The 59,192-nt window shown below is 33.0% G+C and overlaps 2 protein-coding genes across 2 annotated transcripts; one reads left to right on the forward strand and one right to left on the reverse strand.

Moving 5' to 3' along the window:
• Nucleotides 1-6,310: 6,310 nt before the first annotated feature.
• Nucleotides 6,311-49,816, reverse strand: ChT (choline transporter). The gene is made up of 8 exons (XM_088240697.1): nucleotides 49,666-49,816; nucleotides 48,474-48,629; nucleotides 46,965-47,263; nucleotides 39,221-39,350; nucleotides 31,424-31,610; nucleotides 31,207-31,341; nucleotides 30,858-31,124; nucleotides 6,311-7,349 (listed from the first exon to the last, which is right to left on the reverse strand). Exons 1-8 carry the CDS (start codon nucleotides 49,814-49,816, stop codon nucleotides 6,971-6,973), a joined length of 1,704 nt encoding a protein of 567 aa, XP_088096823.1. The 3' UTR covers nucleotides 6,311-6,970.
• Nucleotides 49,817-57,847: 8,031 nt separating this feature from the next.
• LOC148271964 (uncharacterized) lies at nucleotides 57,848-58,885 on the forward strand. The gene has a single exon (XM_088240699.1). It carries the CDS (start codon nucleotides 57,848-57,850, stop codon nucleotides 58,883-58,885), a length of 1,038 nt encoding a protein of 345 aa, XP_088096825.1.
• The last annotated feature ends 307 nt before the right edge of the window (nucleotides 58,886-59,192 follow it).

Below are 59,192 nucleotides of genomic sequence, written 5' to 3' on the forward strand. Positions count from 1 at the left end.
GATACATTTATCGTACAGTTTAAAATACATTTATACTTAAATATTAATTGATATGTTTTATGACACGTATATATACTGTTATGAATATCTCAGTTACAATAACTGTTATAAGCAAAAAGATGAGCACAATAACTAATGTATATTGACATGTCATATTATGGAAGTTACTTTGTTTCTATAATCACATGTAAATAATATCAAAGTATTAATATTTCAATGAAACAATATTTCTAAAGTTTATGTCACAAAAATTTGATAGCGTATTAGGGTAATTACATACAATTTGTAAACTACCGTGTGGATCAAAAAATGTGATTTAAAAACTAAAAACCAGTCCCAATTTTTTTTAGACGTGTATAAACTTAAATCCCAAGAATAATCAAGTGCAATAATTTTCCCCAAGAACTGTCGATAAATAACAAAAATGGAAAAATGTTTTAAAAATATAATTCATTTATGCTGCGAAATTAATTGGTTACGGTAAAACAGTGAAAAAATCATTGAACTTCGGGCATAGTTTAAGTTTTTCATTATTCAAAGCACTTTTAACCCTAAATTTTAACCGTTCTTAGACAGCGTAATTGAGAAGACGGCAATTGTTTCACCAGCCACGCACTCGATAAAAACAAAAATGATATTAAAACCCTTCAAAAAGGGTTATTGCAAATGACCAAACAAAAATTCTAGACACAATTAAAATAATTAACAAATTATTAATAATGAAATAATTATGGTCGGTTCATGAATTTATAGTGTTAAGATGAAAGATAGGGCTGCCTTTTTTTACGTCAACCCAAGAGTAGGTAGATACAATGTTAGTTTATTGATATGTATTTTTAAAAGGCTTACTTTTATGTCTAAGAATATAAACGACTCATTTAGTAATATTTCAAGTATGGATAGTATTTTATTTGCAGACTGAAAATTTACCCTCTTAGAGTTTCATCAATAGAAATCGACATAAATAATTAGTAATATTCCTACAAAACAACCTTCAGAAAAAAACAACAGGTGGAATAATGGTGAAAGAACGCCTGTTTTAACTTAATATGTAGAATTTCTGACAATAGGGAAACGGATTCAGAAAAATTAATTATATATCCAAAATCAATATAGATTTTGTCTAAAATGTTTTCATTGATAAATTTAAAAATAAAATCGTTAAAAAATACACCTCCATAAAAACGCGACAAGATTGGCCTGACAATCGTGACGTCAAGATTTGTACAGTATTATAAGACGGTCTATTTAAATTGTTAAATACGACGGTAAAAACTTATCCGAATCGTGACGTATTAGGGGCGTGGCTAATGCAATGAAGCGTTTTTGCGGGAATTCAATATTGAAAATATTTTTTTTGCTCGGCAGTATTTCATAGATAAAAAACCTTGATATTGCCTTAAAAAGGAGACGTAGAAACAACAAAGATTATGCAGAATGGTGAATGTAAATAAATTGTGTAAAGTGATATATGAAACCATAAGTCATAAGATTTTCTCATTCCTAAATAATTTTTCTGTTTATCTAAATAACTTTGATATATATCTATATATCAAAGTTATTTCATTAATCTCTGTAACTATCGGTTTCATATTATGTTTATAAGTTTCTATCGTAAATTAGTCTAAAAAAATGCTTGGAAGAAATGAGAAATGTAATACAATTCAATTTAAAGCAATGATAAAATGTTATTTGAGCACAATTTCATCAAAAGATATGATGGTTTTTTAAATAAATAAAACGAATGATCTTATTTTTTAACTTCATTATATTATACTCACTATATCACGTTAAGACGTAATAAGTCAAACAGCAGCTAAATACTTAGTTCTTTGTTAGACGAAATAGGTTTTATAAATGAGAAAATTCGGTGGTTTTAAAAAAAAATACTTGTTAATAAACTATTAAACTAAGCCAAAAAAATCATTTTCATCGTACATTTTCAAGAAGCTTTGCTGTAAAATTTAACGCTTTAATTTTTACAGCGCACAAGAAAACATTTATTGTATCGGATTTCCCGTAGGGCTGTATTTTTTTATTTAAAAAAAGCCATAAGGTATTTATTTTAATCTCTTTCATTCTCAACACATTCATTTCTTAAACATATAAAAGCATACTTTTATATAATAATACAATTCAACAGTTGACCTACAAATAAAATGTAAAATAAGTAATTTTTAAAGTCAACGCCATTACTTTCCTTAATTAAATACTAATTATATATTTGCAACAATTTTATGATAATATCTTTTTATTGTAAAAGTTGCCCAGCTGTCACAAAACTTAATATTTGAGCTAAATATGAAATTTATCGTGAATTATATAAATTTTAGGCCATAACAACATCTGTAAATACAGATATTAAATATTTCAAAAGATGCATTCTGTGGCTCATCTGTCAATGTTTTGGACCCGACGAAGTCAGTATATCTTGTATAAATAAAACTTTTTCAAAAGTAGTTTTTCAACAATAAACAATTTTTGTAATCAATACGAAATTACATATTTATTAAATCATTAAATCTGTTGGGCTTTCCAAGATAACCAAAAAAAATCATTAAACAAATAAAAAGAAAGTCCAGTTCTCTTTAAAATGCTCGGGCTTTGACAAAAATAATATTAATGTCGGTTCCTGCGCATTTAAGTCGTTTCGGAAATTTAAAAGGAGTAACAATAACGGTTACTGTTTCATAAATTAAGCTGTTTTATGACACTGTTCCTAAAAAACAGTTTAAAGTGGTGTGGGTAAAAAAAATCGAACAAGCAACTGGTACAGTTTCAGTTATTCAAAAGTTAATTAAACGGTTACATGTTACGGGCCACACTGCTCAGAAAACTGTTATTGCTGTTTTCTTTTAAGGAACAGTTTCACATATCTAGACTCATTTTTTGTTTCCATGGGTAGAAGAGAGGGGGGGCAGCCACGGTTTTCCCCACGCACCTTTAAACAGGTATTTTTTTTAAAACATTTAAAAAAAATTTTTGAGTTTGTACAAATGTTTGTAGACAAAAGACAGGATTTCACCCCCTAAGTAGACATTAAGATTAACATTATAGTAATAAAATCAACTGGTCCAAAAAGAAGTTTAAAAATTGGAAAATTGTTTTTAAGCGTTGCCTAGTATGTGAATTAATTCTATCAGATGAATCTCTTCACAACAATAAAGGTTTCAGCTCTTTAACTTCACTAAATCAACAGATGGAAGAATTGAAGAAATTTGGATGTTTAAACATAGGGAAAAATTGTAAATGTTACACAGAGTGTAAAGTGGCCACTTAAACCAGCCACACTTCCATATTACCTTCTCTAAAATGTTCTCTATCCCTTTTGTAATTTGTTAAATTTATTAAATAATCTTACTAATTGTTCTTTATGGTATCAGTTATAAAACGAATTCAGTTATTTTCAAAGAGTAACTGTTTTAAAATAACATTGCAAGCTTTAGTGAAACTGTTAGTTGTCTTAAAAGAATAACTGTTTAAAAATAGCTGTTTAATTGTTCACACAAGTGCACCTTTGCATTTGAGACAGACCAATTAAATAGTAAAAAGGATGGTACGCCTTTTTTCATCCTCTTTTAGTAATTTTTACCCTGAACTGCCAAATGTATAACACAATTTCTCCAGTTAATAAAAATAACAGAGGACCGCTCGTGTACTAAATATTACTTACATATTTGGTTTTTCTCGTTTTTATAATGAGTTACGCAGGTAATAATACCTGATATATATATAAATATATCGATTTAGTAATAAACATTTTATAAAGTACTATTGTGATGGATAGCGCATGGTAACGTTATTTGGTAAAAGTTTCAAAAGATGCTATCACGAACAGGCTGTTCACAAGTTTTTCTTTTATTTCTATTTTCAAATGAGTAAAAAATTAAGATATTTATTCCACGTGATGACTGATTATTTTTTTACAGTTGTTTTTTAAAAGACGAATATTTTCACAAACCTAAAAGTAAGACGTTTTCCTTAATTCAAATTTATATTTTTTACTTTGTTTTCAAAGTAAAAAATATCAAACTAAAATAAGGTATTGACTGATTCAATTAATAAAAAAAGCCTTCTGACAGTAAGGGTTAAAACTATTCATTAAATACGGGGTAAGGGTGTTACCATGCATGGCCCGCAGTACACTTTTAAGAGAACTAGACTTTTTTTGCTTTAAAGTAGACACAAAATACATAAAAACTTTTAAAAATCTAATTTAATACTCCAAAAACGAAGTATTTATATGCATAAATCAGTAAAAAAAAATAAAAAAATAGTCATCATAATCATTTCCTTTTCGCATTTCGTATTCCATAGGGCACTCCATCTGTACACTAATTTCAGCGCATCTTGTTTTATCTTTAAAATAAATATTTCATATCAACCATGTCGGGAAACAAACACGAGACCTCTTGCATGGTACGCAAACGTGCTGACCATAACACTACGAGGCTGACAAATAAAACAGTATTTATAGTTAACTAAATAAAGTAGAAATAAACTGAATAGGCATTTTTGCATAAAACAAAAGTTTAAGCTTTTTAAAAAATGTGAGGTTTTTTTTTCAAAACATACCTTTGCTAAGTTAAATAAATCAACATAAATATATTTAGTTTGTAGCATTGTAACATACATACATATTACTTCAAAGCACCCAGGCAAAATGTTTGCAATCTATGAGTATCTATATCTTATAATTCGACGGGTGTAGGTTTTACATCAAATCACTTTATTACATATATGTCTTACTCTTAAATATTACGCAATTGTTTATGATGACAAAGCGTCTATCTATAAACAATGATAAACATTTATTACAATTTATACATCAATTATTGAAACAGTAAGAATACAATGAAGAATGGCCATAATTTATTTCACAAAATGATTTTAAAAGATTCGACGTCATGTTGATCACAATAACTCAAAGGTTGAAATTAATTAATTGAATAAATTATATTTTTTTGAATTACCAGTTTACCAGTAACAGTTATTTAAAATTTGAAAAAAAAGTCTATCGTGATTTTTGGCTATTTTCTGTAATATATATAATGAAATAAGCTATCGACTGATCTGTAAATGTTCACGACTAGAATAGTGGGCCAAATTAATATTTATAAAGAGCCAGAAACGGCTTAAGGTACACTTCGAAAATGCACAACATTTAGATGATATTTTATTAATTTGAAAATATTTATACATCAAGAAAATACATTTAATTACAACCCTTTAAATCGATTAAAAATTTCATTACTCTCAGGCAAATTTTATTTGGGTTTTTAATTCAGTAGGAGTTGAAATGTGTTAAATCCACACATAAAAATGAAGTTTGTTATTTGTAAGCTCGCTGAAATAGATCAACTATAACAGCTTAAATTTCAATCTGAATATTTAATAAAAATATGAATTTTATTCATAGATAACAAGAGAAAAATCTTTTTTAAAGATTTCCGAATAACAAGAATACTTTGAATTAACATTAATTCAGATATATATTTTTTAATTAAACAGCAAAAATAAATGAGAGATATTTGGATGACATAAACATTTCTAACTTAAAACTATAATTAAGCATTGTTTCAAAAACTTAATAGCTTGTAAAACTATGTAAATAGTGTTTTAAATACTAATTTGATATGTTTCGTTTCGCTTATAAGCCCATTTATTTCAATAAAATGTTTCTTATATTTATAACACCTTTATTCAGTTACAACTACATTTGAAAATGATATGTTTTTATTTTCTCGAGTCCAATATTTTGATATGTATTTATTTTGCATTGAATGCCAGATCTCGTAAGTAGACGAAAATTACATCACAATAAGTAAGTATCTTTATTAGTTCTAGATCAAGTGTTTTTATTTTATATACAATTAAAAGCAAAGCTCGCTATGTACATAACCCACGTGTATTACAATCACATAATCGATAGTATTGCCAACGAGAAAATCTCGTAAAATTTACTTACTTAAAAATAATACATACTCGTACATGACAATTTTAATCGATCAATATTTTACTGCAAGTGGGTAATTTTGTTCAAATTTTACAAGCTTCACCGGACAAAGTCATAGAACAATTTTATTTTTCGATAATAAATCATTTATTCCATAAATTCAGATTAAAAATGATTAATCTACATCATACATAAAACGATTTATTAAAATTCCATAAAAATAGAATTAAAATTTTCAGATCATATTAAAGTTCTTTGGCTAAATACCATGTTTTAAACTTTGTGTGTTAATCCATTTATCTAAAAAAAAAAAACTGAATAAAAATATTTTATATCATTAATAATATCCATAAATCAAATACGTTTTTGGTCAAACGGTATGAGATTCAAACATTTGCCTCCATAGATAAACAATATTTTTTATTAAAAATATTGAATATATATTTTTCATAAAATAATACGCAATCTATTTGTTTTAAGCTGTGAAAATTATCATACACGGCATCCATAGTCGTAGTCTTTCATACGAAATTATGTTATTTTTAAAATTTCAGCATTTACGAAATATTTCACTTTTTAAATGCCTTTTTTTTAAAAACTTAATTATTGTTTTGGCAATACTAAAGACTTCTAAACTCGCAAATGCAAAATACTCAAACCTCAAAAACTTGCAAAAAAAATGCTTTCTCTATTACACACATTCATCTCCGTACTTTGGAGGCTTCTAAACTATAGGAAACTTCAACCCTAAGATCAAGTTTCATATCAATATATTTTAAGTGAAGGTGAATAAACCAATCCATACGGTAAATTAAGCAAATAAAAAAGGTAGTATGAGTAATGAAAATATTTAAATGATATTGGTTTTTAACATCATTATCATACATTGATGCTGCATGTGTGTTTTTGTTATCTTTAATCATCGTTTACATGATTGAGTAGTTGATTTTTAGCAAAATAAAATGTGTAACATTGAATTTTTATCTATTTGTCATTTGAATTGAAGCCGAGTCCTTAGAATGCGGTATTTGCTTGCTGCAATGGTCTGACTGAATCTCCATGAGTTGGAGCTCCTCGAGATCTCAAATCAGATCCTCCTCCACGTTGCGTTTCTGGCGGCGGTCCACGGGCATGGGATCCTATCTCCTTAACCTCTTCAGCTGGTAGATCATCGTCCGCTTCGAGTGCCGGGTTGACTCTGCCGTTCATTTCATCAGCCCCCACGAGGGTGTTGGCTGCTCCATACAGTCTGCCCATTGCTCCAGTTGTCATGACCGCCATCTGTTCGCCATCTTCGGAGTTGTCGCCGACGCGTTGGATGTCTTCTGGGATGTTCACAACGCAGTTAAACCAATCATAGCCGGGAGCAAGACGTCCAGTTGTAAAAAGCCACCTGTTAAAAAAACGTTCATCAGTAAGTTTGGTATTGTTTTTCAAATTAAAATTATAAAACTTATCTAAGTTGAAGTGTTTTTGAATGTCATTTTTATAGCACCGCGCTGTGATATTTGAAAAATTTACGTTTTTTAAATCCCCGCTGGAGTACAACGATTTTTAAAAAATAATTACGCCAGTCAACAGGTTAATGAAAGCTCAGATAGATTGGCATTAATGATATATAATACAATTAATAAATTTACTCAACAATCTCATAATGTATTTGAATGTACAATAGGTATAGTCAAGGCATCATCTAGACAGACATGGCAAGTGTGGCAAATCTAAAATCAGGAGGAATAACACCACTAGCATCTTGAATGCTTGCCTTTGCTGTAAGAACACTTGGACAGTACTGTTTGTTAAGATTTTGTTAACCGTTCTGAAGATCCTTGGCAGAAGGGAAAAGAATCCGACGTTGTTTCTAAAATTTCCCAAAGCCAAGACATCATTGGAACGCAAGTTGCGGTGAGGTACAAAGGTTAATCTAAGCAAGGATATCATGGGCATCAATATAGTTGGATATTATTTTGTGCAAGAATATTAAACCAGCCAAAAACCTCCGAAACTGAAAATGTGAAAGTATTCTAGACCAGCGTTTCCCGACCTTTTTGAGCCCGCGGGACCGGTAAAAATAAGAAAAAAAAATGGCGGCCGGTAACGCAGGTACAATTTTTTTCCTTTATGTAGTATTTTGTTTATTGGTTCTTAATTTTATATTTTGACTGGTGTAAAAATTACAAATGACGCTTTTTTTAGTCCCTAAAATGAGCGATAAGCATTTCTGCAGACCGGCAGAAACCTCAACGGACCGCCACGTTCTAGACGATCATAATAGGTATAAGAGTATTTAATAAACTTTGAAATATTAACAATTAAAAAAAATTACGTTGAACCGATTCAATCCGCATTATTCGGACCATAAGACGTACTTTTCTACTCCGAAAATTCAACCAAAAAAACAAAGTTGCGTTTGCGTCTTACCGTTCAAAATTATTAAAAAAAAAATTATAGGTAAATTTTAGGGTGCGTCTTGTGGTCCGATGCGTCTTATCGTCCGCAAAATACGAAGTATTAATATTATAATTGAACGTAGTTATGCAGAAAGCAGCCAGTCCACAATTTTGAAAAAATGAGATATTGGTGTTATCGGGCGCAGTAAGGTCAATTCTATGTTCTGCTAAAACAGCCGGATCGTTTCAAACAAAAAACTGTAAAAATCACCTTCTGAAAATAGTGTCGATCGCAAAAACGGAATTTTTCAATTTGCAGAAAACATCCACAGGACTAGAAAAATCTGACGGTACTTTAAAATTAATTTACACTGTTCAAAAACAACATAAGATTCTTGTTTTCAAAACCAAAAAAACTCATGTTATTATTGTTAATCATTTGTCAAAGTCAAAAACATTCCAACAATATGTAGATTTGATAATTCTCTCATCTCACAAAGGTGCTATTTTCTCAGTTTCGCTTTTCTATGGCTGGCTGCTTTCTGCATAACTACGTTCAATTAAGAGACCTTGTTATAGAGTTCAATTCAAGCAAGCTACCAACAAATGGTTCATAAAGTGTAATTGTAATTTTTGGCATATGAAGATTTATCGATATGCTCCACCCCTGACCCATTTTAAAATAGTTGTAAAAAAAATGTTTATACTATCTTTTAACGTAATATCCCTGGACTATTCAGCTCTTCCGGAGATGCTTTTAACATTTCTACAGCTTCCTGGTAGAAAATTTGTCCGACCCCTGCCATCCACTCATCTACACATCACCACTCGTGCTCCAACTCACAAGGCGTTGGCGTTAATGGTTGCTATTTACTAAGCTGAGTTTGAATTGTTTGAATACCTTGCATATTCTCCTGATCTAGTCCCCAGTGACTAACTGCTGTTCCCAAAACTCAAAAACGAAAAAAAAAAATAAACGCACATGAGGTCGTATGCTAGCAATGTCTGTGCTGTTGATGCATTGCCCCTTTTTTCATTTCTTAAAGACAACAGCTGGAAGCGCGATGCAGAAGCCTGGGTGAAGATCTATGCGACATCCCATCGGTGATAGGTAATAAAGAACTCACACGAGAGGCAGTATCATACATGATAAATATAGTGCAGGCAATTGGTAAAATAAACCAAAGTAGGGAACCAAATGCCGAACACTCCTCTAGTGAAACGGAAGGCCTGTTGACTACTGCCAACGGGCCGGCTTCTTTTGAAGAGTTTTAAGTGGTTTCCTCTCCACGTGAGCAAATGCTGAGAAGTTCCTGATTAGTCCACATTAATATATCCCTCCTAATCCCAATAGTTTAGATACATTTAAAGAAATTTAATTGCAGAAAAATCCACTTTTTTAAAAATAAACCTTGTATATTATAAGCAAGGTAAGTGATAAAGTCCTCCGATATAAAAAATAAAAATAAAAAAAGGTCTGTGCTATGTAGATGAGTGGTTGGCAGGGGTTTGACAAATGTTCTGCTAGGAAGCTACACAAACGTTGGAGTACTGAAAGAAATGTTCGAGAAAGTTCATATCCATATTTATTTCTTTTTCTTTTTTACTATGCAAAGTTTCATCTTTTATTTTGCATTGCAGCATGTTTTTTTTGTTTCTACATGTATACAAAAAAAAGTGTAGTTTATTTTTTTAATTATTACTTACAATGTTTGTAATTACCTGTATATTTTTTGTAAATGCCCCTTGGGCGTTTTTAAAATTAAATAAATAAATAAAGTATGAATAATGTTAAAACTAAAATAAAAAATATATATATTCGATGCGCTTATTCATCGGGTAGGTTGTTGTTGAACAGTATGTTGGAGAAAAAATCTACCTAGAGTTATAAAATAGAATTAAGTCTGATGAAAAAGGGATCCTATCGTTTCTTAAAATTTATAAACGCTATTATATTCAAAAGAGTTTTCTAGTACAAAGAGAATAAAGGAAAATGATTTTCTCGGGCTTTTTCACCCTAAGCACTACATAAGAATTTATCGCAAAAAATATCGCAGGTATAAATCTTAAAAGAAAATTGTGATTTTAATTTATGGAAATGGATTCCAGAATTAATAAAAATTTCAATAAGTAAATTGGAAAAATACATCTTTTATTTACATTATTTTTGTATTATTTTAAGAAAAATTTTGAGTCAACAACCAACAAAATTTGTAAATAGTCTCTTTATTTGGAGACAACTTTTGATTTAACCTTTTGAGAAATTTATCAAGCTGATAATTTAACAAAGGGTAAAAGGAATGTGAGAGGTCAGAGGTCTCCATCTTAAAATAGGCTGACCCATGTTCGATGGAGACTATCCTAAACAGAGAACGCTCCGTTTTCATTTTCCATTTCTATTTTCACTAGTTTTAAATAAATTCCCCGTTATTAAATATGTATACTTTTATAATGCAATAAATTTATAAAATAAAAAGAATTTTAAATATTACAATCATTTCAAATATTGATATGTTTAATTATAATAAATTAGTTTATCGATTATTTATTTTTGGTTGGTTTAAGAATCAAATAAAAGAGTCAGTTTAATAAATATAACTATACAAGACGATAATTTATACAACTTTTTTTTATCACTTGCAAAATTAAATTGTTCATTCAACACACATGAATTAAAAAAGAAATTTAAAAAGTTTTTGAAAGTGCATGTTTTATTGGTGTTTGCATGTACTTAATAAAAAATACGTAACTTCTTTTTTATGTGAATATTTATATATTTTTAAATTATGTTTCACGGTTCGAGAACTAAAAAAATAGCAAATAATACTTTCAATACCTTTTCCTAAGCGATACATGGATATTAGATTGAAATTTTACAAAAATTCACTAATATTTTAACAGAATAGGGAAACATAACTTTTTTTACAATTATTAATTAATAAGAGTATATAAATTTCTTTCGGGTGAAAATTTTTTTTTCTACTTATTGGTAACATAAAAAATACATAAGTTTATAATTTTTAATTCCCGCGAAAACGCTTCATTGATTTGGCCACGCTCCTCATACGTCACTATTTGTATTAAAGTTTTATGTTTCGTCATTGCAGTATGAAGAGACCGTCCTATTTTATTCGTTACGTCACAAGCGTCAAGGCCAATCATGTCGCGTATTTTTGAAGGTGTATTTTTTAACAATTTTTTTTTTTTAAATTATGAATAAAAATATTTTCCACGATATCCATATTAATTTTAATTTTTTTTTCGTCATTCGTAGTATGTGATATTTCTATATTGTGAAAACGTTTGAAAGGGAAATATGGAGTCCTCGGCATTACCAACAGCTATGATTATAGGATGGTTGAAGTGATCACTTTATACACTATGGGCCATTGATATAACAACTGAGTAACAAAATTACTTAAACCAATTAATGACAGGCAATTAGATTTGTAAACGCATAAACATTCTTCTTAAAGCGTCTCTTTATCACTGTTTAAATAACAATCGATTTCCTGATGTCGATTTGCAACGAATTTTCTGGATTAATTCATGTTTGACCGTACCGGTCACGAATTATAAATGATGTACTTGACAGTTGAATAAATTAAGAATTCCTCGTCAACTTATTCGACAAATAAACTGTTTATTAAAACTAGATGTCATTATTTTCCCTTACTGCTAAAGAAAGTCTCATTTCCAATTATAAAGTCCCTTAATTATAAATTTAACTTCAATAAACAAGCAGGCAAATTTCCTGTTACCAAATGGTAAATTTAAGCAGAACTAAGAACTAAAACGAGCCAGTCTTTATAATAATTAATCAAAGGAATGACAAGAATCGAATAATTAATTAATTATTTACAGGGCAAAGACTTTTCAAAGAAGTCTTCAACTTTTTTGGATCTGAACAATACTAATAAAAGTTAAATTTCTCATTTGAATCTATTTTTTTAAAAATCGTCATCATCAAGCCCTCAACTGTACATTTAAATGCATAAGGAAATGCATTTGTTGAGTAAACGCACCTATCTTGATGGTCTTTTAAAGGTATTCCTGTCAGATTCCCTTCTACTAAAAAAAAACATTTTTTCTCAATAAACGAGTTACCGTTTGAAAATTTCAATTTTGTTTAAACGAATTTTTATTGAATTGAACTGTACTGCCATCATTGCTCTTTTCAGTGTGAGTTTATCAAATTACACGAATGGCTTATTTCGAATATTGTCATTCTTCATCATGACCATATTGCAATTATACGAGTTGAAGCAAAAACTGTGTTCACATAAATAAAATTAATTTACAAAAATCTATTTTTACCATGGTAGGATCTTTTTAAATACATACAAAATCTAAAATTGCGGTGTTAAACCACCATGTAAATTTCGTGTCCATCCCCTGGGGGAGTTTTTGGGAACTGAGTCCAGGACTTCAAGCATGGTAGGCGAACAGGCCAACCGCTACACTGCAACGCCAGTTATCTTCACTCAATTTCCTATTTCAGGTTTTCGATCGGAGAGTTGCCATCGATTTGAAACCACTCATCCAAGATTTTGGTTCTTCATTCGTCCAGACACATACTAAAAATTTGATTTAAAAAAAGTTTTTAAATATTTTTTCAAAAAATTTACGCTTATTCTTTATCTATACTATTTTTTTTATGACAAAATAACTGGTCGAAATTCAATGTAAAATAAAAATATTTTTTTTATTTTGACAATATTAATAAGTCACTCCATGATTATCATTTAACTTTTACGGATATTTAGCTCTGTAAATACCTAAACGTCTATATTTCTATCCCAAAAAACGTTACATAACATTTGGGCTTGAGAAAAATCACGTTTGATTTTGTGTTCTCACCGAGAATCGTATCCAGAGCCTTTAAGCGTCTTAGCCATTACATAGCAGTGGCCGACATCTATCATTGTGATTCATGTGTGACAAAAAAAAGTGACATTTGTGAAGAAAAGGTTAACTTCATAATATGATGTTTAAATAGCACATTTTCTTTTCTACAACTATTATTTAATCTACCAATACACCGAGCTACATTTAACAGATATTAAATTTAACCCCTTTTCAGCCAGCGTTGTTTTAAAACAACACGAACTTTGAAAATAATTTGCCAAGTATTAGTGACTGTATTTACTTGTGCCATTTTTAAGAATAAGTTTGGTGAATTTTTACTGGCATAACTATTTTTTCGTTTCATCAGGTACAATGCGAGCTATTTTTATCGCGTTAACAACCTACAGTGTTCTTGTACTTCAAAATTCTGACCTTCAAGGGAGCTGTTCACACCAGATTTAAACAAACAGTAGACAGAGATGATAGAACACCATATTACTCTGGCATTGCATATAGACCTCTTCTCCTGCATGTTATTACATCTCGTCATGCACGCGCGCCGATTATTCCGACTTTTGACACGTCCATATTCAAGTACTTGTTAGATTTGGTCATGCCACGTCTTGCTCGATCTTTTTCGTTATCTGCATTCATCAACATTCGCATCTTAAATCTCTTTGGCCGATCTTTTGCTGTCTATTAGCTCTACATGTCCAAACAAACGCAGATCTCCTTTCTTAATTTTGTCGATAATGCTTATCTCAGCCTTACATGACGAACGAATCACGACATTTGAACACTTATCATTCATAGTTTTACCACGCATTTGCATTTCGAAAGCATTAAGTCTACTTTTATCCATATTTTTCCAATTCCATGCTTTGTTTCCATACTGCATACCGGCACCAGGACTTCTCTGATTAAAGGATAGATATATTTTTTTAGTTTATCCAGATAAAAAAATACAAGTATATAATATTTTGGTATGAATTAATTAATTATTTTTTTACATAAACTTAATACGTATATTTACATTAACGTTTCTCATTACGTAAAAGAGAAAAAAAGATTCTTGTGTACATAACGGAGAGTGACGTCTTACAGTTTTTTTTTTTAATAATTAATATTTATAAAATAACAAATAATTTACAAAAAAATAAATAAACGGTGTTTTCAATCAGTGCTACACAAAAAAATATGAATATAACTTTTCACTTATTTCTTAAATATTTTGTATTCCTTACTGCTCTTTTTTTATATCCTTTGTTCATTTCATTAAAGAAAAATATTTTTCCGTAAGTATAATGATGTGCTGTAGTTGTTTTTTATTTTGAAATTAAGATATTACCAGTTGTTCTAGGTCGCGTATTTACGTTTTGTGACGTAGAAACACTACTATTTATATAGTCTGTATGGATTTGAAGAAAAAAAATCTTTTTAAATAATTGGACAGAGGGAAACGTTGGCGGTTTTTTTAATATAACCTTTATTATAATTGTTTGTATTTTTTCGAACGGTAAAATATTTGTTTTAAAAGCATCACCCCACCCGATTATTTCATACTGTGAAATGAATTGGGCAAATGAAAAGTAATTTGATTTTAATTATTCGATGGTTAATATATTTATTAATCTAATAAATACATATGTAAGTTTTCTCATTCTATTAACAATATTATATATTTGCTCCTTCCATTTTATATTTTTATCAATTATTTTGCCTAAATATTTTATGCTATTTTTTAAAGTGATTTAGAGGCAATTATCATTATAAAACTGATATATTTTATTGCATTTTGTAGTGTGGATACAAATATTTATAGGAGGTATAACTTATTCTTTCTATGTGAAAGTAATGTGATATGCCTTTTCAGTATTCAGAGACAAAATATTATTATCGAATAATTCTTTTAATTTATGAACATTTATATTTGACTTCAAATTTTCATCGTCCCGAGAAGATCCCTTTATAATGAGTACGGTATCATCAGCATATCAAATTTTATCACCATTCATATTCTAGATACTAAAAATAATATTAACATATACAATAAATTAAATGGGATTTCACTATATTTTTTTATTTAGTATATAAAAATAGATAAATGAACAGCAAATATGTATTTCTATATTTTTAATTATTTTTACAAATATTTCATAAGTATGTTTTATACGGTTACAAAAAAATATTCATCTACATACTCATAAGTTTGTTCCCCTGACTGTTTAAAAACAATGCTAAATAACTCCTTAATTTAAAAACAAATATCTATAAAGTTTTCAAATAATGCCAATACCTATACAGTTTTTAAAGGTCAATTATTTAAAAAAATGAAATTGGATAAATAAGGCTTAAAAGCAAATAACTATTTAATAATATATGTTTTTAGTTTTTTACTGATTAATTTTTTTAAGATCCCCGTGACTTTTTAATTTGTTTTAACTGTGTATTTTTTTTATTTATTTTAACGTCTATTACTTTATTTTTTAGTGTGTTTGTTTTTCTCTTTCTTTTCGGTATTTTGCTATGTTTTTTTTTAAAATATGCTTTTTGCTATACACATACATTTTCTTTTTACTTTATCTTTAAATATGTTTCTTTCTATGTATTCTGTTTTTATTTCGCATTTTACTGAGTTTAAAAATATTTTTACATACATATTGATTATATTATATTTTTAATGTTTTTTACAATGTTTTCACTACATTTATTACTTTGTTTTTATTATGTTTTTGCTACATTTGTACTATATTTTTTCTACATTTTTTACTTTTGTTTTCATTTTGTCCTCTATTTTTATAACTGTTTCCTTATATTGATTACAGTTTTTTATATTTTTTTACTGTCTTAAAAAACCCTAGTTAGGCAGTCAAAGCAATTTTGTATAAATTTTTATTTTGTGTGTGTAATATAATGATAATTAATAAATATATAAAATTATATTTCTGCTTTTGAGTATCAGAACATCCACAATACATTTTAATATGACGATATTAAAGGTACAAAAAGCCAGTTGTCGACGACTTGTTTGACGATTGAGTTATTTGAAGAAGAAATATGATCTACTTACCAATTTCAGAAAATTTTCTACTTTAAATGCAAAAAGAAACATAATGTATACCAGACACGAATTGAGTGTTTTATATTTCCTCTTCTATTTTTTACCAACGGTTTTTTTAGGTTTTACAGGTAAAACGCTATTCTTAAAAGAACTTTTAGCGCCTTTTGGAGCTTAAAAACGTTCCGCGTCTTTTTTTCCCTGAATGTCCTCGTAAAGAATATTTTTCCTTATAAAATGTGAAGTGCTGTGAGCTTGCATGAATTATTAATATAACGTCAGAACATCAGAAGACATTTTATCGTGAAATCTTTATAAGAACACTTAAAATCGTCGTTAATGGCAGTTTTATCAAAAGAAATAGCACCAACATCTAACAAAATAATGTTTTAAATGAAAAAACGTTAGACTGAATACTCCGTTTTTAATTTTTCATGAAAATATTTTTTAAAACTTTTCACTATTTTTTTTCACTTTTCACACTTTTCTATCATTTTTTTACTAACGTATTACCACAAAGATGGATAATAGTTTACGGAAGTAGAGGTATTTCCATGGCTTATGGCTAATGTGAGTGGCTACTTTACACACAGTGTAACATTAACCATTCTGCCTATGTTTGAATACCCATATTTCTTCAATTATTCCGCTGTTAATTTTTGTAAAGCCTAAAAGCCGAAACCTTTTAAGCTTTACAAAAGATTCGAATGAGATTCATCTAACAAAAAATATGTTTTTGTATTTTTCTTCATAAAATCGAGACTTTAATGACAGAATGCATTAAGTCATTAAAACAAGTTCCGAGATATCCGCATTTAAAACTTTTTTATTCATTTAACGCATTCTTTGTACCACAATTTTACATTTGATTTTTTTTTAGCTTTGAAAGAATAATCTTTATTCTAGACATAGCAAAATATTTTGAATCAAAATCTTGCACCTTTATTTAAAAATATTGTCAGTATAGCCTCCATATAAGGTTCAGAGAGAGAGAATATATTTTTACTGGGCATTTTTATTTTAACATATTTTACATTCAAACCGAATTGTAAATTTAAAAAAATAATTAACAACTGAAAAAAATCAATTTAAAGGCGTAGTATGCTGTTGTTGTGTAAAAGTATGTTATCTTCTGCTTGTACCTCAAAGTAATAACGCGCTACCGGTATATGCACAAAAATTGCTCTAGGGTAATTAATGACAAACCCACGCTACGTTCGTAGCAAAACAATGGACCACAGGTACTCAGGTTGAGAGTTATTGCCAAATCGGTATTAAATTGTATTGTATTTAGTTTTAAATATACCTACGCATTTTTTTCCTTAAAAGGTAGGTATTATATCTGTACCTTAAAGCTGAAATGCTGGAAGTAGCATTTGATAAATTGTTGAAGAGAGCGGTTTGAAGTTGTAAAACTGTTTTAAATGTATCTCTCGAAGTGAAAACACAATTTATTGCTGTTTTTTTGGATTTATATGTTATTTATTTATGAAAAAACATTTAATACATGGACTATCAAATAACTATCGGATTTTAATGTATTTTGTTCTAACCGTCCGGCCCGCACCCTAATTCTTCCTCGGACTCGGAAGTATAAAAAAGTAATTTAGAATATTAAACGAAAAACAATGTACTGATAAAACTTTTTTTAAAGCAAAAACATCAAATTACATGCGATTATTTAGAATATAAATTATTAATGAAAATAACACGCTATTTTAAAGTTAATGACATTATATTTATAGCAATAAAACAGTTATTGAAAGTAATTAGTACGTGAAAAAAGCAAAGTAAAATAATGAAATTAATGGCAAAAGAAATGACATAATGGTAAAGTTTTGTTTATTATGACAATAAGACTTAATCTTGTGCAAAAATTTTCACTTCGTCAAAGGTAGTTTGTTATAAAAATTGTGGAATTTATTTTGTATCCACTGCTTTGATACCAGCAAACCGTTGAATTTTGTTGAAAGCATGAGTATTATTACTGCACTACTGGTGTTTTAGAACAAGCTATTTCAGTAGCGGTTTACCGGAGAACTCCAATGTTTTTAGTATTAATAGAATCTGAATATATGAACGAAATGACATTTATAACTTAATTTTGCAATATATGTGACTTGCAGTATTTCAGCTATAAGGTATAGATATATTGTTTATTGCAGGGTTATTCCAATTTATGTATCTATTATTCTTCTTTTATTATTATAATGATGAAACTTCTTCAATGTTTTGAGTATGTCCAAATGTTTGAAGATTACCTAGATTTCCTCCCAAGGGAGTTAGTTAGAGGTGAATGTTACACCAGCCAATGACAGGCGATAAGCCCTGTAAATCCTTAGACTTTCATATTTCTTATTGGTAAGCAAAAAAAATATTGATAAACAACACAGCTAATTAATAGCATAAATATTTTTTTCCTAATATCATGTGAGCGGAACCGCGGGTTAGTGCTTGTTCTTATATAACTTAGTCTGTAAAAAAAAATATATATATGTAATGTAAGTACTACAGAAAACTTATTAGTTAGTTAATTATAGGGTCTTTTCTGATACCTGCGATTCTTAACTTGATACTGTTCTTTCGATATTATAGTGACTTATGTGGTTTTTGACTGACATACTTTAGAAGAACACAAAAACGTAAAAATCCCATTTTGGAAAAAAATATGATTGGGTTTCCGAATTACCTTATTCACATGTTGGTCTTAATAATCCAGTTCTTGTCTACAAATATTTGGACAAACTTAAAATACTAACTTCTATTTTTACAATAAAACACTTGTATTAGTCAGGAACTATTTTTTTTAATTACCTGCCTCATTAGGTAAAACTGTATCGAAGCCGGAACAGATTTATGTAAATCAATCTATTTTTAAGTATCCAGACTCTTTTTTTTGCATATTATCTTTTTAATTAAATAACAAACCAAGATTTTAAAGAGATAAGATAAATTAGATAAGATAAGATAAGATAAAAGATAAGATAAGATATTTAGGAGTAAGATAAGTAATATTAAAACTGTCTATTTATTATAGGAGTAAAAATTTATAAACATTTCTTGTATACTCACGAACAGGCCATGCCTTTGTGGTATTTTTTATTTGCTATTTTTACTGTTAATATGAATTTCATTTCAATCTAATTGTTTTTATTTTATTCTTTATTATTAATTTAATTTTTTAATACTCTGTTTTACCTCTTATGTATACTGTAAAAAATATAATAATCAAATTTGAATGGAAAGTGAACAATTTTTCGAGAATATTCGTCATTATTTGCAGACGAGTAGTGTATTGTTTTTTTAGGGTTTCTCGGCGTTAAAAAATATCTCAAAACAAGTTTCAAACATCTTGAATACGGATAATAGATATAAGAATATGGAATAAGTTTATTTTTAATATTTTGTGCCCAGGCAGCTACATAGACAACAATACAGTTACGTTTGTAAAACAGAACCAGAACGCTAGATGAGTGTTTTAGACTAGATGGTTGCTCTCAGGTTAAAATCATGAACAAGGAAATATAGTGGGGATAAGTTCGCCTCGTTGTCAGTGACAAATGGTGATTTTATTAACAGGTAAGCTATAAAAAAATATCATTCATTTGTACCTACATAGGAGGTACATAATATAATGTAAGTAATGTATACTATAAGTTGATATTTTTCTGTGGTTATGTGTAATACAACAACTCTCGTCCATGAAATCAACTTACGTAACTTTGTGATATATTATATTATCCATTACTTGAATATATTACTCATTAAAAAATAGCACTATGAATTCAGTCGATATTAGGTATTCAATTGAAATGTCAACCGGCCGCATTGTTCTAAAAATTAGAAGTGCTAAAAACGGCCGCGCCGAGCGCCATATGTTCTGCAATATGACGCATGAAAGTAATTATGGTCTTATGTCAAAAGTACCATCTCAATGAAAAATAGCCCTTAAGAAATAATGGTTGAAATACTGTTTTAGAAATCAGGAATCTTCAAACAATTTGTGTAATCTGCAAGTTTAACCTAGAGAAAAAACCCGCACCGCATTAAAAAATACAGTATACTTATTTGTATGAAAAAATAAACTGGAATAATTGGCTAGTTTCTTGGCTCACCGCAAGCGCTGGGCGTGCTTTACTAATATTGATATTAATCTTTATATTTATATTAGGATAAAAATACAAACGGTGGAAATGATTTAAAATAAATAGTAATCATTTATTTGTTTTTCTGTAAATAAAGTTACAGATAAACATTATTATGGTTAGTCAAATATAATGATAAGCTGCGTATAATCGCTTCTATACACGGTTCACCACGGTGCTCGTTGTGTAGTGGTTTGCGCGTTCACCTATCATTTTTGAGGTCCTAGGTTGGATTCCTACCAGGTAGATGTGAAATATTGATTATAATTTTATTTATTTATTTTACAGAAACAAACAGTTGATAATGATATAATAACATAAAAAATATGCGAAATATATGTATACATATTTTATCGCGAAATATTGAGACACATTTCAAATCAATCTGAAAAAGCACATAGTGACTACACTAACCAGACGAGACTACACCTTTTATTTTTCCTCACGGGTTTTTGAAAATAATAAAAATATGTTTAAACTGCAGTATTTGTTTTTTATTTATTTATTATAATTAAAATAAAAAATAAATTTAGTAAATATTATACTCCCGGGAGTTATAAAAAAAGTCATTTGAGACCGTACATAAAAAGAAAAGATTTTTGTGACAATACATAATATCATACATAGGTTATACACTCCAAAGGAGTAAGAAAACACAATATAGGAAACACAAAATACAGACAGTAATTTGAACTACCTATGTAAGTTACATTAAAAGCTACCAGATTTAAGATATATTTTTTAATTACGACACTTGGTTTTGCTATTCGACTTTTCGTTTTTAAACTCATTGGGCAATTGGTTAAATTCGGAATGGCCAATATTTTCCAAATACTTTTTTCCGAACTTCGTTGAGTGAAATTTAGTAATATAAAGATTGTTTGAGTTACGTGTGTTATGGTAATGAGAATCATGATTAAATGTGTATTTTAAATTTGTGTGAGCAGAAAAGTTTATGGTATTTAAAATAGTCTTGGTGATGTCATGCAGTGGCATCACCTTGAAAGGAAGTATTTTTGTCTATATTTAATTGTTCCTAAACTGGTATAGACACTGGCAACATTAAATTCCAGGATCACATATACCAACATAACAAGGCACCAAGCGCGGCGAAACGGAAACGCAAACCAGATCAGCACTGGTCAACTGACGTGACACAGCTAACGAGATTCACCGTAAATGTAAATTCAATTTGCGTTCATTTTAAATAGGCTCTACAAAATATTTAAGTTAATATTTTATTTAATACACGCAACCGTGTAACAAAACTTCTGGCAAGTTCAATTTAATAAAGGCATTAGTTACACGAAAACTGATCACTTTACTGGCATCTGAAGCGTAGGATGTTATTTTCATGTAACATTTGACCGAGATACTGTACACCACTGTATCCGGAAAGAGAAAAGATTATTTTTTTTATTTACTTTTATTTGGGACAAACACAACAGTTTTTAAATACATTGTGTACAGAAAATAAGAATATATAAAAACAAAAATTGTAAAAACAGAAATTTTCCATAGTGGTGTAAGCTATTGATTAAGTACATTATGAACAAAATTACTCGCCTACAATCTGTATTGAATGCCGCAGCGAGACTTATTTTCGAAATCTCTAAGTTCAGTCATATCACTCCACTACTTCGGGAACTACACTGGCTACGTTTTCAACAGAGGGTCGAATACAAACTCTGTTGGCTTATGGCTTATGTATAAGTCACTGCACAACTCTGCCCCGGAATATCTAAAGGAACTATGCATTCCAGATGAACTAGCTGACAGGCGTCTCACGCTTAGATCAGCTACGTCTACGGCGAGAGGAAAAATTATTATACCTCTACGCAAACAGCGCACTAAATTTAGTGAACGCGCATTTGCGGTCGCAGGCCCTATAGCATGGAATGCTCTCCCAGCAGAGGTGCGAGGCTGTGAAAGTGAAGTGATGTTTCGGAAAAAACTTAAAACCCACTTGTTCTCTAAATCATTTGAATAAATCCGTAGCATGTGACAAAAAAATAAATTGTTATAATTAAATTACAAATTTAAAAGCTTCAATTAAATTTATTTAACAATAGATTCACTATGTAAAGCGCCCTTGAGGTATTATATTACGAAAATGGCGCTATACAAGTTATCCATAATAATAATAATAATAATAATTATCGGTATCAAAATAAAAGCAATTAACGATTGAGAAATGTTAGGCACTTAGAAGTTGCAAATAAAATAAAAATACATATATTTAGAAACAGTTAAAACAATAAAGTAAATAGAAAAAAGATAAATTTTCATTTAAAGAATAAGAAAATAAAAAAATTACACAAAAATAATGTAAAAGATACAAAATATAATAATGAACATACGAGTATATTCATAATTACTGACATCGTATAACTAAACGGGTGTACTGTCCATAAGGAATCTTCTATATTTCATATGGGAGAGATGAAAAATCTCTGCGTGACCAGAGAGAACAAATAATGACATGCTCTAAAGAAAAAGTCGTTTTTCCTTGAGTTTGTCCTAGGTACTGGCAAATTAAATGTAGTATGGAGTCTTGTTCTGTTGGGTACAAGATATTTTAAAGAACTTAACTTGTGATGATAAAGTCTTTATAAGTATTGAAAAAGCTTATGACCTGTCATTGGTTAGTTTTAGTTATCAATTTACTTTGAAGTTCAAGAGTTGGAAAACTAGTCCTAGTACCGTTAAAATCATGATTAATGTTTACACCACAATCTTGCTTAATTGAAGAGGTATCATCAAGCGTAAATGACTTTTCCATTTGGAAAAAATAAACGTTTTGTTTCGCCTCGCGCGACCTGACTTACTAAGGGCATAAAAAACTAAACCACTACTTTAGACTGGATTTAACTCCCTGGGAAGCTGTTTATATTAACATATTACAACAGAGATGAAAAACATTTAAGAGAAGGTAATATAGAAGTCTAGGCATCTATAGGGCTTATGACCCTTAGATATTCTGGAGCAGAGTTGTGCAGTGATTTATACATAAGCCAACAGAGTTTGTATTCCACCCTCTGTGGTAAACGTAGCCAGTGTAATTCCCGAAGTAGTGGAGTGATATGACTGAACTTAGAGATTCCAAAAATAAGTCTCGCTGCGACTGTAAGCGAGTCATTTTATTCATTGGTAGACCTGCGTAGATACCGTTACAATAATCAACTCTAGACACTAAAAACGCGTTTATTAATTGACGGGCGGCATCAACCAGCAAATTTTTGCGTATGCATTTAATCTGTCTCCGGCTGTTAATTGAAATGTATGTTTACGTAATAATTTTTATTTTTGGTACTGTTCAATATTATGCCTGCTTCCATTTTTCATTATATTGTATCCCAACTCAACATAGGCAACTGACTTCAAAGAGTTTGTTCATTTTTTGTAATATATGTATTGTGTATTCGTATAAATAAATAAAATCATCATTATATTTATTTTGTTGGAATGACGCGAAGAGAAGTTTCTAATATCTGACCCTTAAATACAGATATATATGCATATGTAGATAGCTTCAGTGAAATATAATTTGGCAACGCTGAATTCACTTAATTTTGCAATAATGAATAGTTACGCAATAACAGAAAATAAGTCACTGATATTACGAAACTGCCTTTTCAGTGCAAATTCCATCTGATTTGGCCTAATCACAATTCGTGCCCGGCCTTTTAAGGATGTCCGTGAATCACAAGAGTAAAACACAATAGTAACTTAAGCAGAATAATTTAAGTGATTGCTCGTTCTGATCATCCGATCAATTAAGCGAAGCTTTACGAAAGACCAGGGTATATTTACATGATTGAATTTGTACTATGATACGATTAATTGTTGCGTACGCGGGTGTGCATAATAATTATTAATTAAATTACTTGATAAACGTCATAGTAGAATTGGTTTGAACAAAGTTATCGTTTTAACTGGGTTGTGGTCCAGTGGCTAGTGTCTCGGACTCACGGCTCAAAGGTCCGTAGTTTGAATCTCACCTTGATTCCCATTTTCTAAGTTATTTACAACTCGTTGGAAACGCTCCTTAAAATGCAATATTTGAGAAAAACATAAGTATTTTTTTTTTTTTAAACTCTTCATACTCATACATCTGTTTGGTCTCCACAATATGTCACACATAAAGAAAAGTTCGAGAAAATTCAATGGACATTTCTTAGACATCTTAACTGGAGATGCAGGTATACCGATCTCAATTATATGTATTTAAAGCTTTAGCAATAGACATAAATACTGTACAAAATTTAAAAATAAATAAATAAACGGTGTTAAAAACATCGAAGATAGAAAGAGTCTTGTATATACTTTGGCTGTCAATTAGTTAAAAGAATACTCCGCGTAATCTATTGAGGCAAATATAACAATATATAAAAGCTGGCTTCTATTATACCCATCGGAAGTTTCATTAGCTTAAGGCAAAATCTATTTTAAAGTCTCAAGGGAAACCTACCCCATAACTTTAATACTATATTATCAAACGCCTCAAGAGAAAGGGGTAGATATTGTGAAGTACGGTGAATTGTCTTAGAAATGTCAAGTGCCTGTCTTGAATTTACATTTCATTATTTCTTTTTAGAAGGGTTGGACCTTTTTTAAAGTTTTACACGTGAGCCTATCAGTTAGGTATTACATTTTTATTTAAGGTTGTTGATACAACTATGTACAGCACTATATATCGTCTGATTAACTTGCAAAACTTCAATCTCCATAAATAAAAATTTTACAGGAGGGTGAAAAAACAATTTCAAAAATATGTACTGTTTTTCACCCTCCTGTAAATTTCTTTTTTTGGAGATTGGAGTTTTGCAAGTTAGTCAGACGATATGTCGAATACCGGGAATAATAGTGACACAACTCAAAAAAAATACAGGAGAGCATTAGCACGCACGCCCGCACTAACAGAAAATTAACAATCATTCGCAAAAGCAAAGGCACAAATCAATTTTCACTCACTCATAAAATCTATTTTTAATTTTTTAGAAACAATAACGGCATAAAAATAATTGTCCCACTATTATTTCATGAAATTGTGAAAAAAAATTGTAAGTATAGAAGTCTAGACATTTACAGAGCTTATGAACTGTCGTTGGCTAGTTAAAGTGGCCACTTTTTACCATATACCCTTCTTAAAAATGTTTTTCCTCTCCGTTCCAACAAATTTCAATCAAAATAACTTCCAAAGAAGGAAACCCAGCATATCTACAAATGTTTGAACATTTTTGATTAAACTAACTGCTAAGGGAAATATAAAAATTGAAAAGTTATTTTCAAGCGTTGCCTAGTAAGTAAAATGATTCAACCGGGTGAATCTCACCAACACAATAAAGGTTTTAGCTCTTTTACTTCAGAAAAGTCAACAGATGGAAGAGTTAGAGTCTAATGAAAGACATAACCCCAACAATACAACACATACAAATAATACAATCACTAGATTCTCAACACAAAGACAACTTAAATAAGTACACACTAATACCACTTTTGGACAAAGGGATTTTAATTACTATGCAATTAAAATCTATAACCTAATTCCACGGTCTATTTAAACCATTAGAAATGAGAAAATGTTCAAAAAGGCTTAAATGGTTAGTGGAGCTGGGTAGAAGTAAAATGGATTGTCTCATTCGCCCAAACCAATATTGAATAAACTGCTCCAAAAATGTGTAGTTTATGTTATGTTTTTGCTATTTTGTTGTACGTTTTATAATATAGGTGTACATAAATTAAATATAAACTTTCTGGATATTTCGAAGTATCTCTGTATATTAAGTCTTCCTCTATATTAAGTCTTCTTTGTTTATTCTCACATTTAAAAATATTTTTTAAAAGTATATTGTTAAATGTCCTCAACACGGGTAACCCCAGTGAGGTCACATTATTTTATTGTTAATCTTTGTTTAAAAGGGGAAAAAATTAATAAATAATCAAAGGCAGAATGGTGAATGTTATACAGTGTGTAAAGTGGCCACTTAAACCAGCCAATGACAGGGTTTGAGCCGTATAATTGCCTAGACTTCCACATTCCCTTCTCTAAGATGTTTTCCCGCTCTGTTCCAACAATGTTAATTTTAAATATACTTTTTTGTCCACCTCATAGTCTAAATGTCGAGGCTTTTGCCCGAAGTGCAAGAAGTCTCGGGTTCGATTCCCGACATAATTTAAACCAGCCAATAACGGTTCACACGCCCGCGCCCTGCAAAACCCTACATATAACTTTTATTTATTTTATCTTATTATGACGTGTCTTTCTTAGTCTTTTTCGTCCATTCGTACTCGCCATGTACATCCGTTTTACTGTTATTTCGTCATCCATCCGTTCTACATGACCGAACCATCTCAGTGACCCTTTTTAAATCTTATCAATTATACCTGTCTCAGAATGGCACGATCGTCTGATTTCATCATTCAGAAACATATTGGAGATAGTTAATCAAATGACAATAAACACTATGAAAGTTTTCTAAAACATGTTTCTACGGCCTACTGTGAGCAATTTACTTACATAACTTGTTGGTAAGTGTCATTTTCTACAAATATCAAACCTGCCGCTTATGTGCTAGCATCAGTTAACACAATTACATAAATCTTTTCAAGATAACTTCAATAATAATTTCATCATGCATTCAAATCTTATAAATTGGTAATTTTTTAAATAAATAAAAAATTTCAATTGTCGCTTAATTGATAAAATACACACTTTATATGGATTTCTAAGGTGCAGTGTTAGGAAGGTACTACGCAATAAGGAAATTAAGTGTTTTTTTATTCGTTGACTATTAAACATAGCCAAAATTATATATTTTTTATGTATCATATCGTGTGACGTCTCAAGCCCTCTTTCGTTTCTTCTCTGTAAGTTTGGCCGATTGGTCTATTGACGGCAAGCAAACCGGAAATCTCTCATAACTCTCTTATCATTGGTTGATTTATATGAACTGGTGACGTCGTTCAAAGTAGTTTGTTTTTATTTAAATACATATCTTTTTTTTTCGTACGTTTTCAAGAAACTTTGCGGTACAATAAATGCTCCAAATTTTACCGCGTGCAGGAAAAAAATGTTGTATCCAGTTTCCCGTAGGGCTGAAGTTCCTCATTACATAAATCTTTTCAAGATAATTTAATATAACATTTGGTGTTTTAAGATAATAACTTCATCATACATTCAAATCTTACAAATTGGTATTTTTTTTAATAAATAAGAAATTTTACTTGTCGTTTAATTGATAAAATACACATGTTATATGGTTTTTTTGAAGGTACAGTGTTAGGTAGGTACTACGCAATGAAGTAGTTGAGTTTTTTTCAAAATATTTATCAATAGATAATTAAAGTAGGCCAATCGAAAAAATATATATGTGTCGTATTATCAGCGGAAAGATTTTTTAAAGTTTTATATTTCTGAAATTACTCCGCGTTTAACGTCTTAACTTCTCTTCCGCTTCTTCTCGTAAAGTTCTGCCGATTGGTCCATTGACTGTGAGTAAATCGGATTTTCCACAACTCTCTTATCGTTGTTTGATTCATATGAACTAGTTACGTCGTTCAAATTAGTTCGTTTTTATTGAAATATTTTTTTCGTAAATTTTCAAGAAACTTTTGCTGTACAATTTAATGCTTTAACATATTTTTTACCGCGCGTAAGAAAACATTTTTTGTATCCAATTTCCTTTAAGACTAAAGTTCTTCATTTGATACATCATTGACTTCATCATCGTCATTGTCATACAGTACATAGGGCACTGCAGAAAAAACAAATGCATCAATAATTTGTTAAGTGAAGTTGGGTAATCTGTCTTACATAAACCAATTTGCAACTGACAAGTTCCATTCTATCATGGTTATACTGATTCTATTTCACACAGGAACTACACAAGAAGACTGAATAGATACGAAGAGAAAATTCAAACAAACAAACGAACCAACTAACACGCCGTTTCCCCTTAGGAGTAAGCGGAGAGGATAGAATGCCACATATATTTGTCTTTGCATAGAGATCTTGCTTTTTCTACCATGCACGCGCGCAGATTATTCCAGCTTTTGACATCGTTTTGGATTTGGTCATGTCGTGACTTTTTCGATCTTCGCTGTTTCCTGCATCCTCTAACATTTGCATCGTAGCCTTTTTTTCAACATTTTTTTCTTGCCTAGAGAACATTGACTGACTTAAAATCGAAAAGAAAAGTGGCATGGTTCCCCGGATTACAAAAGGGTAATTATTTTTATTTTGAAATAGAGCTTTATGCTTTAAGTTATGTCCCATCTCTGTTGCAATCAATTTCTTTTCACGTTCCTAACCGTGTCATCAGAAATCAAAATCTGCTGTTTATAAAATCTTCTAAGAGCAACTTTGGTTTTTATGCCCCAATGTCCAGAATGTGTAGATTAGTCAATTCATCACATGACTTGGAATTTTTTGGGATAGATCTTCCGGCTTTTCGTAGATCTCTTCGCGACTAAACAGTGTGGGATGAAGTTGGATTGGCATGGTTTAGCTCAAAGTTTTTGGTCTTTCGTTTTTTTTAATATATTACTATTATTGTTTTGCCCTTGTTTGTCTTTGCTAAATAGTTTTATGTTCTTTTTGTTCAATTTCTTGCATTTATGTTTCTTCATGTAACTGTTGTAATAGGCTTAGGCCGTATCTATATAATAAATAAATAAATAAATATCCTCTCTTTTCCACCTGCTGACAAGCCTCAAAAATAGAGGCTTAGCCGGTTATTCGTTTTTAAATAAAAATAATAACAAGAACACTCCAAAAATAACATTGAGTATAATAAAATAATACATACTATTATTTTTTTTTGATAAACTAACTAGCATAATCTAGAAAATAAGAAGGAAAGAAAAAAAAAAAAACTGAAATTTACGAAAATTATTTTGAAATATGGGTCTTCTAATATAATCCCATCGTACATTCTATCTTACAATATGGCATCATAACATTGCCTAAATGTTCAAACATTATATCTTACAAAATGGCATCATAGGATATGGAGGATGCTACAGAGCAAACCTTTATTCTCTTTTAATTGCTCAAAAGAATATTGCTAAAGTAATTATAAAAAAACTAAAACCTATTTATCAAAAAAAATAATTGTTTCTGACCACAACTCAAATCAAAACTTCACACAAAAAATAAATTCATAATTTTCTTGATTCTGAATTTAGCTTATTTCAATCTCAAGATAAAGACTGTTAAGTGCATCTTGCTCAAGCCATCACGTTACATGAATAGCAAGCAAAATGATTTTCAAAACAAACTTTAAAACGCAAGTTACTCTGGCACTTAAATCTAATTTATATTCCCGAGCACGTCTTGCCATAACAATTTGCCTGATGCAGTTAACTGCACGGGAACTGCATTCAACGAAATAATAAAACTCTTTGAATCCTTAGCTATGAATATACCTTTCCATGAAACTTTACGTTCTTCGCTTGCAGTAATATTTAATGATGAAATAATTTTGAAAACATATTTTGATTGTGCTCTATCAGCATAAAATACTTTAGAACTGATTAGAAGAAAACGGTAAAATTCTTGAATTTTCAATACAAATTTGGGAATAAAATTAACTATTAACATAAAACCAAATAATATTAATTGACTTCAAAAATATTCCAATTTCATATTAGTTGTCTGACTCGTACAGTAGCCGGCAATAAATATCATACCATAAGAATGATGCTGTCAGCCGTAATAGGCTAACTTTCGTTTTGTAGAGCGTCGTCTCTGTCGCACGAATCGATAAGGATGAATGACAAGGACAACGCTCTACAAAGTTGAAGTTAGTCGATTATGGCCGACAGTCTCTTTCTTAAGCCCGATGTCTGTTAATTACCGCCGGCAACTCTATCTTTGTTATAAGCAATATCTCGATAAATCTGTTGATTAGTAAAATTATGTTTAGCATGCAGTTTTAAACGAAATTTTCAAATTGCCGTCACATAACTAACTGCAAAATGCCACCAAAAAAACCTTTTGTCAAAAAACTTGTAAAATGTAGAATAAAATGGTGATGTTTCTTGTGTCACGTCGTTTCAAAAACATTCCAATCTCCCTTTTAATAAAAAGTCCCGTGGTTAGTGTCTCGGTTTTAAGGATCAAAAAACCGTTTATCAAACCCCACTCTTATCGTAACTTGATTCCCATTTTCTCATTGTGAATTATTTTCAACTCGTTGAAAATATCCCTTAAAACAAAGTATTTGGGTAAATTAAACGAACTTTAGTATAAAAAAATAGATAAAATCACGTAAACTAATCTCTAATTAACAGTTGATAAAATAAAAATTGAAGCAGAAATCGACAATATTAGATTTTAGATAACTTACAAAATACTACGATACTTTTCCCTCTAATTTTAATCCAGCTATTTGGAGACATAATATAACTAATTAAATAGACTATGGATTTATATTTTAATTATTAAAATTACTTACTTTGTAAGCCAGGACACAAAAGCCAGGGTGAACAGCGAAATCATCATTGCCATGGTCCTGAATGGGAACAGTTGCCTCTCCCCATCCCACCCGGGGTACTTAATCAGGGGAGGAAGACCCAGCAAGGCTTCTCCACCGGTCAGCCTGATGAATAGGGCAACTATATACGCGCTCAGAGATCCATAGGTGTTGCAGTGGTGCTTAAAGTGGACAACCATCAAGAGTTGGGGAAAGAGAATCACATAGACGAGATCGGAGCACATGGACCTGTTAGAAATACAAATTAAATAAATTAAAATTACAGACGATAAATGTATGAAAATCATTCCGAAATGCATAAGAAACATACCAAAGGCCATAGATAGAAGGAATCGTTAGAGCCATAATAGTAGACAAAGCACCAACAACTAGAATAGCCCCTCGCATCACCCAAATAATCTCCATCTCAGAAGCGCGCTGACGGAAGATCAACTTGTAAACGTTCCTGTAGAAGAAAATAACGGTTAATAACTTAAACAATAGAATACTCTCACGGTGAAACAAAGAATGTGTGTTTTCGTACTAACCTGGCAAACATGGAAGATGCGCTCAATACACTGGAGTCGGCTGATGACATAACGGCAGCAGAAACGGCTCCCAATCCAAAGAAGGAAACAAAGTCTGGTGTGAGATATTGCAGTACCATCGGGAGAATCATGGATGTTTCATCTTGGGTCAGTGGATATGGGCCTTTGTAATCGGTTTCGTTCCAGGCTGGGGACAAAATGATGAAACATATTATTAACGGCATTGATTTGAATACTTGACAATAATAATAAAACATTCAAAACATTGTCCATAAATAATTAACGATGCTAGTAGTTGTGCTGGACTATAAACTGACATACAACGAGCATATAGATAACACAGTAAATAAATCACTGAAGTTACATGGCTTTGTTAACAGAATATCCTCTGATTTTACTAATGTATGCACTATCAAAACTCTTTATTGCTCAACTGTTCGCCTTTTACTAGAATGTGCCTCTGTGGTCTGGTCTCAATTCTATGTGAATTGCATAAATCTCATTGATTCAGTCCAACATCGCTTGCTTCGAAAAGCAGCGTGGATGCTTGGACTAGAGAGAGGTAACTATTCATATGCTGATATAGAGTCAATGTTAAAAATTTCTAGTCTACAAACACGTAGAACTAATATTGATTCCTTATATATGTTTGTCATACTAAATGGTATAATTGATGTACCATCATTATTGGAACAAGTACAATTCAATATCTCGACTCGTAGGTTAAGAAACAATAAAGTACTGTTCATCAATCAGCATAGAACAAACTATGGTCTTAATTCTCCAATGACCCGTCTTTGTCGTATTGTTAACTCAAGATAAGATCTGGCTTTTTTGGTTTACGTTTACGATTTAAACGAGCACTAAATAAATAGAGCATATCTTGTCCCTTATGTTTTTCATTGCTTCTTTCCTATTTTTTAATGTTTTTAATTGTTCTTATATTGTAATATTAATACCCTATGAATTGTATAAATGGACAATGTTCGTAAATAAATAAATATATAAATAGATACTAGCATTTAAGTTTATTTTATTTCTTTTAAATTAATAGCTTTTCTCAATCAAACAAATAATTGGTTAATAAGTGTCTACAAATGTACAAATCCAGGTTAGCTTTCATTGATTTACTAGATTTTTTGTCAGTGTTCATCAGTTTAAAAAAATTACTGGAAATGTGCAAAGAAGCATCAACACTACTTATTTGAAAGTAAACGGATAAATGAGAGAAAGTCTTTTATTTTAAATACTTGTTTTTACTGATTTTCCCCATATTCCTGAATGTAAGAGTCATTGACCACGAAGACCAGAGAAAGGCAGAAGATAGATGCCTTCAAAATATGGTGCTGGAAGTGTTTGTTTTGAATCCTCTGGACCGCGTGAGGGACAAACATTTTCATCTTAAAAGAGCTTAACGAAGACAACAGATTATTTTCCATCTGTTTGAAGAGCGTCCTCCAGGTTTTTATTAAAAAATATTAATGATCGTGGGGGAGGGGTCCAAAAAAGTTGGAGATGAAGATCGCTCACTAGATGGACTAACTAATCAAGTCTGACACAAGAACATCAGTGGTTGGAGTGACGAGGACAGCGGTATATTGAAAGAGGAAGAGAACAACAACCCATAACGTGTTAAAGACAAAGAAGGAAAAAAGTCACGATCCTCAACATTGCGGAAAACGACGCAGATGATGACTTTAACGCCAATGAAAATAACAACAAAATTATCATTAATCAGTATTAACAATGTTTTTTTATTTATAAAACGTCGTGTTTGTAAGATCCTCATGTAAAGAATACTATAAACAAATCGATACATACATTAATTATTTTATAAGAGGCAAAATTGGCAGTTCACAACGGAGTCCTGGTCCCATCCCTGATGTATGGGAGCGAAGTATGGACTTGGAAAAACAGGGATGAAAGTAAGCTGAATGCTGTCGAAATGCGATCTCTCAGGCGAATGTGTGGTAAAACTATGTACGATAGATGCACAAATGTTGAGATCCGTACATTATGTAAGGCTGAGACAAGCATTATCGACAAAATCAAGAAAGGAGCTCTGCGCTGGTTTGGACATATAGAACGAATGGACAGCGAGAGAACGGCTAAGAATATTTACAATGCGAATGTTGATGGATGCAGAAATAGAGGAAGACCGAGAAAGACATGGCATGACCAAATCCAACAAATACTTAAAGATGGACATGTCAAAAGTCGGAATAATCGGCGCGCGTGCATGAGAAGATGTATGAATGTAGAGGAAGCGAGATCTGTATGCAAAGATAGAGTGTTGTGGCGTTCTATCCTCTCTGCCTACCCTTACGGGGAAACGGCGTGATGGTTTGTTGTTGTTGTTTTAAATAAATATAACAACTTTGTTTTAAACCACTATTTTTTTTCCACCGACGGTTTTAAAGCAAACAAGCTTCTTCGCGAAGGTTTACGTAACTAATGAATTCTTTCCTATTTTATTTTTATCGTGTTTACTAAATACTACACGTGGAACCAATAAATCAAGTCTTTTTTTCCCTAAAAGGGTGGTAATTTGAAATGAATATTTTCGAAGCAAGACTGGAGTGGACTAAAAGAAATATGGTTTATTTGGTTGTAATTTAATTTTTTCTTGTTATGAATCACTTTTTTCATTTCCAAGATTTCTTAGTCGTCTAATTTCAACATGAAGCACTTTTAATCTAGTGTCTTTATTGATGTTATGATTATTTTCTATCAGATGGTTTGTGAATTCAGAAAAAAAAAATATTATTTTAGTGTTCTTTTACTCTAATATTAAAGTTTTTTTTTAGTTTTTCCAATGCACATTGAATCGCAATCATTACAATTTGATTGGTATATGCCAGATTTATTATATTTATGGACTTTGTCTTTGTGGTTTTTTAACAATGTTCCTATATTATTAGTTGTGTAGAATGATAGTTTTATGTTTGATGGTAGGGGTAGATGGTATTTTAAAATAAACTAGCTGACTCGACAGGCGTTGTCCTGCTCGAACGTTGGCTTGCCTTAAAAAAATCCTTTTTATTGATAAATAGGTACCTAGGTACTTGTTTGTGATTAAATTCCAATGCTAAAAATTGTTTAAATTCAAATATTAAATTTAAGTAGGTACTTGTTTATGGTTGAATTCCAAAAAAGATTTTTTTATTTTTTATTATGGCATTCTTTTTGCAAACGTCAAACTCCGGTCTTCTCACCAACAGAGAGGTGTACTTATGTGGGAATACGATTTTTAAAAATGTATTGAATTTAATATTATTTTAGTATGACCAAAAATTCAGTAAACGATTAGAAATTATAAAGAATTTAAGGAAAAAATCTGTTCGAGATCCACAAAAAACAAAAGCTGTTTGTAAACATTCAAAAACAAACTTTTTTTATACACAAAAAAACTAAATTTTTCCATTTTATTTTCAATGCGTTCTTCTCGAATGTAACCCTGGTAGATCGATGAATAAAGCATTTATGCTCTCTACTTATTTTTTACACATTAGATTGAAGATTTACTACGAACACGCACAGCGCAAAAATCTATATTTCTCTGAAAACCGCACGTAAATTGGTTAAGCAGTTTAGAAGGAGTTCAGTGACATCACACGTACAGAGGAATTTTATAAAAAAAGATTACCATAAATATATCCTATAATGTGTTAGTATTTACGTAATCCGGATTCAGTGAAAGTCTGTATATCGCATATGGTTGTCCGTAGAACTTGTGTCCCTTCGTTTATAGCGACCGTAAAATAACTAATTTGAGCCAACGTTAAAACCCCATAACTTTCCCTTAACGCATTAACACGACGTGGATCTTCATACAAGAAAAAGGTGTCTTGAGACAGTTTTTAGAAGTTTCTCGCTCGGTTAGAAAGCGCAAGAGTGGTTACGAGCGAGAAATATAACTCAAGTTGAAGGGTTGAAGGTAAATTTAACGTAAAAGAGTTACTGAAATGTGGGTTTAAGTTTACGGACAGTTTTCATGTTTCAAAACATTCTAAAACATTGTAATGATATAAACTGACACATAACTAAACTTAAGTCTAATAGAAAAACCTTTCTTCGTATATTTTGCCAATTCGAAACCCACTTGATTTCAAAATATTAAACAAAATGTAATACGTAATTTACGAGCAAACCCTTAATAAATAATATCTCGAATTTTGTTATCTAAAGGTTAAGGTTTTTTCTAAACAAACCTTGTTTATCCTCTTACATTTAATACGCCAAACACATTTTATTTTAAACAGCTTCGGGTAATATGTAAAACGAGATGTTCTCATAGATCTTTTACCAGAAAAGGTCTACATGTTAACTCGCTTATAAAATACAATACAAACAAAAACACAATAATACCTTTTTGAATAATTAAACATGTTATCTTAAGTACATTCCATTTTGTTTTGTTTTATAAATTATTATTATTAGTACTGATACTACTTTACCACGTGCCTGACTTTTATATATTGTTGAAGTTTCTAATTTGGTGTTCCTCTGGGGGTAGGTTCCCGCCACTTAATCTTTCCAAAACTAACACTTAAACAAATCATTTGTGTAATCTACAGGTATGTAAATGTACTGTAACAATCACGCCGTCTGATGTCTAAAGTCGGTTCCAAATGGTTTTAAGTGGTTCTAATATAAATATATAATTATTAATATATAATTCTAAATATACTCGTCAGATGTCTGTTTGTTTCAAGAAACCAATGTAACTATGTTTAAAGCTACAAAGTTGGGACAAGGAAGGGCATTGTGCGGACAAACCAAAAAAGTCGTGTTTTTATTTATATATTTTATTTATTTGGGATTTTTACAGCCATAACATAAATAAATAAGTAGAAATATATTAACAATACTAAAGCCAATGAAAAAATGCACTGTAAATCTAATAATATATAAGAAAGGAGTTTACGTAATTGTATGTGTGTGAAGTTTGTATTTATGTGTGTGTATGTGTGAATGTATGAGGAAGAGGGTGCGTGTGTGTGGGTGCGTGGGTGCGTAAGTATAAAAAAATAACATTTAAAACATGTAACTATATTGAAAAGGGTACAGGAAAAAGCTTGGTCGTTTAAAAAAAAAATAGTTTTTACCTACTTTCGAAACCTTTTTGTAAACATTTAATTAAAACAATGTTATAAATTTAATTTTTTAAAAGTATGGTAAATTTCAAAACCTTATTTTGAAAAAAATTCATTTTATTTTTAAATTAAATTGATACACACTGAATGAATAATGGGCAACGAGTCCCATACAATACGGTAGGTAACCACAAAATGCAGTGAATACGATGTAATGTCAACAATTAAACTGTCATTTGTTCTTTAACGTGTTTCTGGTAAAGAAAGTAATGACACATCGGATTGGGTTAAGTGGTAAATATTTTAAAGAAAACTTGTAGTTATTATATCCGTTTTAAAAATAAATAAATATACCTTTTCACTTCAGGATTTCTTATATTTACTGATAATATGTTTAGTACTTTTTTTTTCACATTGTGACATTTTCTTATTTTTTTTTTACTGCATTATTTTCATTATGTTTTATTTTCACTTCATTTACTACATATTATGTTTTCTACATTTTTCTCGTTGTGATATTTTCTTACTGTGTTAGTTTTACTAAATTATTTCTTACTTTTTTATATTTTCCCTAAATTTATGATAGAATATTTATGGTAATTTAAAATACCAATACGGAAATATTTAAAAATATTTTGAATTTGTCCAAATTTAGTAATTCAGTTAGATGAATCTCACTAGCATTAATAAAGGTTTCAGCTCTTCAACTTCACAAACATCAACAGATAAAAGAATTGAAGGAATATAGATGTTCAAATATGGGCAGAATGGTGAATGTTACACATTGTGTAAAAGTGGCCACTTAAACCAGCCAATGACAGGTCATAAGCCCTGTAGATGCCTAGACTTCTATATTACCTTATCTTAAATGTTTTTCCTCTCTGTTGTAATACAGGTTTTTTTTATTTAAATGTTCCCTTGCCTTGAATCTATAATTATATCGTCAACGATTTTATATTAAACGCATCTTTTAGACTTGAAATTAGACATCTATTATATTGTTGTTTTATTACCCTGGTGCCTCTATGTTCAAATCAAAATTTTAAGTAAATAACGTTAAAAATAAATTCTAATATTTTTGTATTTTTACACCGTGGTCAACCTTTTCAGGATTGGAATGGTTATGTGGCGATAGCTTTACATTATATGCATATTTTGTTTTATATGTATGCCCACAGAGGCTATAAAAGGAAGTGCAATTGGTATTTCGCTTTCTTGCTGCAATTACAATTTTCTGTTACGGTCTTGCTGACCTAGCTCCCGAAACAGTCGCGTCCCTGCAGTACTAAACCCCTCCCGAGTTATTTCTAATCTTCCAAAAATAAATCCCTATAGAGAAGCAACGAAATTAAGTTTCTTATTTATCTCTCGCGTATTTAATCTCCTTGGAGAGATAAGGGAAGCAAAGCATATTGAGGGTAAATGGGTTATTTACATCGTGATTTGACATCCCTAAAGAAGTAAAACAGGAATGTGAAATATTACCGTAACTGTTACTTCGATAACTGTATGAAAGATTTAAAAATGGAAGCAAAAGTAGGTGAGTTAACTGTTAATTGTCTTTTATTTAATTTATTTCGAATACAAACAGATGTACAGGTTAAATTTTTTTTTTTTTTTTAAACTATATAAAATGTATACATAGTAGGGCCAATTATATGTATCCAATTATATGTATTCAGTAAATAATACTGTAGTAAAGCGACGACGGCTTAACGTTTAAACTATATAAATAATAAATATATTATATATTAAAATAAGATAAATATGGACAAAACAAGGAGATGGTGGAAAGGAAAAAGGGGAAATTGATAAGGAGTGGTAAAGGATGATTGAAGGAAGGTAAGAGTGGAAAATTGCATTTTATTTAATGATTTAATGAATTATGAATGAAGAGCATGAATCAAGTCTATTAATTCTTTTCTGTACATATTGTATGGAGTGTTAAATATATCAAGACTATTAAAATTTTGTATGCTGATGATGCCGTGTTTCTTGCTAGCAACAAAGAAGAACTGCAATTCTTGGAACGGTAATACAGGTCAATGGTGTTGCAAGAAAGGCGATTTATTAATAAATGCTGATAAATTGAAAAATATGATTTATGAAAGAGGTAAAAAGACGACGTAATGCAAGATTACTGTAAATAGAGATATTCTGAATAATGTTGAAGAATTTTTGTATCTGAGAAGGGTGTATACTAAGAACGGAAAGACTGAAATACTAAAATTAGTGAGCGCCGCATTTAACAGTATAAAAGCTGTATGGAGATCACGTTTTCACTCGGTAAAAATTAAATTTTGTATATACAATGCCTGCATAGCACCTATGTTATTTTCTTCTACGATTACGAATCAAATGTAGCACCTCACTGAGGCCCAAAAGAGCAAACTGTTGAGTTTCAATAATGGGTACCTCATAAAAATACCGGGTGTGCGGTGGAACCGTAATAAAGCAGAGGAGATACGGCTGACTGAGCTATATTTTAAGGATGCCCCCTGACCTCAACCACGCTTGTCTGTTTTACAAGGCATCAGGTGCTCGCGTTCTAACCGTCCGCAGTTGACAGCGTGTCAGCAGTTCACGTCTAAACCACAGAATGCGGACTTGACTTAGGAGGGTACAGGGGAGCTATATGCTCCATCTCGGGTGCGGCATGGGTCAAGTTAGTAAGGAAGTGCGGTTAAAAATAATAACTTACGAGTAGCTTTGGCGATGGCTCCAATAAGCACGGGTGGGATGGCCATGAGGATGCAACCAAAAGCAGCGACATAGGACAAGATCTGGGCACGACCAGCTGTCTTACTGGATAACACACGTTGGAAGTATACCTGGGGACAAAATAAACATACTTTTATTACACATAAATAATAATTTTAATTAGTAAAATACGTAAAATAATGATTTAAGGTAATTTATAAACAAATACGTTTATTTCTATTTTTATATATTTTTAACTTTTTAATCTTTTTTTTTTCTATTGAATATGTTCTGTAACTTGAATTATAAAAATAAAACTTTTATTTTATTGGTTGGTTGGAAGAAATTGTCATTTGGCAATAAGCCCGCCAATGTACAAATAACATTATGTACAAATAACATTATGTACAAAAAGTTAAATAAATAAATAAATATAAGTCCTTCAAAAAAATTTGTCTTAATTTTTCGTTCCGAATATACACCAAAATAATGTTATGCTGTGCATTTGGTGGAGCTGGAAAGCGTGCTGTGCTATGGGGTGCTCGAACCATACCAAACGGTCATTCAATTTGAGCAATGCGAGCATAGAGAAACGGCCGCAAAAGACGGCTAGTTACGTTCATCCGTTTGTAAAGGACACGGAGCTGCATCCGGCCTATAGCTCAGACCTGGCCCGTTTTGTCTACCACTCGTTCAGATCGATTCAAATCGCCTTGGTACGTACACAGTGCCGAATAATTGAAGGAGTACGAAAATGGGTTGGTGATTTCATCACGTAAAAACAGCCATATTTCTTTTTTTACGGAATTCATTTGCTCCTTGATAGTCACTGAATTATCAGAATCATCACTGACGAATGCCCATAGAAGAGCACAAGACCGTTCCAGATGGAGGGAGACTGTCCACAGACGAGCCATGCCTGGAGTCAGGCGTAATCACCATCCTCAGACATGAGGCACGGATTGAAGAGAGAGATGACTGAAAGTCATAGACAACAATTCTAGATATTTTAACTCCTCTTACTATGCTTAAAATATCCCGTGCAATAGAATAAACTCTTTTCAAAATCAAAAAATAAAGTTAGCCAAGTTATTGTCATAGAAATTAATAAACAACTAAATTGATTCCCCTAATCTACTTGAAAGACTTTCATTCCGTGTGCTATCTATATCTAGACCGACAAGATTTTTTTTTGTTTTACAAAGACAGCGCGTCAATGAACTATTTAAAACAATCTACAATACCTAGAATATACGAGAAATGTAACAATAGATTTACAGAGGCTGATATTTTTCATGACAATGTATATAAAAAGTTAAAAGCCATAGAAATATTGAGAAAAGCAGATATTCGATTAATTTTATTATTTAATTATTACGTTCATCTTTTTCATTTCTTATCGTTTACATTTGTTATATTTAACACATATTAAATTATTGTCTTAACTGTAAACAATTTTTTTGGTGTGGGCATGGGTGCCCTTCACTAATATACAAAAAAAAAGTGAATATGTGTTGTACATACTGTTTGTTCACCCAATAAAACAAATAAATAAATTTTATAAGATGTGATTAATGCCACAATTTTTTTTTCAAAAACAGATTATATTAGTTTCGCAAAAAATATTTCCTTTTCCGATTTTAAATTACAAGGCTTAAAAAATAAACTTTGTACTAGGGGCCTTATTTATAAACCTGGTATAGTGGAAAAATAAGTAGGGGAATACCATTTATATTCTACCACTATAATAAGGATGGTATTCTTATCCATATTCTACCACTATTCTTAGGCGTAACTTTATGCCAAGTTTATGAGTAAGGTCTTTTGAAAATCAACATCATTCTATATCAAATTACCGTTTCTTTAGATACGGTATTTCAAGTTTTTTTTTTCACCACAACAGGCCAGGAGGCCCAATTACAGTGGTGAATTACATTACAGAACAACCAGGCTTGAGAAAAATCACATTTAATTTTTGTGTTCTCACCGGGAATCGAACCCGGAACCTTCCGTGTGTAGTCAAGCGTCTTGATTACTACACCACGGACTCTGCTAAATATAATAAAATCCATGCTAATCTTAGATTCTTATTATTCCTTTAAATAACTGTGTAATCAATAAATATTTAATCCAGTATTAGCTGCCTACAAAATGTTGAATAAAGTAAAAATATTGAGGATAATTTTGTGTTAATTGAGTTTTAACATTGATTACTGAACCCTTTACAATATTTTTTTCTTATTACTAATCAAATCCCTATTCAAACCATTCATCAATGCCCTCAATTTTACACACAAAACATATGTAACCATCAACATAAATATCAAGAAAATTGAAGGTTGTACATGTGGCGAAAAATCCAATTAATGCCTTTGAGAAGAAAATCTGTAAAATGATTTTTGATGACGTCTAATTACAAGCCTATACGAGTTCCTACAATCCCTAAATGGAAAATACTACCCTTTGAAAAAAAACATTTTTGCTTGATTCATATATTTTTTTATTATTTTATGACTATTTTTAACGGGTAGTACACAACTTAATATTATAAAACGGGAATTACGTTGTAGTAGAGTGCGGTTTGAGCCTCGTACCTCTAATGCTCAAGTCCGTGATACTAGCCACGAGACCACCGCCCGGTTTTAAACTTCCATGCGATGTTTTTTTCTAATAATATAGATTTCTAAGTAATTTTGGCTAACCTACAATATTTTATCTTAATTTTAATACGCTTAAACACTCATTATATTTAATATTTTTTTGTAAATAAAAGCCTTGACATATGTTAGGTCTTATCTAGTATAAAAATTAATATTCAAAAATGAAAAAAACATTATATACATAATCAGCATGTAAGGCAAATAACTAATGAATAAAGCTCGTATTACATGTGTAAGAAAATGGTACGAGATATTATAAATAAATATTGTCGTTTAATACACGTACGTTATTTGCGTTAAATCTGCCTATTTTTAACAAATATTTAAACCAAGATCTGCGCACGAATAAAAATGTGCGCATAGATCTCATTACTGTAAAACTATTAACTGTCAACTTTCCACGAGTATTTATTTTGCTAGTGTCACTTTATTTATCTTCAGTTATATTTGTTACACTGCACTTTTTCACTTAAGCTCGCTTGTTAATCGCCATCCCCCACTCCCACTCATGTTAGAGACGCCCCTTCTTAATTTACATTTAAATAAAGATTAAAATGTCTCTATCCTTCTTCTTTCTACCCAACCACTTCTCTTCTCTTCTCTTCATAATAAAATGTTTTTTTTTTTTTTTTTTATTTATTTTTGAATAAAATAAAAGGTGTTAGTTTTTTAGTTCATTTTTGTTTCAAATTGTCATATAAAATTATAAGAAACTGAATGATTTGGGTAGGTAGGAAGAAATTTTCTTAAGGCGATATGCCCGCCCTTATATGCACATAAATTGTTGATATATATACATAAAGTGTAAAATAAATAAATAAATAAATCACAGGATAATATATTGTTACTTATCAGTAGTCGCGTCGTCACAAGATAGCTCGTTTTGTTAACTGTAAAGTTGCCTGTTATCTATCATGGCGCCGAAAACATATAGGCAATATGCAAAATTTTCAATCCCAGAAACGGACTCACTTAATAAAGCAAATAAAAACCCCGAAGATTTGGCACAAGAATTATCGTATACGAAACTGTACCAGATCTTGCGTAAGAGATTGTGCCATTTTCTTATCCATGTAATACTATCCAAAGCCCTGTGAATGCAAAGTGTTCTATATTCAATTGTCAAAGAGATTCTTAGTGTCTTTTGAAATTTCCGTCAATATTCCAGGACTAATTAATTGACAATAGTAAGACAAAGTAATCCATCGTGTCGAAAACTTGCTTTGAAAAGAAAGTAAAAATCGACACAACCTTTTTGTTAACCTACATCTACACATCTTACGTGAAATCTCAATCTCGGCCAAATGCCTCCATCGCACTTAGAATAAAAGTTTCGTGGGTAGTCTTTTATTGGGTTGAAAAATTTCCAGCGTTTTTCCGTCAAGAGAAAAATCTTTTCCAAGAAGTGAAAACTTTTCCGATAACCCATCTCTCCCCTCCGACCCCGTCGCCACCCACGCTCAAAGTTCAACTCCCATTTAGAACAACCTTCCTTTACATGAATTTCTGAACAGCAAATGTGTACCCTACTTAATGGAATAATTAATCATATACCTTTTTGGAATATAATATATTGTTGAGTAGAAATGTTTGTGTAATGAGATTGGAATCTGAAATTTTGAATTGTGTTGTATAAAATAAAATAATTCGCTTTAGATTTTTGTTTTTTTCTAAATATTGGATGAACCAGAAAAGCCAGTCAAATTTAAAAGAATACGAAAGACGTACAAAATACTCCATTAAAAATATTTAGGGTATGCCTAAATCTTTTCCTGTCCTGACCCTGATCAGCTTCTCTATAATAATGGACAGAAGATTGAGTAAGTTGACAGCTTTAAATACCTGGGAGTACACATAACTGAGGATGGAAGCATGCATAAAAAGCTCGCAACCCGCCTAGGAATTGCTGGAGCAACTTTTAATACGATGCGTGTTATCTGCAACTCTAGTCTATACTCGGTCAAAACGAAATGCCGATTATTCAACTCTTGTATAATGCCAATTCTCCAATATGAATGCGAGTCTTGGCACCTTACCAAAGCTCAAAACACCAAACTTCTGAGTTTTGAGAGTAAGTGCTTGAGAAGAATATTAGGTATTAGGTGGTTCGATTTTATAACTATCATTAAAGTCCGAGAACGGACGCAGCAGCCTCCTATAACGAGCGTTTTGAAGATGCGGTGGTGGGCCTGGCTTGGACAAGTGCTGCGCATGCCTCAGGAGAACCTAAACCCAAGTTGCCTCTTCTTTAAACCTGCGGGATCACACCGTCCTGGAAAGCCGTCAATGACGATCTTTAGACTTTATTCGGTGGAATTAAGGGGCGCTGGATTGACATGGGAAGAAGCAAGAGTGCTGGCTGGCGATAGGGTCTCTTGGTGTCAACTGGTGATGCCCACATGCTCCACTTAGGAGTGAATGTGGAAAAGAAGAAGAAAAAATCTTTTTAGACGAATGTTCATAGCCCTGAAACTGTTAAACGCATTTCTCGAGGATAATATGATAAAGATGAATTATTTTAATAAGGTTTTACTTAACTTTCTTTTTACTATGGTTAAAAAAGCAGGTATAAATAGATTATTTGTTAATACACAGCTCTAAATTGAGTTTTAACATTGATTACTGAAACCCTTATAATACATTTTGCTTATTACTAATCAAATCCCCATTCAAACTTTTCATCAACGCTTACAATGTTACAAACAAAATATATTTAACCATCAACATAAATATCAAGAAAATTGATGGATGTAAATGTGGCAAAAAATCAAATCAGTGCCTTTGAGACGAAAATCGGTTAAATGATTTTTGATCACATCTGATAACAAGCCTATACGAGTTCCTATAATTCCTGAATGGAAAATACTACCCTTTGAAAAAAAACATTTTTGCTTGATTCATCCATTTTTTTTTTTTATGGCTATTTTCTGCGGGTAGTACACAACTTAATATTTTAAAACGGGAATTACGTTGTGGTAGAGTGGAGTTCGAGCCTTGTACCTCTAATGCTTAAGTGCGTGATTCTAGCCGCGGGACCGCCGCCCGGTTTAATATATTTATTTATACTAAAGTAACAAATATTTATTTAAACTAAAGTAACATTTATCTTTTACGAATACTCTTAACATTCTCCTAAAAATGTTTGTGCAATTGACTTCCTTTATTATTTTTTTTAAAAGTTTGTTTAATATTTTTACGGTCATGAATATGGGCCCACTTTGAGTAAATGTTTTTTTGCCAACGAAATTTTGAATTTTCTTTTATTTCTAATATTATGAACGTGACCATTTTTCTGTTTGCCAAAATATTCTGGTCTTGATTTTACAATAAGACTAAGTTCCACATCTAATAAAATACTTCTCATTCTACTAAACTAGCAGGATTTCTCCAAATACGAAGATCTACCCATAGTTCATAGAAAACCTGAGCTCTTTCAAGAGTACTATGCAAAACACGTTCATGGAGCTCGTAAAGAATCAAGGATACTTAATTATATTTTTAGTCCAAGGAACGTCCACATAATTATATGTACTCAGGATAAGTTAATGTATCCTATTTTTACCTATTTTGTTTAACTCTACTGACTCCGTGGTGTAGTGGTTAAAACACTTGACATAAGCATGGAAGGTTTCGGGTTCGATTTCCGGTGAGAACACAAAAATTAAATTAGATTTTTATCAAGCCTGCGTATTCTGTGTTGTAACTCACCACTGTAATTGTGCCTTCTGGCCTGTTGTGGTGCAAAAAAATAAAAAATAAATAAAAATAAAACGGTTCATAATCTATACATACATAATGTTCGTTAGTTGTTGGATACAGCGGGGAGTTAGAAGGGGGAATGCATACTAAATTTGAGATACGAAATCTGGATTTTTGTGGAGATGGCTAGAAAAAAAGCGACCAAATTGCAAAAAGCATACGTGCAAACTGACCAACATAATATCATAGATTATTAAACTGTGGGGAAAAACAAAGACAAATGTGAATTAACATTGAAGAAAAACAGAAAAATATTTTAATAATTTCGATACATTTGTAACATTATGGGGTAGGAGTATACACATAATGAAATCAATTTATATATTTGCTTGCTTTTTTATTTCAGTTTTTATGTACAAATTATTACTTGTTACTATATTATTACTTGTTACTATATTATTGTTATTGCCATACCTGTATGTAAATATTATTCTGTCCCAAAATGAGTTTGTTGTAACTCCTGGGAGTACAAAAAAAATTTGTATTTTTTAATAAATAAAAAAAAAAAAATGATAATGATTAACAAAAAGTTGTTGAAAAAATATGCTGCTTGGGAAACTAGTTACTCTTTTGACCCTTTTTTTGTTACTCTTTAAACCCTTAAGAATTATGACATTCATTTCACAAAAATAAAACGTAATTTTTTATTCTGTTTTTTTTTGTCTGGTAGTTTATTGTATATTTTTAGTACCTGATTTATAAGTGTCAATTGTCTTTGTCTCGTTTTGGACTGTTGTATGTGTTGTGTATGTGGAATGTTGAATGTTGTATGCTTTGTTTTTCTTGTATTATTTCCATATTGATTACATTATTTTTCAAGTTTTAGTTCTTTGTCTTCAATATCATCATCAGTGGCTAATTTATTAATAAATTTTAAAGATTCTAGTTGAAAAAATTTAATAATAGTTAAAAATTTAATATTTATTTAATTTAATAATAATGTAGTTGAAAAAAATTAATTATAATATTGTTTAGTTTTTTTGAAGAGTTTTAATATTTTATTTTGCTGTTTTTGTAGTTTGTTTATGTCATTTTAGTTTCCTGTTCCCTGAGGTATAACATATTTTACATTTGACATTGGCTTTATACATAAGATTTTTTTCCAAAAATAAAACCACAGTTTAATAAATAATAATTTAATAATAAAGAAGCACGGCAACAACTGAAATTGTTTTTTTATTGTAGTGTTGGACCTAAAATCTTGACTTTTTAATTTTTTTTTGACCGCGATCTCCCAAATAAAGCTTTGTGACTCATACATATCAGAAGATAAACATTGAATAAGATCAAATTAAGAGTATTGCAAATCTATTTCATACTACTGACCTGCCAGGGTATGCCTCCAAACACCAAGAGCAGCCCGTAGTCTAAATAGAACCAATGTTCCTCTGGTCTAACCGATCCTATCCAATCTACGTCCATGGAGCTGAGAGACTTGACGTGGTCGTTGGCCCAAGCAAACGGGATGCACATCCACAAGCCAATAAAGATGCAGAACAGCTGAATGACATCAGTATAAGCGACGGAGTAGAGCCCACCGAACAGGGTGTAGAACACCGCAATGCAAGCGGAGAAGATGACGGAAGTACGGTGGTCCATGTCGATGATAACGGAGAGGGTTGCACCTAAAACAAAAGGGAAATAATCGCATTAGAGACTTTTTTAGAAACTGGAAAACCTGTTTTAAAAAAAACCTGGTATGTAATTAAGGGTCAGATATTATAAAAATCACTTTGCATCATTCCAACACGAGTAATATTAGTAATGACTGAACTGTAAATTTCATACGGAGAGTTAGGTAAATATTGTAATTGAAAGAAGGTGATTGAAGAGCAGAGAGCATATCAATTTGAATAGATTTTTTTTTAATATTACGGGATATGGGCCTGTGAATGCCCATAAAATGCTTAGCGTCGGCGGCCGGCTAGTTTGTATCTTAGGCCTTGAGGCTGGATTCTTTGCTCTGTGTTTATTCGTTCACATAACCCCTCTTTCCAATACTGGTTAAGCCTTTAATTTGTTTCCATGTGTTTTATCCAGAAAAATTACATGAGAGTAGGTACTCGCTAATTTTGGTTTTGTGAGATTTCTACGCCTGAAAAGACATTATTTTGTTTGGCAACACGGCTTACCGAGCGCGCCACTCCTTATCGACGGCTTTTTTATGCACGCACGCTTTTCAAACTCATCTTTCAAGTGATAAAATTATTTTCCTTTCCTCTGTTCGCCGTGTAAGTTTTTTTATAGCTACACCTTCACTCGCACAACGCAGTAAACAATATATATATCATACATCATCTTGCACCTTACAAAATGATGTGCCTACAATGTTCCTGAAAACCAATTTCCCTGACGGAATTGGCTGATTGCCGACAAGGAAGAAGACTTAACACCAGGTTAGTCAGTATTATTATATGTGGGTTTTTGTTGGCTGCATTATCCACTAGCTCACATTGTCAGTTAGAAAAAAATAATTTATTGTTCTTTCCGCTATCGCAAATTTAATATAAACACAAAAGGTGAATCGATTTACACTTGTACCGCCTACTTAATATCGATACTTGTAATAGTTTTTGCAACTTTTTATTATCAAAAGATTTCTTGAGTGACAATTAATAAGATTTATTTACGAAAAAATATGTGTATTGAGCTTAATCCTTTAAATTTGTTAGGAAATTATTGAGAATCTTCTCAAAATCTTTTACGTTTATTTTTTTTACACCGTCTTTAACGGGGATATTCATCTTTATAAAAAAATCCTGGAAAATTTATTATACTATTTGTCGTATCACAGGAATTTGGATATACTCAAAACTTTGGTAAATTTGAACTTACCTAAAGCAGCCAGAATTCCAGCGGCCCAGAACACTTCACCACACAGAGCTGGAAGGAACAACAGTCCACCCATCCTTTCTCCGAACAAATCCTGAAGGGGGTCCAACATGGTGACGTAGCCTTGCTTCCTCATAGGGTTGGCGAAAAACACTCCACCTGAGAAAAAAATCTTCTATTAGAATATGTAAAGTCATCAATTAGAAACGTCCATCATAAATACAAACATATCTCTGACTTTGCATTCACAAGTAATATTTTTTTAACATATCTAATGTCCCCTATTTATTACTTGAGCCGTATATTTAAAAAATCCAAAAATCAGCTTGAGAAAAATCACATTTAATTTTTGTGGTCTCACCGGGAATCGAATCCAGAATCTTCCGTATGTGAGAGGTTCCAATACGTAATATAACTGTTTGCTTTGATTATATTTATTAATTGACAATTCTTGATGGAATTCCATTGTAACGATGTAATAACTTATATAATTAAATAAGTTGCTAATTAAAAATACTTGGTGCATAGTCTGAAGATTCCCATTAGAGGCGAAAGCGCTTATTGGTCGAATAAACAAGTGGAAGTGTACTAAGTATTTTCAATTAGTAACTTAGTTTTTTTTCTATTGATATATTAAACATGCACCTTAATTTATTTATAAATAAATTAAGACTCGTTTTTCTGGCTGCGATACGCTCCCACTTGTTATATAATGATACTCACACTTAAACATACCTGAACACTTACTCCCACACAAATACACACAAACACACCTCTACACTTACTCTCATACAAATACACACAAACACACCCTTTTGTTGTACCACAATTTGATATGTATGATTTTTATTTAGAAACTTTGCTGGTCTGTCTTTGAACCGTATCTTATTATGTTTTTATATATTTTTTGACTGTTTGTTTCTGTAAAATAAATATAAGTTATTACATCGTTATAATTGTATGCGTTTATCAAATACCTTTCTACGTAAAAATGTTCCATTTTCATATTTTTAAAACACTTAACAGATTATTTTCCAATCTGTAAATAACCAGGAAGGTTTCTTCGGTTCGTGAATACTTCACTACTTCTATCGAACAGCTGTATTTCCCAGGTGCCTAAGAGTCTTGGCAAGTTTCCAGTTCGCAGTCCTATTTCAGTTAAATATTACAAGAGGTGATATAAGGGCGTACTCACCGAAAACAAGCGAAAGAGCATAGCCAAATGGAGCTTGGCACCACACCAAGCCAGATGTATAGATGGCTTCAGCAGTACCGTTGATATACCCTCCGCCTACCCAAGTTGCTGTAACAAAAGAAAAAAAGTTCTCACTAATAACTGAACTCATCACATCGAAGTAACTTTGCCAATCAAATAAATTAACATATTTTTTTTACTTCGATGGCTTACGCCTTTGACAAAGTATAAAATAATATTGAAAAACAATTATAATGAAACAAAACACCTGTACACAAGTAGAGAAAATATAGATACATAAAATAAAATTATCAGAAAATAAAGAAATAATAAAAGAAAATTAAATAAGAAATTACAACATATTTATTGATTTGGTGTTTATTTTGTACAACTCCATGTTTAAACTTATAATATTAGAAACCAAACACTGATTAGAGTATACTGAAAACTTTATTTTATTTTTACAAATATAAAAAATATATTTTTTTAAATTTGTGAAAATTTTTTCTTCTTGTTAGGGCATTTTCAAACGAATGTGAATATTAGATGGATTGAATGTCTTTATATAGTTATATAACTCAAGGTACTTAGTAGAAAATAAAAATAATCTTATTAACTATGGAAGCTTCTTAAAATTTTTTTTTTTTATTTATTTGACTTTTAACACAATATTTTCTCCACGTTGGCGGGCTTATTGCCAAATGGCAAATTATTCTAATGAACCTATTTAAAAAATTGGTCTATAATCTTTTTGCTTCCAAACGTACGTAAAAAATTGATTTATTTGATATTTTATACAATGATATTTCGACGTTTCCGGGCGTATTGCCAAATGGCAATAATTCCAACCTACCAATAAAATAAAAGGGTTTTTTTGCTTCAAAGCGATGTAAAAAAATAGATACTAAAAATTAACCAGCAATAAGTGTATGAATATATATTAGTCTCCAATAAGATAAAGGAAAAAAAAGGAGAGAAAAGGAGGAGAGTTTAAGGAAGAGATACGAAATTTTTCTTCAGTCTAATTATAGTTTTAAAAATAATAATTGCTCGTTGGTGTTAGCTGCGAATTGCATGTGCCCTATCAGCATGTTATTTTTCTGTTTTTGTACAACTACTATGGTAAAGGTGAAGAGTGAAATTTGCATGAAAGTTTAATTAGATGAAGAATACAGTTATTCGTGTGAAATAGAACCACAATCCTGAACGAGTGTTTTTGACTCGATGTCTATTCTCAGGTAAAAATCCTTTAAAAGGAAATCTTGCAGTGGTTTGCGTATTCACCTTCGACCTGAAATTTAGACTGATCTTACCACCTGTAACAGATGAACGATGTACGCTGCATTCATTGTACGAATGCAGAGCCCTGTGCCCATTAGGGGCGGATAAGAGTTTGATAATGATGTAATGTATGCACTGGTGAAGAGACGGGTACGTCTTGAAACCCGTAGACTATACAAAAATTTATTACGATAGTTTCAAATTTTTCAACTAGTTCAATCGACCTCGTTGTTTAGTGATCAGCGCGTTTGCAGCGGTTGATATGAAATATTTATTTAAAAGATTGTTTTCACACTAGAATGTTTCATATTCCCTGGGCCCCGATTACAACGGGAAGTTAACATTTATCTTCAATTTTATCTACAACGTATAATTAAGTTTTCCGTATAAAAGCAGAATATGCATAAGAGTATAATGTTTTCTTCTAAACTTGTTCAATTATAGGTTACCGACGAAATGTTTACTCATTTTCGTACAAAAATATCGGTTTTTCTTTATAGAAAGTCAAAGATAACTCTGTTAACCCCCATTGTAATCGGGGCAAGGACTAGTACCTGAAGCATAAGACTGATCATTTTACCTTCGTGAAACAAAAATGATTAAGATAATATGTTTAATTAAATCGGCATTCACTTCGTAACACTTCGTTATAAATTATTATGAAAATAAAACTTTGTTATTAGTGTTACACAATTTTATTATTTTACAAGAACACTACTATAGTTTTGGGAGAGCACTCCTCCCATCGACATGTGATATAAAACTAATATAGTAAACACAGAATATGGTTCGAAATGTCATGGAATTTAAACAAAAAATAAACAAATTAATCAGTGAAACTTAGAGCAGGGGGGTTTTTTCCCTTATCTTAGGTGTTAGCATATACATGGATAGTTATCTAAAGTACAGATATGAAAACATGATCGATGAGGGACAGGGCATTATTACTGGAATATTTTTATTTTTTTTAATTAAGTTGAATTTATTTCTTAAAATTTAGCACATAAGTGGAAGTTACAATACTTAAGTCTAAGATTTAATGTGTGGGAAGACATCGCTCAGCTAAGAGAGTGTTAACAGACGCGGGTCTAAGAGAATGAGTGGGGTGGGGGGGGTCGCAAAGGGAACATAGTGTGATTATAATTAGGTTGTTCTCAGAATTAAAATTTTTGTGAATTTATATTATTTCTAGATTATTCATATTATTGCCTTTGTTATTTTGATGGGAGGAGTGCTCTCCCGAAACTAAAGTAGTGTTTTTGTAAAAGGATAAAAGTGTGTAACACTAATAACAAAGTTTTATTTTCATAATAATTTATGATTAAGATACGCTGCGATTTGTATATCAAAGCAGTGCCCTATGCGCTATTAGATGCGGAAAAGGAATGATGATGAGTTAAAAATATTTAGTAAAATTTACGAGATACTTTATTTAATTTTTACAACTGCCTACGTTTTATTGGGTGGATAAATGACACAATTAACTATTGAAACATTTTGAGTTACCCTTTTTATATTGTTATGCTGCCCGTACGCTGTCTCCTTAATACAACATGCGTCCAACATTTCTCATAATTCAAAAAAATAATACGCCATTTGTAACATAACTATATTGCGGACGTGACTCCTTTATTCGAGTGTATCATTCCGTTTGATCTGTCAGCTTATTATAGGTACGCATTTACCATAAATTTATTCTGCTACAATCTACATTTTTTCTTTATTTATTTATTAATGTAAAGATATATATTTAAAAAAATATATAATAATAACGTATCCCTAATTCTATGAGGCCAAGAGGCCTGTGCTGAGTTGGGATACAACAAACTAGAAAGTGGAAGCATGCATAAAGATCAAATTTAATACATTTAATTATTAAGGGACTCGAGATGTAATACGCATACTCCAGGAGAGGACGAACATATGTTTTATACATTTTGAGGAACAAATCTTGGGTGATGTGAGCGAATGTTTTCCTTACTAAGCAGAAGAGATTGGTGCGTTTGACAATTTCTGTAATATATGATTCCCATTTAAGACGCAAGTAATCACAACTCCGAGATCTTTTTGTGACTTTATTGCTTGCATTTGATTTCCATCCTCGGTATATATTATTGTCGGAATTCTAGGGCCAATGTGTAGGACGATGCATTTCTCAGGGTTTAGCGTTAAGGGCCATTCTTTTGTCCATTGAAAAATCTAATTAAGGTCATCTTGGATTTGCTGGAGGCTAATTATTGGGTTGGCAAACAATTTTGTATCGTCAGCAAAGAAAAATATGGGCATACGAATTGGTTCTCTCAAATCAGTCAATGAAAATGATTTTAATAGAATCGAACTACTTGTGTTGTGGTAGATTTCTGATTTCAATGTTAAGTGTATTTTGACAGGTACAAGGTTCACCTTTTAATTGTCGGGAAAACACACTTGAACGTGAATAAAACTTTAAAAAATCATGAAGATAATGAAAAAAAAATTTTTTTGGCTTTTTAGGCAGTTTACCTAAACGATTGAACTTCCTCATTGGCTGGTTTAAGTGGTCAAATTAAACTTTGCGTAACATTCACCATTCTTCCAATGTTTAAACATCTACATTTCCTTAATGACCACTCACAAACTTTGTAAATGCTGTAATTAAAATTTTAAAAAAAGGAATACTACAAATTTAAGATACATTTGATTGTAAGAAATTATCATTTAAAATGCCCGTTTTTTTATTTTTATTTTGTTTATAAATCATATAACACAAAGTATTTTAAAAGTATAATACGTTGAATTTCATTTCTAGGAGTTACAAAAACTCAATTCGGGACATAAAAAATATAATTACATTTTAAAAATAACACATATTGATAACAACAAAGAAACAAAGCAAGTTTAGCACCTTTATAACTAAATATAGCACAACAATATATACGCCAAAAACCTTTTCTTACACAAACATCTCAGTTAGTAAACATCTGGATGTATATAGTACACTAAAAAATGTCGTAGAGTACTGTAACGGACGGTTAAATATGTAAATGAAAATGCAATAATATAGTTAGGGCCCCCGGTATCTGTAGGCTAAATGTTGGACCCACAATAAAGGATGAATATTCCACTTTCGGGTCTGACTTTAGCGATACCGGGGTACTATAGAGCAGGAATTTGTGTTACAGGCCCTAAAAAGGGCCTGAATCTAGACGTTTGACGCGTTATTGCCCTAACATGCATATTTGTATTTGTATAAAGACTAAGGACTGCCTTAAAAAAGGCATTTGTAATTGATGTGGCGCGTGCGGCGGCTCCCAGCGAAGTGACCGGGCCGAGCGCCGGCACCTCCCTATATGCACTTTGGGGGAGGCGCGCCGGCCGGGTATAGTGGGAGCGGTATTTCCCCCCCCACTCCCGTATTGGCCTAACGCCGGTTCGGACGCAGGTAGCGGGAGCCCGCAACACGCCCTATATAATGTGTACATTTTAAAGAATAAAGATTGAGTTCGCCTCGAGACATCAAGTTAGTCTGATCGTTTCATTTCGTCACCCCGCCCGACCTCCCGCTCTACTACTGGATCTACACCTTGGACTTGACCATCGCTTCACCCCAGGACTACGAACCAGTATCTTCCACCGACCTACGCAGTGACACCGGACTTGAGAGGAATTTCGAGACTACATAACTTTCGGGATTTACGACCCCGAGAGCGACGACGGCAGCGAGACACGGCCAACACCTACCCCTTGCTACAGGATTGTGGAATACAGTCCAAACTGTGACTTGTACAGTACAGTTTCTGGTCCTTCGACTCGCCGGATTGTGATCTTCAGCTGCCATCTACTTTGAGTCTTCAGCCGAGACGAATCTACGATGCCCGCCTCACTACGCTCTGGAAAGAACGCCGAGGAGCAGCCCACCAAGCCCGTATCGGATGGAGATTCCGATTCGGAAGGTGACATCACTCTTCAGGAAGAAGCAACCCCCTCGCCGACTGCGACTGACGAGACGCTGCAGAACGAGAGATCTGAGAGGCGTCGGGAGAGAAGACACTACGAGAAGCAAATCAAACAATTGATGTCGCTTTTGGGAACTACAAGCAAGCCAGCCGCTCAGCCAGACACCGCGCAACTCGGAGCGCGGACCGCTCTGGCCCAGGCGGAGAAGGAAGCTACATCAAGCGCGCCCCAGGACCGGGACGCGCTAGTCATTGATCCTGTCTACCCCAAGAGGAACGAGCCTTTCTCTGAGGAGGACAATCAAGAGGCGAGGCCGAAGGAAACGGCGCGCCGCAACACAGAGAGATGGGTCGAGGAGCACACCAACGCCGAACCAGCCGACCGTTTCACGCTGGCACTCGAGGCCTTGCTGGCAAAGCAAGGAGGGAATCGAGGACAAACCCAGGAAGAGGAAACACGCATCGGCGCCATGCTCGCTCGACAGGGGAACGCCAGGGAGCTACAGGACTTCAGCGGCAGCCCCGTGCATTGGCCGGCATTCTGCGACCAATTCTGGGAGTCTTCAGAGCTGTGCCAACTGACGGACCCGGAAAACCTTCTCAGGCTGAAGAAGGCACTCAAAGGGCCCGCCCGGGCGCTAGTGGAGGGACTACTAGTGGAATCAAAGGATGTTCATAAGATCATGAGCACCCTCGAGACGCACTACGACCGCCCGGACGTCATCATGAGCACGCAGTTGGACAAGCTGCGAAAATCACCGCGACTGACGGCAGAAAGCACCATGGACGATTTAGTGGAGTTCGCGATTGCCGTACGGAACATGTGCCTCACGTTGGAAAAGAGGCGCAAAGACATCTGCATTCGGACGAACTGCTGAACGAGATGGTGCTTCGACTCCCGTTTTTCACGCGGCAACTCTGGGTGATGTCGCGGAAAGGAGCTAACAAGAAGGCACACTTCGCGACTTCGTGGACTGGATCATGGTTTTCGCGGACAACGCCGAGGACGCCTGCGCCTTTGAAAAGACGAAGTTACCGGCGCGTGGAAAGGAAACAGTGTTCGCGGCGACGGAATCACGGCCAACAACAGAATCAAAGTGCGCGAAGTGCGGCCGTAGCGGTCATAAGTTAAGTGCATGTAACGAGTTTGCGAAGATGTCGTTATTGATGCGACGAGACTTTGTGCGAAATAGAAAATTGTGTTATCGGTGCCTGAGTGACGGACACCGAGCAAACCAGTGCCGAAGCACCGCTAAGTGCAACGTGGGTACGTGTACAGCGAACCATCACAAGTTATTACACAGCGAGCCGCGAGTGAATAGCGCGGACAGCGTTAGTGAAACCGCAATAGTGCCCGACGGGAATCAGTTCGTCGGGGTAATGAGCGGACCGAATAGTGACTCGAAAGTTTTATTAAAAGTGATCGAAGTGGAAATAAGCGGACCACGGGGTCGCGTAACAGTGAACGCGATGCTGGACGAAGGTTCCACTATCACGTTGATAGACAATGAAGTCGCGAACAAAGTGGGAGCCCGCGGACGCAGTGATGTGATCTCGATCCGCGGAATCGGTGGAAATAGTGCAACAATAGACACGCGCCGAGTGCAAGTGAACATAAAAGGAAATAGTGACATTTCATATCGCATCGGAGCGAACACAGTGCGAGAATTGAACCTTCCACAAGCGCCGTGTGCACGCAGTGGAACCGCGAACGGTTCGAGAATTGTCAAGCCACAAATGATCATCGGGCAAGACAACGCTGGCGTAATAGTGTCACGGGAAGTGATAACGAACGGTGATGAAATCCGTTCAAGAACCTTGTTAGGCTGGGTGACTCACGGTAGAGTCAACGGCAGCGCACTGGCGCAAAACAACATTACGCTCGCGACTATGAGTAAATCAAAGTGCTCTACGGTAGTGAATCGCGAGTGTAGCGGCTTGTAATGCCGCCTATAACCGCGGCAGTGAATCGCGCGCGAAACGGGCTAGTAATGCCACTCACAACCGCCGAAGTGAATAGCGAGTATAGCTCGCTAGTAATGCCGCTTACAATCGCGGAAGTGAATCGCGAGTGTAACGGGCCAGTAAGGCCGTTTGTAACCACCGAAGCAAATCACGAGTGCCGCGGACAGAACGAGCGTATCGTGTCGGAGCTACCCACAAGCCCGACTGACAGTGATAGTGCGCAGCAAACCAAGTGCTGCGTTAATTTAGCAAGTCTTGTAAAAAATAACTTCACAATCGACTCGTTGGGAGTAACGAGTGCCACGCGCGTTGACAGACAGATAACGCGCGCATACGCGATCATGCAAGCCACGACAAAACCTCTTCAGGATGGACATTGGGAGACTGGACTCTTGTGGAAAGACGGAGATACGTGGTTGCCCAACAATAGGCAACACGCTCTCAGCCGCCTGGAAGGAGTGGAAAGAAAATTAAGAAATAACAGAGAGCTTGCCGCCGCATATCATGAGAAAATGAACGGATACTTACAAAAGGGATATGCATCCGAGGTATGTGAAAGTGAATTAAATAACGTACCAAAGAGGTGGTACCTGCCACATTTTGCGGTCATTAATCCGAAGAAACCCGCCAAAATACGGGTAGTCTTCGACGCCGCAAGCAAGTATAGAGGCGTCTCTCTCAACGACAAGTTAATGGCCGGACCGGAACCTATTATCATCGCTATTGGGAAATATGTTTCGATTCCGGGAGGGACATATAGCGCTTGCGGCGGACATAAGTGAAATGTTTTTACAAATAAAAATCGCAAAACAAGATCAACTCGCTCAACTTTATCTCTGGCGAGATAATCCGGAGTCGATGCCGAAAACCTACAAGATGACGTCAATGACTTTTGGAGCCGCGTGCTCACCAAGTTCTGCGCAGTATGTGCGAAATACAGTGGCCGAACAGAGTCAGAACGAGTTCCGGAGGCAGCGGCGGCATGCAAATCCAAATTTTATATGGATGATTATTTGGACGCCATGGACGATGCCGGCGCTGCTGAGAAAATGGTCCGGGAGGTATCCGAAGTCCTACGCCGAGGCGGGTTTACACTGACGAACTGGGCTAGCAACAAGAGTGAAGTGCTCAGTTCGGTGCCGCCTGAAGCGCGCGCCGCGCCGGCCACGCCGATATACCTAACGGAAGCGCACGAGACGGCCGGCGCTACAAATGAATTCACAGGACGAGTCCTGGGAGTGACTTGGAGACCTGCCACAGATGAGTTTATTTATCAATTTGACGACCCACTCGGCCAGGGTAGCGACAGTTGGCCCACTAAAAGGGAGCTGTTGAGTGCAGTGATGCGAGTTTTTGACCCGGTCGGATTCCTGGGATGTCTCGTCATCCGCTCTAAGATGCTCCTACAGGATGTATGGAGGGCTCAAACCGGATGGGACGAAACGATAAGAGAAGATCATAAGACTAGATGGCAAAATTGGATCGCACAGTTAGAAAATTTAAATTGCGCCATCCCCAGATGCGCCATAGTAAGTCGGTGGAACCGCCGAGAACTACATCTATTCAGCGACGCCTCGGAAGTGGCGATCTGCGCAGTAGCTTACTACGTGGAGAACACGACCGAGGGCAAGAAGACCACCTTTATCAGCAGTAAATGCAAAGTGACGCCGTTAAAGGTGATGTCAATACCGCGCCTTGAGCTACAGGGCGCACTCATGGCGGCCAGACTGGCGGCCACCATCAGGAGAGAAACCCAGTGCGCCATAGAAAAGGTGGTGTACTGGACTGACTCCACAACGGTCCTGTGCTGGATCCGGTCGGAGCCGCGCGCCTACTCAACGTTCGTGGCCAATCGGCTAGGTGAGATAGACGAACTCACGACGCCGCGGACTGGAAGTGGGTGCCGACAAAACTCAACCCCGCCGACATCGGTACGAGAGATGGCCGCCCGCTTGACCTGTCCCTCGAAGGAGTATGGTTCCAGGGGCCAGACTGCCTCCGGCAAGGAGAAGAATCATGGCCTCGAGAAAAGAAGATGACGCCCACTCCGGACGATGCGATGCTGGAGAAGAAAGCAGAGCGAGTGGTACTGGCGATAACCACCAGCGAGGCGCTACCCGCGCCACAGCGATTCTCGTCGTGGAATCGCTTGATAAGGACAACGGCGTGGGTACTGCGCTTCGTGAAAAAAAGCCGCCGAAGAGACGGCGCCCGCGAAGTTGGCGAACTGACGGCCGGGGAGCTAGAAAATGCTGAGCTCCATTGGGTCCGTCAGTCGCAAGCGGACGCTTTCGGTGGCGATATACCTACCCTGAGACGGGGGGAGCGACTCCCTACGCGGAGCCA

This window comes from Micrasema longulum, unplaced genomic scaffold (assembly GCF_059751315.1).
Source record: "Micrasema longulum isolate JH-2025_06_02 unplaced genomic scaffold, ASM5975131v1 h1tg002561l, whole genome shotgun sequence".
NCBI lineage: Eukaryota > Metazoa > Arthropoda > Insecta > Trichoptera > Brachycentridae > Micrasema > Micrasema longulum.

Excerpts from the sequence above, each read along its gene's own strand:
- ChT (XM_088240697.1), bottom strand. The coding sequence starts at position 49,816 with ATGAGTTCAGTTATTAGTGAGAACTTTTTTTCTTTTGTTACAGCAACT. Across the intron at positions 47,264-48,473 it reads TGGAATTCTGGCTGCTTTAG|GTGCAACCCTCTCCGTTATC; the intron begins GTAAGTTCAAAT and ends CTTTTGTTTTAG. Across the intron at positions 31,342-31,423 it reads GCATCTTCCATGTTTGCCAG|GAACGTTTACAAGTTGATCT; the intron begins GTTAGTACGAAA and ends TTTCTTCTACAG.
- LOC148271964 (XM_088240699.1), top strand. The coding sequence starts at position 57,848 with ATGGATGATTATTTGGACGCCATGGACGATGCCGGCGCTGCTGAGAAA.